This window comes from Pistacia vera, unplaced genomic scaffold (genome assembly GCF_008641045.1).
Source record: "Pistacia vera cultivar Batoury unplaced genomic scaffold, PisVer_v2 Contig344, whole genome shotgun sequence".
Classification (NCBI taxonomy): domain Eukaryota; kingdom Viridiplantae; phylum Streptophyta; class Magnoliopsida; order Sapindales; family Anacardiaceae; genus Pistacia; species Pistacia vera.
Window position 1 is genome coordinate 269,964 of NW_022196162.1, and position 72,089 is coordinate 342,052.

Here is a 72,089-nt window from a genome sequence, read left to right on the forward strand (position 1 = left end):
AGATTATGGGTAATATGAAAATATTAAGTTTAGTTTCCAAAATGTTGTTTATGATTCATAAACACGAGATGAGTTTGAAGAATGCTAGAATAGGTTCATTGATAAATTTAACGTTCACGACAATGAATGGTTACTTGGATTGTATACTGAAAGACAACGTTGGGTGCCGACATTTGTTAAAAATACTTTCTGGGTAGATATGTCTATTACCCTATGTAGTGAAAGTATGCATGCATTTTTTTATGGATATGTAAATTCGAAAACCACTTTAAAACAGTTTGTTGAATAATATGAGAATGCATTGTGTGATAAAGTGGAAAAAGAAAAGGATGCTGACTTTAGATCTTTCAAGTCATGGATTTCTTGCATAACAGCTTATCCTATGGAGAAACAATTTCAAGATGCATACACCAATGCTAAATTCAAAGACTTTCAAGAAGAGCTTGCTTCTAAAATCTATTGTGAAATAGATTCTTGCAAAGAGATTGATTTGTATAGGGATTTATAGTGAAGGAAGTTGTTGTGGTTGGACAAACGTGCCGTCGAGTACCATTTATGGTTTGCTTTGATGAAGGTAGTTGTGATGTTTGTTGCAATTGTTGATTGTTTGAGTTTAGAATAATTGTATGTCGACATGCAATTGCGGTGTTGATTCGTAATGAAATTTAGCATTGGTACTAAAGCAGAACATTTTGGTTAGTTGTCTAATGCGTTCTCAGTGGTAGCAGATTTGGGTTCAACCAATGAGAATGACTGTAATATGGTTATGCAAATGATCAATGAGATGAAGACGAAGTTGGAGTAGACTGTAAATGTCGATGAGACTATTAGCCGCCTAAACATGTTTACTGATAGTATTACTAATTGTGAGAGCCCTCAATGTAATTGCAACGAGGGAAGCAGTAATATTCTGACTCCAATGTTTGTTCACAGCAAAGGTTGACCTACATTTAAAAGAAAGCAATCAAAGCTTAAGCAAATCTTTTGTAAACTTAAAGAGAAGAAACTACACAATCAAGTGAGTTTAGCAGCCACTTTTATAGCATCCAAACCCTAATTAAATATTCTTTGAAGACACTTGTTTTCTTTGTTCTTTTGTACTTAGCATAAATATATGTGATTTTGAGGTTGTATTTCTCCTCTTGTCTTCTATCTTTTCTTATGTGGGATAAAGATAGACAAACAAGAGGACAATAGATTTCTAGTCTTGCATAGGCTATTGTTTTTTTTCCTAACCCAGGGCATGTCCTGAGGTAGGACGATTGTTTTTACTAGCTTGTTTGTACATTTTCTTTCTTTTTTATACATATTTACTTACCAAAAAAAAAAAAAAAAAAAACTATAATGGCCTTTGGATTTTCTAGCAAAGTATCTCATGAATTACAAATTTATTATATCATGATGAAGGAGGGTTACTAATGATATATGTTGTTTACTGAAATGAGACAATATGCATTGTTATGGATTGGTAGGAATTAGAAGTCAAATTTTATGTTACCATAATTAATATAATTGATCTATTGAAAATTAGCTAGCAACATAAATTTCCATAAGTTTGGGCGTGTTCTAATTGCCGGAGTTGGCTACCACTTCGACAATAGGGGGCCAAGTAAAAGCATTCGAGGGTCTCGCTGAGGGACGACGTTCTACTTACGTTCGAAGTCATTCCTTTAAGGAACGTGGCCATTCTCCACAGCCGTTCATTGTTCGTCAAATTCGTTCCTCTTCGGGACGGCGTCGTTCAGTTGGTCATTACACTTTCTGTCTATATATTGATGCATGTAAGCACAACCATTTTGAAGGATTGAATGGTCATTTCTTTTACAATGAACAGTCATTTGTCACTAATGAACGGTTGTTCATGTTTCATCAAAGTCGTTCCTCTGCGGACGAGGTCGTTCCCTTTGTCATTCCGCTATCTAAGAAAAAAATATGTAAGAACGGTTGTTCTGAGAGAGTGAATGATAGTTCCTATTAAAAGAATGATCAATCGTTCATGATTTGTCAAAAGCATTCCCCTTAAGGACGACATCATTCCCTTAGCCGTTCTGCTTTCTAGCTACTAAAGTGTTGTATGTAAGAATGGTCATTCTAAAGGAGGAATGGTTGTTCCATGTTTAGGAACGACCATTCCTATCATTTGGAGCGGCCATTCTTATCCTACTATATAAACATTTCCAGAGATGGTCATTCTATTCATTATCTCTCTCAAAATTTCTCTCAAAACTCTCTCAAAATAAAAAATATCTCTTGCCAAACCTTTCAATCAAGTCATCTCTCTCCATATTTCTCTCATACCTTCATCAAATTAATAAAAAACCTCTTCCAAAATCAATGCCTAAACCTTTCAATCAACTCATCTCTCTCAATATTTCTCTCAAACCTTCCTTGAAATAAAAAACTCCTCTTCCAAAAACAAGTTATGCGAGTACAGGGCATATGGTCCCGCCTCTAGTTGAACGGTTGGACTATGAAATTTTTGCATAAGATCATAGTTTAACAACTCTGCATGGAAGTCCGAAAATGGCATAGATTTCTCCTTAGCAAGGAGCATATATGTTGTCACAAAGGAATGGAAAGAGGAGTTGAGACCGTTGAGAACAGAGAGAATTAAATCGGAGTCATCAATTGGTTTCCTAACGGCAGATAATTCATCAGCTAGGGATTTAACCTCATCCAAAAAAATTTGGTAAGACATGGAGCCTTGCTATACAGATTGTAACTTTCTCTTAATAAGAGAAATCCGAGACGTGGAGGGCGCAACAAATCGTGCGCCAAGGGCTTGCCAAGCAAGCCGAGAGGTCTTAAAGCCATAAATGGTGGAAATCATCGCAGGAGATAGAGAAGAAACAATCCAGCCAAGTACCGTTTGGTCCTTATACTGCCAAACTACATAAGCAAAATTAAGAATACCTTGGGCCTTATTTTCAGCGTTGGAAAATTGAGGAGGACTGGGTTCGGAACCATCAACGATTCCCATGAGTCCATAGCTTCGAAACAGGGGAAGTAACTGAGCACTCCAAGCAAGAAAGTTGGTTCCATCAAGTTTGATGGAGATAACCTGAGAAGGAAGGTGAAATGCAGCGGAAGAGGAGGAAGAATCTGCAGTAGCAGCCATAGGATCGACAAAAGCGTTAGCTATAAAGGCTCTGATACCATGAAAAAATTGGAATAACTCTGATTTTACTTACCAGAGACGAGTGTATTCTCATGCATATATAATCAAAGTTGTTACAAGAGATAAGAGAAATATCTCTGTGTTGGTTACAAGGGATAAGATTTACAAGGGATTTAAAATATAAACAAAGGATTATACCAAGATGCACCGCAACGTCTTCAACGTCAGGCCGCAACATCCTCAACGTTTTCAACGTCAAGCCACAATCTGTTCAGTTTGAATATTGTGGTCCTTATCCTTATCACCAAAATCTCTCAATCAAGTCATCTCTCTCAAAATTTCACTCAAACCTCTCTCAAAATCAAAAACACCTCTTCCAAAAACAAACCAGAACCTCGCAACCAAGCCAAAAATCATCAAATATGGTTAGAATAAAGAATGCATCTAGAAGTCAAAGAAGTAAACGCCAGGGGAACCTCATTAGACCTAACGGGGTGGAATTCAGAGACTCTGATTACTAGTGGATGTTCAATTAAATGTAGAAAAGTGGTATATTTCTTCGAAAGACTTTTGATTTATCAATTTTGCAAGACTTAGGATTGAGAGATGAGATAACTGCTAGGATTGTGAACTTAAGATGGCAAAAGCTTGTTGATATAATATTAGATGGCTTTACACACTTGATTTATGAGTTTTTAGTAGTTTAGAAGTTATGGAGGATGGAAGTGATTATTTCCCGCCATATACAATGTCATTTAGATTAAAGAATACTGAACATGTACTGACACCAAAGGACCAAAGGAGTTATCAGAATGGCTTGATTGTGATTGTGTTGGATTGTTTAACGCCCCAAAGCATTGGAATTCTTGGGATGCTTGGCGTAGTGTCTGTGGAATGGGTGGGACATAACCCACATTTGTCGAAATCAACTAAATTAGCAAACACTTCCATGAGAATATTTCATAGATTTATTATATTCCCATTCAATGGTAGGAAACAAACCAATGGGCAAGTAACAGTGAAAGATTTGATTTGAATGGAAGCCTCATCAGATGGAAAACAAGTGGATTCAGCTACACTGTTAATTAGGAAATTGGAGATAAAAAACGAGAAGGGTGATATTTCGCTGGGTATGGTGGTCACTTTTTTTCTACGAAAGGTTAAACCTTAAGTTCAATGAAATGGATGAACTTGAGAGGATAAAATTCAGTGATGAAAACTTACTGAATGCAATTTCTCTAAAAAAAAATGGGGATGATCAGGAAAACTAGGCAAGGCCAATGGGAAATGATACTAGGAGAGGAAGAACAAGAACCACCACCTTAGGAAGTTGAATTCATAAGACAAGAGTGCTTGAATCCTCTATTGGGAGAGGAAAGGGAGCAAGATTAGCAATTACAAACAAATATTACCTGAACCCTTTATTTGAACAATCCAAATATGAAGAAGGAACTCCTAATGCGATGCAACAAATATTACAACTAAGCTCAATCTCTACAAGACTTCAGCAAACTGGCGTTAGCATTGGTTCGAGGCTTCAGCAAACTAACACTAGCATCGATTCCCTCTCGGCACATGTCCAAGACAGGTTCCGACGCCTTGATGATCGCGTCAAGGACTTGTCGAATCAGTTTAAGTGTTTTGTTGTCTCTTCATCACATCAACGTCCACCTCCGCCAGAGTCGTAATGGTTACCCCTTTTGTTCTTAGTATTCAAGGTCTTAGCCTTAGTTTTTCTGAAACTGTTTGCACATTGAGGTACATTGGTTTACACCGTATATGCTTTATGTTTAACGAATTTACCATCAATAAAATTTGCTTCTTAAATTTGGTACGCGAATTTATGTTTATGAAATGTGTTTCTTGATTTTAAAATTGGAATTTGAATATAATGTCCAAAATTTGTAAGAATATGCAGGTCTCTCTTGCTTTGTAATGGTTCATTATCTGCTCCAGTTTTTTTTTGTGTTTGTGTGGCCAATGCACTTCCTACTAGCTTGCTATTGTGTCCAACTACAAGTGTGGTAAAATGATGAAGTTCATAAGTACTTGACTGACTTTGTACCATCAAGAAGTTTTGTTTTGTGAGAGTGTCTTAGTCCTGAACTTTTCCAGTATTATCTTTTTTGGGTAATCATTTGCTCCTATTTCGCTCTATAAAATCTCTGGAATTGATACGAATTGATACAAGCATAATTACTCTTGGTAAGGAAATTGAAAACAGAGTTCCAACTTGATCTACAAAAAACTCATGTTTTTTCTTTGTTCTTTGGTTGACTGATACATGAAGCCTACTTAAACCGAAGTACATGATTAGTCATTTTCTTCCATACCAAGTGATAACAAAATGTGAACACAGTACACTAGACAAACAAAATTTTGTTGTAGAAAGAAATGGTCCTTTGGAGGCACTCTACTTCTCATCTCGTTCATTCGTTCTTGTATGATACAAGAGTGTCAACTTTGTGTATCTACATAACCAAAGAGAGAAATTAGTTATATCCAGTAGAACTTCTTCATTTGAATTCAACCATAATCACACTTACAAACTTATTACCTTGGTATCAACCAAATGCATTTTCACCATTTGTGGATTCGCAATGAGCTTTGGATCACTATCAACCCAAGTGAATCTGCAACATCTTTATCATTGTAGGCTAACACATCAAACACAACTAGTCCAAAAACAAAAGAAAAACATGTGTATTCATTTCAGAGACCTAGATGTCAATAAAAAAAATTGTTTTTACTTATCCAGGAAAATTGAATGTGAAAAGAGCTTTGTCAACTTAAACAAAAGAAAAATGGTATTTGAATTTCAGAACCCATGTTCATAAACCAAAACTTAAATAAAGTCTTGGTCCACAGCATCAAAATTAATTATTCCATGAACTGAAGAAAAATTATATAGCTGATAAAACCTCATAATAAAACAACTCCAAAGCAATGTACAGGTAGTATTAAGCTTCCTTAAGTCCATTTTATTTACTTATTTGAGAAAATTAAATGTGAAAAGAGTTTTTGTCAACTTTAGGTGAAGTGATTAGTAACTCCACAATAGAGTATTTTGGCTCAATGGCTACTTATCAGGAAAGAGGCTCTAACAATATCTAGACTTCGAGGATTATAGGTTATATGGAAACAAATATATAGTACATTTTCTATTTATAGAAGCAGAACATGATATTTAGTAAGTAACCCCCAAAGGCTGAAATGAGTTCTCATATCATGCCAAATAAGTTGCAATGAAATCTCATATCATGCCAAATGAGTTCTCATTGCTCAAGAAATAGTGAAATTTTGAGCAAGCATATATCATTCAGTCCTCTCACCATATGAAAGAAACAAATAACACACATGTACGAACTTAGGAATGATTTCAGGCCTTTGCACAGGAATTAACAAGGAACTTCCAATTTCACACATAATAGAAGTCTAATAGCAAGTCAACCACAACATTTAGTTTTGGAAAAAAGAATGTTCAAACTATATAAGCATAAGAGTTTTGTATTGAAGTCAATACAATTTAGACCCAACACATGGGTTTGAGCCAACGACATGAGTACTCAACTCATCAAAGCCACATTCCCGGCAAAATGTGTGGAACAAAAAGATTCCAATAGCCATGCAAATTGGAGCTTCATATATTAGTTGAAGATGTAGATATCACACATGTAAATCATTGGAGTTAATACAAGTTTGTGACAATAACGTAGATGCTACCAAATAAGTTGTTTATATGCTGAGATTGCTAAAGCTCAAAATCAGGACAATCCTATCAACAAGCAAAAGTAATCCACCCCAGAGTTAAAAGACTCCAAAGTAAAAACTATAGCTCCTATGAAAATGAAATGTTACACAAAACCTTTTCACTTCCGTCAGGTGTTGAGGATACATCAGCACTCTCTTTACCATTTTCTTGAAGTTTGTCGAACCTGCAAAAATAGAACAAGGAAATAAAGATAAGTGTTTTGTAAGTTTGAGAGACAAAAAAGAAGTGAAGATACTTCCAAGATTATGTATCCTTTTTACAACCCCTTCTTACAACAAAACTTTCATCCAGCCAAAAATAAATAAATAAATAAATAACCCATCAACTAAAAGTTCATAAAACTCAACTCAAATTCAAACTATAACCCCTATATAATCAAGTAAAAAACCTAGCCATTGACACAAAATTCATAAAACTCACTTCAAATTCAAACTACAAACCCAAATGAAAAATACTTATCTTTTCTCAGGAGAGGAAGAATTACATCATCAAAGAAAAGCGCGTAACCATTGACGGCAAAAGGCGCGAGAGGTTCAAAGAGAGAGAGCGAGCTTCTGATGTCACAAATGGCCACAAAAAGCACTTCTTCTAAGTTGACCCGACTGTGTTCGAGTTCTTTCGCCATTGATTTAAGAGCTTCGACTACTTTCGATCGCCAAAACAGAGTTGATGATCGAACCAACAATGGTAAGTAGGGTAAAACTGACTTCAAGTCTTCTCTTTTCTCCATTTTTTTCTTCGTTTTGATGCCTCGTAGTCACTCTCTCCATTTAGTTATGCCTTGAAAAATGAATGATTGACGGATCAAACTCCAGTGTGCGCTCCTCCTTTGGGAAAGGGATTTGGGGTGAATTTTAGGGTTCATTTGTTTTGAAAATGAATTTTGGGATAGACATTTGATTTAGAATTACGGGGAAGTAGTTTTTGACTCAAATTGGAAGGTATTGTCTATGCTAATTTGAATTTGAAATTGAATTAGTTATAGATTTTAGGGCTCAAATGAATTAGAGGAAGGAGAGGTTTTGAGTTTTACATATTAAAATTGTTGTGTGTGGTTTTTCCACCAAGCTCAAGCCAACGCAAGGATATAACTCGGCCCAGAATGATCTCAGCAACTATGATTGATCGACTCAGCATAAGCTCGTCGAGCCATAGCTCGAGACAGCACAATCTAGTTGTGAACAATCCCAATAATTAATAAATCAATCCCCAGATTACTTCAGATCCCGGATATCGCGGGAATGACTGGATCAACAGTAATCGTTGCGTGATCATAGCGTTCAATCGCAAGGATATCAGAATTATGATTCAAATCATTTGTAATCCCCTTAATTTCACTCTTTCCTTTATGTAAATCTTGTTTATAAACCCCCTAAAACAATGAGGAGGGGGATACGAATTCTGGATTAAAACTACATTGTGAGCTCTCACAGCAATACACAAAGACACAGTGGACATAGGCAGTTAACTTCGTTGAACCACTTTAAAAGTTCTCTTTGTCATTTACTTTCTAGCATTATCATCCACTCATAATTGATTATCCGTAATCACGCACGCATCAGTTCTGATCCCGACAAGGTCGATCGGATCTCACTGGTTGGTGCAAATTTATGTATTAACATTTTGGTGCTAGAAGGAGGGCCTCCGCCATTATTTCAAAGACCCCGGCAAACGTTCACAGCGATTTACCTGTCCTAGGACCAAAATACTGTTCACCAGATCAAGAACTACCACCGAAAATCATAAGAACATGGAAACCGCCCACCAGGAGGTGCAACAAGAGAACTCTGGATGCCGACCACCTGTGCCACCAGCTCAGCACTCCGCAAACAATCAGGGGGCAGGGACATCAAATCTCGAGAACGGCTAGCTGATGGAGATGATCAGAACAATGGTTACACAGGCGGTGCAACAGAACGTGACTGAGCTGAAGAACCAAAAACCAGTAGCCCAGAACCCCGACCAGTCGTGTTTCACCAACGTTACCCAAACAGGTATGAATTATGCAGGTCGGCAGTCCATTTCGTCGTTGCCAGGGGGCGATCAACACCTCTAACCTCGCGGGCAGCTCCTCACAGGCAAACAAACCCCGGGAGGCGACCGCAGAAGCAGCTATTGAGGGAAAGCGAAGGCGACGGACACCACTGAGAAGCTCGACGGTATCCCTAGTGTCAGCGTGTCGGTTTTAACCCACACCCAAGACAAGATCGATCTTCGCAGGCTCGCGAAGCGAGCCTTGTGAGTCGATCTGCCAATGACCGACGTTCTGGTTATGACCAACGTCGCGAGCAACGTACCGACGAGCATGATAGCACCTACCAACCCAGCCATCATGACTCGACCTCGCGTATCAATGTGCGCATTAGAGGACCTTCGCAAGCGACAAAATTGGGAACCCACTTGCTCGAGGTACAGCTTAACAGAGCCAACCAAGGGAACCAAAATGAAGACTTGGATCGCATACAAAGGATGCTCGACGATCTAAAAGCTCGCTAGAATAATCTGGCGGAAGAAATAGTAAGTTCCCCCTTTACAGAGGAAGTTTGTTAGGCCCCGCTCCCATAAAGATTCAGGGCACTAGAAAGCAAGTTCGACGGGAGGGGGGACCCCAGAGATCACCTCGACAACTTTAATGACCTGATGGAGCTACACCTGGTCAGTGACTTAGCGAAATGTCGGTGCTTCGCAGTCATGTTAGTCGAAGATGCCAAGAGGTGGTACAAACGGCTCAAGGCAAACTCCATCAACTCCTGGCAACAATTCTCTGCGCTAGATCTACAGCAGTTTCAGGCAAGGAGATAGTTCGCAATGCCGCTCAGCTACTTGAGTAACATTCTCCAAGAGCGAGACGAATCGCTAACCTCGTATTTAATGAGGTTCCAGAACGAGCAGGCAAAAGTCGCTGATGCCCCCAAAGAATCCATTTGGACTCTTCTGATTGTAGAGATCAGACCTAACACGGAGTTGTGGAAAGAGCTCTAGAGCGAAGACCATGTGAGCCTGGCCAAATTCTACCAGATGGTCGCAAAATACCAACGAGTAGAGAGCTCGTTAGCGGCACTAGCCAGAAGCTCGACGCGGGGAGCCCCAGACAGGAGACAAAATCGCCCCTCGGATAAGCGTGGGGGCCAAGACCGCAACGACAAGAATCACAACAGATTCCCAAAGAAACAGAGAGTAGATAACTTCGGAGACAGGAAGCCTTTCCCACGGTATGTGGAGTACACCCCTTCTTACTCAAGACATCGCCCATATCTATAAGCTATCCCGAGCGACAAAGAGGCTGTCCGCTCCGGAAAGAATGAGGAGGGCTCTGAAGGACGCCATTAAGGACCTGATAAGAAGAGGTCATTTGAAAGAATTTGTTAACGCGGAACCAGCTTGAAAGAATCTTGGCAAGCAAAGTAACCAGGTCCTAGGCCAGATACAAACCCCGGCTCAACAGGCTCTGCCAAACCCCAACGAGGTCTTTGAGAATATAATCTACGGAGGACTGGATATAACAATAAGCTCGAGGCGAACCCACGAGCAATACGCTCGGGGGGGGGGGGGGGGGGGGGGGGGGGGGGGGGGGGGGGGGGGGGGGGGGGGGGGGGGGGGGGGGGGCGGGCAAAACGAACTTGGTCCCCCGAATAATGAGTTGTGAACATAAGCCACCTAAGCGGCCCAAACAGGAAAGCGAGGTAGTAGGGTTCACAATCGACGAATGCGAAACATTCCCTCGTCACAATCATGACGCGATTGTAATCGTAGCCAGAATTGGCAACCCAAGAGTATTAAGGGTTATGGTTGACAACGGGAGCGCGACAAACATTATTTTCTTGGGAGTCTTCCGAGGAATGGGATTCACATAAAGGAACCTGCGAGCGTGCTCTTCGCCGTTGTATGGGTTCACCGGGGACAGCCTGGTTCCCAAAGGTACTATCGACCTTCCCGTAACTCTAGGAGCCGAACCAAAGGTCAAAACTGTGATGGCCGAATTCCTGGTGGTGGACTGCCCGACCACATATAACGCCATCCTTGGAAAGCCAATCTTGGATGATTTAAGAGCGATCACGTCGGTTCGCTGCCAAGCAATGAGATTTTCGACCCCCGTAGGAGTCACAATAATAAGGAGTTGCACCAAAGAATCACGAGAATGTTATAATCGGGCAATAAACGCCACATAGAAATGGCCGCACCTAAAGACCATGATCATCGCAGAATCCAAGCCAAACCCCGGACCGCTAGAAGATACCATAGATCCTCGCAGCCACAAAGAGGAGTCCGCTACGAGACCAACCAAGGAGCTGAAAGAAGTAAGTGTTAGCAAGGAGGATCCAACTCGCATACTAAAGATCGGTAGCAGCTTGAGTAGAGTGATAGCCGATAATCTGGTCGAGTTCTTGAAGAAGAACCTCAACGTATTCACGTGAGTGCACACTGATATGGTTGGGATCAGCCCCGATGTGATATGCCATAGGTTAAACCTCGACCCACAAGCTCGGCCCATAAGACAGAAAAGAAAGGCCATGGATGTAGAGCGCTCAAAGATGAAGTCGGCAAACTCCTAGAAATCAATTTCATTAGAGAAGTTAGGTACCTGGACTGGCTCGTGAACTTAGTCCTAGTCAAGAAGCCGAATGGCAAGTGGCGGACTTGCGTCGACTTCATGAACCTACACAAAGCATGTCTGAAAGACAGCTTTCCGCTACCATGGATCGACCAACTTGTAGATGCGACGACAGGAAATACACTACTTAGCTTTATGGACGCGTACTCAGGATATAACAAGATCCCGATGTACCAACCTGATGAAGAGCATACTTCTTTTATTACTGACCGTAGAATTTATTATTGCAGGGTTATGTCATTTGGCCTCAAGAACACTGACGCGACCTACACCCATGTTCGCCAATCAAATCGGTCATTCCATGGAAGTATACATCGACAATATGCTCATCAAATCAAAGGTCGTCGAAAGTCATATTGAGCACCTGGGGGAAATGTTCGACATCCTCAGAAAGTATCAAATGAAGCTCAATCCATTGAAATGTGCTTTCGGAGTGAGCTCTGGGAAATTCCTAGGCTTCCTCGTAAACCAATAGGGTATAGAAGCTAACCCGGAGAAGATTCAGACCTTGTTCGACATGAAAAGCCCGATTGGCATTAAACATGTATAGAGTCTGACTGGACGTGTAGCCGTACTTAGCAGGTTCGTTTCCCGAGCCACGGCAAGGTGTTTACCATTTTTTGAGACCTTAAAGGGGAAAAAATGTTTCAAGTGAACAGATGAGTGTGAAAGAGCCTTCCGGGAGCTGAAGAAACACCTCAGACAGCCCCCTATTGTCAAAGCCCATCCGGGGCAAACCGCTACTACTGTATTTGTCGATATCTGTAACAACTCCATTCTACTCATATTCGTTTAAAAGATACATAGTAAAAATACATGTAAGATAGCATAAAAAGTTGGGCCCAAAATTTTCTTTTATTAAACATATACATTCTTTATACAAAAAGTTGTATCATGTACAAAAGCATCAAAAACAAGGTGGACAGTGTAGCCATTTCCCTTCGCTTGCCGACGCCCATCCGACTGTTTCCTCACCTAGATCCTGCAAAAACATAGGAAACAATGGGGTGAGCACAACTAATGCTCAGTAAGTAAATCCTCTACTCATTTATCCCCGTAACTCTCTCTTTAATTATTTCCTTACAATTCTCATTTACTCTCTCTTTTATACTTCTCTCTATTTTCTCTTTCTCTTAACTTTTTCTACTAACTCTCTTTTGTAAGTCACGGCCTCATCTTACCGGAGGCACGATCGGGACTCGCTCCCGCTCTCCGTGACTTCTACTCATTCTATCCGATCGGACTCAGTTATGCATGGATTCGGAACCCTTGGCCATGTGAGCGTATAAACTCTCTCTCGGGTACTCTAGGGTATAGCCATCATCCTCATGCACTCTCACGGGCTACACCACTTCTCTCTCTCATACTCATGTCGTTCTCTCAATGCGGCGTACATGCGGGAATACTCTACCCATTACTCACGGGTTCCCCATCGCACAACCTACTCTATTCTCTTTTTCTCTCTTTTCTCTTAATAAAGCTCACACTCAAAGTTCTCTACTCTTTTTCTACTCTTTCTCTAATGCATAACTAATGCATATGGATGATTCATGCTCATTATAGATATCGAATTGCTACGATTTTTGTCTCGTTTTAAAGCTTAGAGACAGGGCTATAACTTTTATGTTTTGATCTAAACCCAGTTCAATCCGTAAGATGCCCAAAAATCACTCAGAAAGTCACGGCTATGACAGGGCAGTTTAGTAACATGTTTTCACTTTGGCATTTCATCAAGCAACTCATGTGCATATAAACACTCTACTATAATTACTACTCTACTTCATTCTCTAGCCATCCAAAATGGGAGAAAACTCCCTCATATAACCATAATCCCTGTCAAGAAAAGCACTTCCAAAAAGGTTTACACAACATCTCTCAAACTTCATCTCAATTTCCATTCTCAATACACATTAAAACACTTCTCATACATAAAGTGTATCCAACAACCACCAAATAGCTACTCATCTCAACTCAATTCCTCAACAAGCATAATACATATTTATACATGCATACATCTCTACTAAATCTCTAAATCTCTACTCAAAAGCTTATTCAAAACTCAACTTGGTTGGATTTACTTACTTTGTGAAAAAGTGACTTCTCTAGCACTTTTCCTTCCCCTTGTTGTCTTGTAGTCTCTCTACAACTTAAAACAACAACAACAACAACAACAACAATATAAGACTTCAATATAACCATAAGCAAACTCACATCTAAAGCAAAAAATCCTTACCTTAGGATGCTTTAGATGAAATCTCTACTAAAATTACCCAAAAGCTCTCTTAAACTCCTTAGAAATCTTGGGAAAATTGAAAGGAAGTTGAGAAGGAGAATGGCGGTGGAAATGGATGAAAATGAAGGGTTTATTTCACTTAACCCTTTTTAGCTCATATTATAACTATCATTTCCCATTTTGCCCTCACTCTTTCTTGGAAATTCTATCTATATCCTTTGATTCATTACACTCACACCCCCACACTCACCTATTCTCCATGAAATTTCCTTACATTTCACTCCACACTTTTCCTACTGATTAAGGGTAGAATAGTCTTTTACCCCTATGTAGAAATATCTAGAAACCTCAATACACATTTTAGTCGACTCGTCACCCCGGCGAACAATTACAGAGCCGACATCGCCATACACAAAGCCAACGTCGCCCCGGCAAAGACTGCCATTCCAAAATTCCTCAAGTTTCAACCAATTTCAAGGCAAACACTCAACCAACTTAACATACAAACTCAATTAAAGCTGAATCAATGAACATTTAAACAATACAACAAATCTTAACTATGTACCTCAAGTAGGGCGTTACAGTATCCAAATCCGATGTCAGCGCAGTGTTGGTACACGAAGAGAGAGGAATACAATGGCTTGTGTACTATGTGAGCAAGAGACTGCTCGACACGGAGACAAGGTACCCAGAGATGGAAAAGCTCACCTATGCCCTTGTTATTGCCCTAGGAAGCTGCGACCCTATTTCCAGGCACACTCTATCCATGTGTTGACGAACTTCCCTTTAAAGAAAATAATGCAAAAGCCCGAGGCATGGGGTAGACTAATCCAGTGGACAATGGAGATGAGTCAGGACGACATCGAGTACATCCCGAGGACATCGATCAAAGGCCAAGTCGTGGCAGATTTTATATCTGAGTTTTCCTATCAGCCAGACGTCGAGTCAAGCCTGCAAGAGGTAGATACCTCGGTACGGACTCCGTATATAGATGGCTCCTCGAATGAGAAGGGAGCAAGAGCAAGCCTCTTGCTTGAAAGTCCGGAGGGAGATCCAATCAGAGCAGCGATAAGATTCGGGTTCAACGCCTCCAATAACGAAGCTGAATATGAGGCATTGCTCGCATGTCTTCGTCTCGCCAAGGAAATTGGGGCTGAGTCCATCAAGATCTATAGTGACTCACAGCTCGTGGTCCATCAAGTTACCAGGGAATACCAGGTAAAGAAAGATAGAGTGGCATCTTACCTCCAGCAAGTGGAGACTGAGCTCAGACAGTTTAGGTCCTATACCATCCACCAGATCCCAAGGGAGAGAAATTCGCAAGCAGATGCACTAGCTCGCCCGGCCTCAGCAATGAACAATGAGAAGGATGATTCAATCCTGGTTAAATTCCTCCCAAAACCAAGTATCTCAGCTTCACAAAATCCGGTGTTAGCCACAAGTTAAAGGTATAGCTGGATGGATGCAATCATCGCCTACTTGAAGGACGACACACTGCCAGAGGACAGGACCGAAGCTAGAACACTTCGCACAAAAGTAGCTCGGTACACGCTGGTCAACGATAAACTGTACAAGCGAGGCTTCAATGTACCACTGCTGCGATGTATTGACCACGAAGACGCAAATTATGTTCTAAGAGAGATACATGAGGGCATTTGCGGAAACCACGCAGAGGCAAATCTCTAGTTGATAAGGTGTTACTGCCAGGAATACTATTGGCCAACGGTTTATGATGATGCGGCAGACTACGTTCGCAGATGTGACAGATGCTAGAGATTTACAGACATTTCGCAAGCTCCCCCGCAAGAATTGACCACTCTGACAAGCCCTTGGCCATTCGCGATCTGGGGCATCGACCTTATTCATTTGCCTCAGGCAAAATAAGGTGTTAAGTTCGCGGTTGTTGCTGTAGATTACTTTACCAAGTGGGCGGAAGCCGAGCTATTGGCAACGATAACGTCGAACAAGCTGAAAGATTTCGTATATAAGAGCATTATTTGTCTATTTGGAATTCCCCACACAATAATAACCGACAATGGGAAGCAGTTCGATAGTGAAGATTTCAAGACCTTCTGCGAGCGGCTCGACATCAAAAAGAGTTTCACAACTGTCTACTGACCTCAAGCCAACGGAAAAGTAGAGGCTGTGAACAAAGTAATCAAGCACACCATAAAGAAGAAGCTCAACGACCTTAAAGGGAGGTGGGCCAACGAGCTGCCGGAAGCTCTATGGTCTTATAGAACGACTGTCAAGAGCTCAACGGGCGAGACCCCGTTTTCTTTGTCTTATAGATGTGAAGCAATGGTCCCAGTCAAAGTAGGAATTAGTTTGTTCCGAAGAGAAATCTTTAAAGAAGAAGCCAACGAAGACCTACTCTACCTGAGGTTAGACCTGATCGAAGAACATCGGGCCAAATCTCAGTTAAGGCTCATCTCTTATCAACAGCGAGCCAAGCGGTATTTCAATACCAAAGTAAAAAATAGAGACTTTGAAGTGGGCGATCTGGTTCTCAAGAAGGTCGTCCGTAGTACCCAAAACCCGAACTTGGGGGCTCTAGGACCCAGGTGGGAAGCTCTCTTCAAGATCTCCGAAAAGCTCGCACCAGGATCTTTTCACCTGGAACGCCTCAACGGCAAAGCAATAATGCGAGCTTGGAACACCGAGCACTTGCGAAGGTATTACCAATAAGCATCTTGGGTTCTATTTATTTCTATGAACTGCATTTGTTGTAAGGCTATTTATGGCCGAAACACTTTATCAATAAGAGAGGTATTATTCGGTACTTGCTTTGTTCATAATTTACATTTTTTAGTTCGTCAATAATTAACTACCGATCAATAAATCGCAACCTAAGCAATGGAATTCCAAAAGAAAACTCTGAGTCAAGAGTCCAGGAAAGGCAGCTTACCTCGAAATAGCCACGCCAAAATCCAACTCTTTGAGGATAAAACATCCTAAATCGACGAAGTTAAACTTGAGTTTTAAGATCAAGGAAAAAACTCGTCGAAGGAAATCGGTTCTAAGCTAGTGACCAAAGACCTCGAAAGGGACAGTAAAGTCCAAAATCAAAGTTTATCGACACATCAGATTTCCTTACATAAATCGGGATTGAAAATCACAAGTCGACGAAGTTAAACTTGGAAAAATCCAACCAAAAGCACGTCGGGAAAAATCAGCCTTAAACTGGCGACAAAAGCCAAACAGGACAATGAGTCTGAAATCGATGCCAAACATCACATAAAGATTTTTTCGCAACAAATCCGAAAAGCTCCTAAAGAAGCGAACTATGCATGACTTGGAGCAAAATTCGGGTCCCAAAGTCCGATTAGGACAAATTAAATGACTTCGCAGAAATGAAACAATCATTGCTCAAAAGAGAAACGTTGAAAAATGTTCTTTCATTAACTAAAAGTTTAATTACATTCGGGCAATATATAAAAACAAACAAACAAACAAAAAAAGACTAAGATTCTTCAAGCTGATGGGGGAGCAGGGCGTTCGTCTTCAACCTCATGTTTGGGAACCTCACTCAGGAAGACTATGGTTAGAGGAACCGAGTCTTCGAACTCCAGCTTAGGCCCAACCTCCTCGCCACCTTCCTCGACCTCTTCTTGGCCCTCGCCGACATTCTTGGAGTCATCCGAGTACACGTAGGTCATCCATTGAGCCTCAACCTTCATCATTTCGACCTCTTTTTGATAAGCTCACATAAGGAAAAAAAATTGATCGACAGATGAGCCTCCCATAATTTATGCATGAGGAAGTAGTGACGGCTTCGTTCAGCTCATTTATCCTAAGCCTAAGTTGATCAGCCTCAGATTTGGCATTTTGTCGACCTACCGTTTCCTGGGTAAGGTCTAACGAAGCCTACTTGAATTTGGCCTCCCAGCTCGCTACTGCTTTCTAGGCCGAGGAAAGCTTAGAGTTTAGCTTGTTGTTGGTTCCTTAATGTTGAGCCAAACTCTGGTCGGCCTCCGCTGCCTTTGCTTTAGCCTTAGTCCGAGCAACCTCGCTCATCTTGAGTTTGTCAAGGAACTCCCTTTCTTTAACCCCAAAGGCCGCACCTTCCTCCTTAAGGCGCTCAAGCTCGGCTTACCTAGCCTCCCTCTCCTTTTTCTTATCCGCAACCTTGGCCTTGGCCAAGGCATCCTCTTTAACCGTCTCTGTCAGCATCCATCCCTTATGAGTTCCCTCTAAGGTATGGCCGCATTCTTCGTACAGGAGTCGGCTCACCATGGCAACCTGAAAATGAAAATGTGAGAAGCGACCAAGAAACAAAAATAGCATTCAAAAAAATGGAAGCGAGCTACTAGTACCTTAGCCGCGTAGCTGCAGGTTAAGGCTAATAATTGGGAGGGAGCTGAGTCCCTGACGGTCGCGAACGTTCACGGGGTGACGCAATCCCTAGCCACCGCGGCCCTAACACCGATATGGTCAGAGAGTTGATCGATCAGAGCGTTGACTTTAGCCTCGGTCGCTTCACCCGTCTCCCCATCCTTTGGCTTGGACGAGCCAGGTCTACTCCCCTTGGAACAGTTGCCGCACCCGAAGGGACGAGCTTTTTCTTGGCCACGCTTTTCTTAAGGCTACCAACATGCGTGGCGACCTCTTTGTCCAAGGCCCCATGAGGCTCAATCACCTTCTTCTTCCCCGAGCCATCGTGTTGCTCGGGTGCTTTACCTTTTTTCGAGCCTACATTGGCTAGGACATCTTCTTCGTTGGCCCCTTAGGGGGCCCAGTGGCGCTCTTCTCACCAACCGCCTTGTAGGCGGTCGTGGATTTCTTCGCGCTTTGCCCTTCTGCAAGCTCGCCTCTAACGTGCTTCGTGCCAACAGCATCCGTGATTGTTTTGTCATCGGAGTAGCCAGCGCCTTCTGGGCAGCCGCCGACACTGCCGTTTTCTTCTTAAGGCTTCTGGGTTTTTCAACCCACATTTCTGCAAAGAAAACGGGAAATGAGTTAGCGATCAATTTGTGCGGGAAATCAAACGTGAGCAAGCAACAACTTACCTTTTTCCAAAACGCTAAAAATCTGGCCTTATCCCTACACAAGTCGTACACCTTTAGGTGAGGAAACGTAAGAAGCTCATGGACGTCGCGCGAATTGTCAGGATGATCGCTGAAACGCTACAGCCTTTGCAAGCTCACCGCTGTGAGATAGTTCTACTCGAAGTTAACTACAATAGAAAGTAATTCAGTTAGATAATGAAGCAAAGCTCCAAACTTGCATACGAGAGAGACCAAAGCCTTCCTCACTTCCGGAGCGAAGACATCGCATCCCGACTTCGTAGAAGAAGAATTGGGAGTTGGTGTGCTGTCGTAGGCAACCAAGATTAAAACCTAAAAACACATGTAGTAGTATGAGTAAGGATCGTTCCCACGGAGAGTGTCTAGTCGAGTTTAATGTTACGTGAACAAGGCTGGGAGGGTTTGAGTAAAAACAGAAACAATTTCAGGAAAAGCAATTCAAATTAAATTATCAAAATAACAAACCTTGGTCTAAGTCAACATCCACCATCGGAATCTTACAACTGATCATTGATGCAAGTATATATCAATTCATATTATAAGTATTCACCGTTGGAACTATTTTCCTATCTCTCCTTAGTTGTAGTTAATTAGGAAACAAGCGATCCAATTAATCTTACTACTAAACAACCCTAGACAAGCGGTAAAGGTTTAATCTAGTGGCAGCCTTAAGAACTAGAGAGATCAGTGAAGCTTAACAACACAAACACAAGCGGTTGTATTTAATTTAGTTGAATGTCCTTCTTAAGATTTAATAATTCCTGACGCAACAAACTCTTAAACCTTAATTACTTCACAAGTTAAAGGGATCAAACAATTACGGATTTGATATCTAACTTAGCAGTAGATTGCAACAAATAATAAACTAGTAGGCCTCCTAGTAATTAAACACAACAATCATGACAATATGCATAGAAGAACATCCAATACTCAAAACATAAATTGAACACTAAAAAACTAGATTAGATCTCACAGTTTATTGATTCCAAGGCCTCCGTTTCTTTCGACCAAGTTATAAAAGTTTTAGCCGCTTATGGCTATCAAAAACTTAAAAGAAAAATTGTATAAGAGAAGAAAGAGAGGCGTGTCCCTCTTCTCTCAATCTGATCTCCTTTTAAAAATATCCAATTCTAATTCTAATTCTACTCAATCTCCTCAGAATATTCTAATATCCTAAAGTAACATTTATCCTAATCTGATCAATTGGAAATAAAATAAAGTCCTAAAATAAAATAAGAAAGTGGTGTTTCCAGCTGTAATTTGCGTGCAACAGGTCTTTAAAACTTCCAATAATAAACTGCCTATTTGAATTGCATGACAAGGCGAAATGTTCCAGAACGTCAGTAGTGCAGGTGTGTCAATTTCAAGCCCGATTAAAACCTTTATGCAGCGAGTATCTCTCCAAACTAAAAACATGAAAGTTGTAGATATATTTCTTAGGGTTCCACAGAATTTTGAATCATCTCAATCAGAGCTCGGATGAGAGAGTTATGCCCAAATTACGAAGTGATGTCTAAACTGTCTGAATTCACCTAATTAGTTCCGTTTTGAATTTAACGCCTCCATTTGCATCCTAAATCAAAATAGAACAATAATGAGTACATTTAGGCAACAAATAAGTATAAAAGACTAGACATTAAGGGGGGTAAATATGACATTTTGCATTCTCATTAGGAGTTCTAATGTGGGACCTTCTTAAAGACATTGACTAGCCCGTTGAAACGTACTTTCCTCACCTTGGAAAGGTAGTACGTCTGGCCTTGCCCCTTTTTGAGCATGTACAAGTGGACAAACTCTTCGTACGCGATGTATACCCCGGTAATGATGAAGTAAGAGTTGGCCGTCAGTTGGAGAGAAGCAATGTCGAATCGCCTTAACACTTTATTGATGAAGGGGTATAGGGGAATGGATACCCCGCACCTGAGGAGAGTCTCAGAAATTGCCACCCATCCGGCTAGAGGGTTCTTCCGAGAGTGTTCTCCCGGGGCTATCAGGTTGAGCTACGACGCATAAGTCACCCTGATACGTTCAAGATCCCCGAGGGTGATCAAGGATTATGGCTCTTTTCGTAACCTATGAGCTAGAGACAGCGGGGATTGAGCCAGTTGGATCGAAGCATGGTCGGACAAGCCCGCAGAGTCGAGGTCCGAGCTTCTAGCGATAAACTCTTAGGATATCCCAGGGGACACATCCCCTAGTGTTGTCGAGCCAACTAGTGAATCAAACACTCAATCTATTGTAGGACTACTAGACGAGGACATGGTTGTAACTCAACTCTGGGTACCTGAAAAAAGAAGTGAACATGTGTTAGAGCTTGAACAACTCGGCGACCCTTCCACATTCGCTTCCATCTCAGGCACCCAAAATAGCTCACGTAACACAACAAAGTCACGCGACTTACCGAGGACACCAAGGGCCACAGCGATTAAACCTCTTTAAAACCCGAGACTGCCAAAAATGCACCCCAAAATCCCTACTAAAATCTTATAACATCCAATGTGGCCACTACAGCAGTCACCCTTTAACACAAAAGTCAGAAAAATGAGCAAGGAAGAGAAAGAAATCTTACCGGAATAAAGAAGAGTGCTGAGAACTCGTAAGAAAGACCACCGCGACGACGTAAGAGCAACGGCAAAGAAAAGCAAGAGGGCGGAAGAACTTTCAGAGTGGCTATTTTGAATATTCGCCACCTTTTATAGTGATTTTTGCATAGAAGACGAAATGGCAGAATTCAATCTCAACCATTGACTTACAACATATCCTAGCCCTTCGTTTGTTGAGCGATCTCAGCCCTTGGACGTGGCCACGTTTCGACCATCCATGAGGTGCAACGAACCGTCAGAAATGATAACCGTCGCTGCACGACACCTCAACTTCGCGTGTGAACAGCTGGTATCGCCCACGCATGACGAAACGTAACTGACAAAGGTTGCCGCATTTAATGCAACATGACCACGCAAAAATTACATTTATACCTTAACTTTTTGTATTATGAGTTTTGACAGGTGGCACGAGTAATAATGTCCAAGTGTGAAGAACGTCAACCAGACATAAGGTCGATCATGGAAGCCCGATCGAGCATGCACTTAGAGACTCACTGTTGAAGCCAAGCTTGGAATCAGATTGAGCGATAGTCTTCGAATCCTGAAACGAGCATTGAACACCAGGGCAGATGTTGTGTGTGGTTTTTCCACCAAGTTCGGGCCAACGCGAGGATATAACTTAGCCTAGAATGATCTCAGCAACTATGATTGATTGACCCAGCATAAGCTCGTCGAGCCATAGCTCGACCCAGCACAAGCTAATCGCGGACAATCTTAGGAATTAATCAATCAATCCCCAGATTACTTCAGATCCCGAATATCGCGAGAATGACTAGATCAATAGTTATCATTGCGCGATCATAACGCTCAATCACAAGGATATCGGAATTGTGATTCAAATCATTTGTAATCCCCTCAATTTCGCTCTTTCCTTTATGTAAATCTTGTATATAAACCCCCTAAAACGATGAGGAGGGGGATACAAATTCTGGATTAAAATTACATTGTAAGCTCTCACAGCATATACACAAAAACACATGGATGTAGGCAGTTAACTTCGTCGAACCACTTTAAAAGTTCCCTTTGTCATTTACTTGTTGGCATTATCATTCACTCATCGCTAATTACCTGTAATCACGCACACATCAGTTCCGATCCCGACAAGGTCGATCAGATCTCGCTGGTTGGTGCAGATTTTTGTATCAACAAAAAATTTTGGGGAAATGGATTATGGGTTTTGAAGCTATGTTAAAAGTGAGATTTTAGGGGTGATTAATTTTTTTTTTAATTTCCCCGCATGTTGATGTGGCGGTGTGTGACAATTGAGTTGGCAAGTGCCGTTATCACATTAGTTTATAAGAGAGGTTTGTTAGCGTAATATTATTGAAAACCATTCTCAAGAATTTTAGAAATTGTGGTTCTATTGGCCTACAATTTTTTTAAATTAAGGAAACACACTTAACTCAAAAGTTTGAAAACTAATAAATACTCTTCATTCCATTTTTTTTCTTCTAAAAAAGTAAATATTTAATTACCTTCACTCATGCCATACGTAGCCTCTTACTATCATTATTTCTAAAACACAATAATTTGAAGGAAAAAAATAATAATAAATTTATATATAACCAAAAACTAAATAAACAATAAGTTGAATTTTAAAATTTTGAGAAGACAATTAAAACTTAAAATTTTATATTGTTTTTAACATGCTATACTCCATTGCAAAACTTTTTCCTCCATTAAACTATATTTTTAGTTTTAAAAATTATTTTAATTTTACATAATATAATATTTTTATAAGCATATAAGAATTAAAGTTTATGACACATAGTGATGGGTTACAACTATTTATAGAGAATAAAAAAAAATCTTATAATTTAATATAAGGATAGATTTATAGTTATGAAAATTATTTAAAAAAATGGAGCAAAATAAAAAGTAGTGATTTCTCGGTTAAAAAAACTTAAGCTATTAATGTATTGGGGCCAACCCAACCCATTAAAGGAAAATGTTTCTGTAGACATTCCAGTGGAGTTTGTCTCTCTGTTGGCTGTTGCTGAAAGAGGTCTTCTTCACCCAAGTTCAATTTTGGCCGTTCATTTATGTTTAACTATGACATTAAACTTTTTACACTTAACTCCTTAAACATAAATAATGCAGACATGACATGATGCTATTACTTATAAGTAAAAGTTGGCATTTTTAATCTGTGAACATAGCAACTATGCAAGAAGATGACTCGACACAGAGGGACTTAGGACCATCTCTATCATGTGGGTGTTGGCTAGCTGTTGCCTACAAATACAAAACCATCTTCACCTACCTTTCCTTAATTACGTTTAAATTAGTCACAACAGATATTGGTACAATTATCTAAGGACGAATATATCTAACACTATATAATTGGATAGTTACATCAACATCCACTATAACTAAAGATTTTCTCCTCTTTTAGTTGTATAATTAACTATCTATCTAATATTGTTAATCTCATCATCATTCAAAGACAAATGCAGACAATGGGACATGACTCTCAGACTACAACTTTTTCACATGCTAAATAGTAGTGAGGGGCAGTTGTCCTGTAATATTCAAAACTAAATGCATTCACTGCTACTAATTTAACAACACCCACAGGCCCAACCTAAACCAACACCCTCCACTTATTAAGATAAAACACTACTCTATTTTCATATTCATATTGCCATGGCTTCTCTTTCTTCCTTCTTCTACCTCTCTCTCTTCTCCATTTTTCCTTTAATCTATTCCCTCACAATCCCACTCTCACCTTGGCAAACATACCCATCTCAAGATCCCTATCAATACCTCAACTTTCTAGTTTCCTCCTCTTTAACAAGAGCCTTTCACCTCAAAAACCCCCAAACCATCTCCACAACTCCACTCTTTTCTCATAGCTATGGAGGTTACTCAATCTCCCTTTCGTTTGGAACTCCTCCCCAGACCATCCCTTTGCTCATGGACACAGGCAGTGACCTTATTTGGTTCCCCTGCACCACTCGCTACCTCTGCAAGAACTGTTCATTCTCCTCCTCAAACACTCCACTTTTCATCCCTAAACAATCTTCTTCCTCCAAGATCATCGGCTGCCGCAATCCTAAATGTTCTTGGATTCACCCCAATGCACAATGCAAAGGCTGCAATCCTTCAAACAACTGCACTCAGATTTGTCCACCCTACATTATCTTTTATGGATCAGGCGCGACCAGTGGCGTTTCACTATCAGAAACTCTTAACTTTCCTAACCGAACCATTCCCAACTTCTTCGTCGGATGCTCTGTTTTCTCTTCCCGGACACCTGCCGGCATTGCAGGTTTCGGACGTGGCCAAGCTTCGCTTCCAAGTCAACTAAACCTCAACAAGTTTGCATACTGTCTGCTTTCTAGAAAATTCGATGACTCTACAAGAAGCAGCCCTCTAATACTTGATAATAGTAGTGGCTCGGATTCTGAAAAGAAGTCGAGTGGTTTAATCTACACGCCATTTATCAAGAACCCAGTTATTCCAGGAAGGAGTGCCTTCTCAGTCTACTACTACGTTGGTCTCAGAAAAATCACAGTCGGCGAGCGGCGAGTGAGGATTCCATACAGGTACTTAAGGTTGGATGATGAAGGAAATGGCGGCACCATTATTGACTCCGGTACAACGTTTACAGTCATGGCTTCTGAAGTGAGGGAGCCATTGGCGGCTGAGTTTGAAAGTCAATTGGTGAAGAAGATGAATTTCAGTAGAGCTCTTGGTGTTGAGGTTTTAACGGGGTTGAGTCCTTGTTTCAACGTTTCAAGTGGGACGACGAGGCTAAAATTCCCCAAGTTGAAGTTACATTTCAAGGGTGGTGCTGAGATGGCAGTGCCGCCGGAGAATTATGCAGCTGTGGTTGGTGACGGCTCAGCTGTGTGTTTGATGGTAGTGAGTGGCAGGTTGGGTAGTGGTGGGCCGACGATTATATTGGGGAACGTATTTTGGCAGAATTATTATGTGGAGTATGATTTGAGGAAAGAGCGGTTGGGATTTAAGCAGCAACAATGTGAGTGATCCATGAAGAACATTAAATTGAATAAGGGAATTTGTAAATAATTCCACTCCTTGTTTTTCTTCTAATAAAAATATTTGTTAGACCACAAATTGAGAAACACTTATGACTCATAAATTCTAAGGTTTTTTTTTTTTTTTTTTTTTTTTTCAATACGAAGACCAATTATTATCTTAATTAAATATTTTCTTTATGGTGTTAAAACAAAATGAGGGCAAGAAGTTTTGAAGTTCTTTCTTCAATTTTTTTTTTTTCTCTTTTAAGTTTATCCTCCTATTTTAGGCTTAAGGTGGAAACTTTAAATAAGATATTTGAATATCTTAATTACATGTCATTTTAAATTTATTTCTTCTTACATTTGAAGAAGGAAACTTATTGACTAAATGTTAAACCCAAGTTTGTCTATCAGAAATAGTTAGAGGTGTTCAAAAGAACCGATTGGAATCGGAATCGGCGGATACCCGAGGTTTGGTTCCGGTTCCGGTTCCTATCCAGAATCGGTCGTCAACAGGTAGGTTCCGATTTCAAATTTTTAGAATCGTTACTGTGCGGTTACGGTTCCGGTTCCTATAGTTAAGAACTGGAACAGGAACCGAGACTAATATAAAATAAAATTAAAGAGTAGGGGGGTTAATAAAAACTTTTGTAGAAAAAGTAATATAAATACATTTATATTTATATTTTTTATAACATTTAAAGTAAGTTGATTTGACTTTTGAGAATCTATCTTTACAAAGTAATGGAGTTTGTAATTTTCAATTTATAATTTGTAATTTTATTTTTGTTAACAAGTGCTAGGTGGGGGGTATTTGTAAGTTTTTAAGGGTTTGTTTGCCCTTTTAAAAACTTTTGGGGGGTCACGAATTTTAAAAGGTACCCAGAATCGAAACCGGAACCATTGTTACAGGTTTCGGTTCTGGGTACGTCGGTTCTGATTCCAGTTCTAAATTTCAAGGAATCGTCGGTTCCGAATCCTTCAAAAAATACAGGGTACTCGGAATCGAACACCCTTAGAAATAGTTATGAACAAAATATAATAAATAGTAACGAAAAATAAAATAATAATATGAATAATAATTTAATTGAAACGATAATTTAATAATACCCACCAACTTTATCCTCCTAAACCTCTTATTCATAATTTAGAAATTGGAGAGGTGTACTATAAAAAAATAAAAAAAGGACAATAAGGATGTTAAATTCTTACCTCGTATTTTATCTATTTTAAAAGTTTCTTCAAATGTAATAGAAGATAATTTCAGAGAATACATAACAAATAAATTTAATATTTTTTAAATAAAGTCTTTCTGTGTGATTGAACGAGATTCAAGTCCATAGAGAATCAGTAAAGGAAAATAATACAGTTACCAAATGGTGCACACCGAATTCGTGTATCGAATGACGTGACACAATCGTGACCATCGATTAATTATGAATTAATATTAATCGACGATCATGATTTCATCACGTCATTCAGTGCACGAATTCGGTATGCATCCTTCAATAACTGTAACATTACTCATTAGTAAATGAATCTTTATGACTTCTATCGCTTACAAAGAGTAAGAGGAAAAAGGTTCAAATCTTCATTTTGAGAGACACGAATAAGAAGATCTATAAGTGAAATGCATAAAAACTATTAGAGTAGTTTTTTAGACAAACATTTGATTGAATTTTTTCTTTTTTCCTTTTTACAAAATGTTATAAGTAATTTCAGAGACAATTAATTCATAAATTCTCCTTCAAAAGTATATTTGGGTGTTTTCTATAGAAAATCTACCATTATAATGGATACAGTTGCCCAAATAGTTAACAAAAAACTCATTACCATTGTATGATTAACGGCTTCAGACTTTGTGATAAAAAAATTCTCAACCTATCCTCCTTTCTTGCCTATTTTTTGTGGTAACAAGGTAGTTCGCAAGATTAAAACAAACATATGACCAGATACATAAAAGAAAGAACAAGCAACTATTGTTCCTTCATCCTCTTCCGCGCTAAAAAACGTTCTTTAGCAGCAGCCAATGTATCCTCACTTCTTTTATGATGGTCGCGCTTTGGTTCATCAGATGATGGTTGTTCATTAGAAGAATCATCTTGGACTGAAATTGGCACATCAGAGACTGGCTTTGAAGCCAAGGACTCCAAGCTTTTTGGAGGAGCCGAAGTTTCAGCCTGATGCCCTTCTTTTATCCTGGAAGGCTCAGCAGCTCGAATATCTTGTTGTTTAGAGTTGGAATGGGTTGGGGAATGATCTTTCTCAGGCTCCAAATTCCTTACTTCAGCCTGCCTGTTAACTTTCCTTGACTTGGCATCTTCCGCACCAAAGGCAACATTCTTTCCAAGGTTGAAGTAAAAATCACTCAAATCACTCTTCTTGGTAACCTATAAAAAACACAATGAACATGAATAACTTTAGAAACATTTCTCAATAAATATAAGTTGAATAAATGCAGACGATAGATTTCTTAGACAAACAAATGATATAGGATACAAAATCTGTTTAAGTTTTATTTTTTTATTTTTTTGGATAAGAGCTTTCATAGGAAAAAGAAAAAGAATGTACAAAAGGCCTATAAAAGGCGGTCAGCCTACCTCAGGACAGTCCCTTGAGTGAGGACCCAAAAAAATACCCTATACAAGACTATGAAAAACACAAAAACACTCTTCCTACCTCGGGATATGCCCTGGGTTAGGAACAAAACCAAAGAAAGCCAACACCCACCTTCCACCAACTTCCACTTCTCCCCAAAGCATGGAAACCTCCCCCAGGGTTTGCCTTGGCCAATCCAATTCTTAAGAGCCCAAGAAAACACCCTTACTTTCATAGCCCTCCAAGTGCTCGACAAAAAGCCTTAATAACAAGTTTCTCCTAGGACTCACCACCACCAAGACCACAAAACCCAGAGTGATCACCCGTCAAAAATAGCCATTGGTAACCCCCAAATGTGTGCAAGCCTTCTATTTCCCGTGGGCCTCTTCATCTTCCTAAGCTCAATGGCCTTATCCCTCACCACTAACCTAATTATGTTGTGGATGGTTAGTGCATCTTTACACTCCCCTCCATATACCCTATTGTTTCTCTCCCTCCAAATCCAATAGATAGCAGCAATAAGACACAACTTTGCCAAAAAATACTTAAGCTTGTTTCTCTTCCAATTTAATGATAAGCCATGAATATAAGCATTCCATGGCACCGCCCTATAGCCCATAGAGCTAATGGCAAGGATCCGACTCCATATAGACTTGGAGAAAGGGCAAGAGAAAAAGAGACGATCCAAGGTTTCTTGGGCCGAATTACAAAAACAACATGAGTTTTGCAAAATGTCATACCTCTCAAGCTTATCCTCTGTGTTGAATTTCCCTTTGATAGCCATCCAAAGAATCATAGCATGTCTTGGAATGAATTTTGGGAACCACACAAGATGGGACCAATTAACCTTAGTTTTCCTCAACCTTATTTCGTTCCATGCTGAACTAATAAAGAAACCCTTGGTCATAGACGGGATCCAAACAATTATATCCTCCCTCATAGTGGGATTGAAATTAACTAACCTTTTCATTTGCAACAAAGCACAAGAGTTTGCCACCGACCATTTCCACTCACCTCGATTACAAATCTCACTAACTCGAGCATCATTTGATAATCCGGATTCGTAAATAATCCGAGGATGATATTTGAGGGCAAGCGAGCCAAGATTGTGCCAATTATCATGTCAAAGCTGAATATGTCTCCCATCACCGACCTCACACTTGATTCTCAACCTAGCCTCTCCTCTAAGTTTAAGGATGCTCCTCTAAGCCCAAGAACAATCACGGGGAATGGAAATTTCCCAAATAATTTTGTTCTTAAATAGATAAGTTTTGATCCAAGAGACTCATCCCAAGGAATGATTAATTTAGGCAATGTTCCAAATATGCCTCATCATGGCCGCCTTGTTCCATTCCTTAGTTCTCATAATGCCTAGACCCCTTCCTCCTTCGGAACACAAACATCTTCTCAAGCAACTTTACTTTAGTTTTTTTCAAATCGGATCCGAACCATAAGAATGCCCTAAGGGAAGCCTCAATCTCCTTGTGCACTCTCGAGGGAAGGATGAACATTGAGGACAAAAAAACTTGGATGCTCTACAAGATAGCTTTGATGAGAATGAATCGTCCCACGTAAGACAAAAACTTATTTCTCCAAGAATTAACCCTTGCAAGGATTTTGTCAATAAGAACTTTGCGATCAACATACTTCAACTTACTTGTAATAAGAGAGACGCCCAAATACCGGACTGGGAGATTTTCTTCTCTAAAATTGATAACTCGCAAAAAATTCTCTTTTCCCTCCTTTGAGACTCCAGAACAAAACAAGTTGCTCTTACTAGTGTTAGCCTCCAACCCCGACCAATCCTTGAAAGTTCCCAAAGCTTGCTTAATTAACCCAATAGAAATCGTGTCCCCATTACAAAAAATCATGAGATCATCTGCAAAGCAAAAATGTGTAATGTTTTCTACACTACACCTCGGGTGGAATTTGAACCTAGGGTCCCTAATCATTTTCCCAAGGATCCGAGAGAGAACTTCCATGACCATCACAAAAAGATACGGTGAGATTATGTCCCCTTGCCTCAACCCTCTAGAGCTACCAAAAAGACCTCCTAACTCCTCATTAATGGCAATAGAAAACATAGGCGTTTTAATGCAAATCTCAATCCAATGAACAATTTTATGAGAGACACCATACCTTTTAAGGATTTTGATGATGAAGTCCCAATTCACCGAGTCGTAAGATTTCATCAAATCAACGTTCATGGCACATTTCTTACTCTTTGTCGATTTTCTCCCATAGTTGCGTACCAACTCTTAGCAAAGAAGAATGTTATCTCCAATTTTCCTATCTTTAACAAAAGCAGCTTGGGCTCGATCAATAAAACCCAAGAGGGCATCATTGATTCTATTTGCAATGATCTTTAAGATGCATTTATAAATCGTGTTGCAACAAGAGATTGGTCTAAAGTCATGACAAGTGGATGGGTTCTCACATTTCGGCACAAGGGTTATAATTGTACAATTAATTTTCTTTAGGATCACCTCGGATCTAAAGAAACCTTAAATAGCCTCTATAACATCCCCTCCCACTATGCTCCAACCTCGTTTAAAAAAAGAGGCACCATATCCATCAGGGCCCGGTGTTTTATCATTATCAAGCTCAAAAATAGTTCTTATAATCTCTTCCCTAATCACCTCGGCTTCCATGAATATCTTCTCTTCATCCCCTTATGCAAGGAGTTATAAGCTCGTCAAGGCCTTCAAAATTTTTCTTAGGCTCATTTTCCCAAAAAAGAATTTGGTTGAATGTCACACACTCCTCCTTAATTCTAACATTGTCTCTAGTCACATCACCATTCTCAAGAACCAAATAGGTAATCTAATTCCTATTTCTTTTCCCATTTATGGTTTTGAAGAAAAAAGTTGTGTTTTGGTCTCCTTCCCTAAGCCAATTAACCCTCGCCTTTTGTTTAGCAAGGCTCTCTTCCAACAAACTCAATTTTTTGAATCTAAATGCTTTATCATTCTCTTCCTCAATAAGGTTACTATTGAAAGAATCGACAACTTCAAAGAGCAATTCCCTAGCCTCTTTAACTCTTTCCGAGATACACTGATATTCCTTACGATTAAACATTCTAAGTTCTCCTTTAAGCTTCCTAAGTTTAGTCACTAACCGGTACATAGGGTTGTCATCCACATTTTCTCTCCAAACTGACGCTACAATTTCCAAGAACCTAAAGTCATGGACCCAAAAGTTGAAGAACTTAAAAGGAGATCTCCTAATCTCTCAGAAAACCACAATCAACTGTTGCCGAACTATGGTCGGACACACTTGGGGGGTGGAAAAAAGCTCCCGAAAAAGAAAAGGTCCATTGATCATTGACAAGAACTCTATCAAGCTTGCACACAATTCTTCTGCTTTTCTCACTTCGATTACTCCATGTAAAGAAACACCTTATATTCCTCAAGTCATCAAGATTAGCATCTAAGCACATCCTATCCATATTCGGCCACCATCCGAACTACAATAGTTGTCAACAACCCTCCAATCACCAAACACTTTCTTAACCACAACCTCACAATTACTTTCTTTAACTCTAGTCTCCAGAACACCAAACAAATAAATATTATTAGAAATGATAAAATTACATACCTCTTTATGCTTTATAGGGGAATCTAGACCTCTAATATTCCAAACTCCAAAATTTATCATTGAGGGGAGGAATTTGACAAGTGCTCTAGCCTTTTTGGCTAATTTCTTCCTAAAGACTTTGCTCATACTTTGGACTTTATCCGTCGCCTCCTTCTCATCAGCCCTTTTAAGCACCCCAAAATTAACCAAGTCCGATGAGACGGATCTCATCTCCACTTCATCTAATCGAGGAGTAACACTATTCCCCCCGCTATCCATCAAATCCACCCCCTAATTCTCTTTCAAATGTTCAACCTCACCAACCTCCAAACCACCACATTTTTCATTCGAAAGCCGTAAATCAACAATGGCCTTCCCGGCCCTCCTAGTCTCCCTTACCCTTACGTCCTCACTCACCATCCCCCCTTGAATCCCTCCATCTTCCACATTGGCTCTTCCATTTATATCCTTGAATGACCCACCAATCCCCACATCAACCTCATAAGGGCCACTACAAGCTTCCCTGCCTTAAAAACCCAAGGCCCAACTATCATTAAGCATATCAAATTGGTTCTTCTCGACAAGATTAGAACCCATCACATTCTCTTTTCCCTCCAATCCATCTATTGGAAACCACTCCTTTTTCCTATTAATCACTTTCCACTCTAAGTTTTGGGGCGGCTTTTTGGTGTTTTGTAAAGGGTTACTAACCTTAGGGGCATCCGAGCAATTCTTGGATTGATGGCCAAAAACTTTGCACCACGAATATGTCAAAGGCTTCCAAGCATACTCCACATGTAAATCCACCACATCTCCATTAGCAAGCACGAGTTCAAAAACCTTCAGAAAGTCCGATGAAGAATTAATCTCCACACATACTCTTGCAAACTCAAGTCTATCACCCGCATCCGTGATGTCCCTATGGCACTAGCAATGTAACTCAAACCTTTGGGAGTCCAAAACTCAAGAGGAATATCAAAAATCTTAACCCACACCAACACTTTCTTTACTCCCTCTTTAGCTAAATTAAGATTTGGGCTCCATTTCTTTATAAACAAAGGTTGGCCAGCCACATGCCAAGGTCCTCCTCCAACACTTGGTCTCTACCCACATCATCATCAAATCGAAAGATATAACCTCCTACCCCATGTGAAATGACTCCCACATTCCCATATTTTTCCCATATCCTAGTCACATAGTTCTTGATCATCGAAAATGGTAATTTCTTCCCAAGAAAAAAACCAGTTAAGCAATTCTTCCATTTGTCAAACCCTAATTCCGCAACTTCTTTAGAAGAGGAAACTCTCACCTTCCTCCTCTCACCCACATACTCCGACTCAAAAAACTCCAACTTCGAATCAGACCGTTTAGAAACAAAGAGTTTGTTTCATGTAATTTGAGAACCCCCTCCAAGAGATTTCTTGATAACCTCCTCCTTAGAATACACGAGATCCCTTTTTCCCACATTCTCCTTAGAGCCATTTCCCCTCAAAGGCAGAAAATCCCCATTGCCTCAAAGGCAGAAAATCCCCATTGCCCATTCTTTCTTTTATTCCCATACCATCATACAAAGGAGAGTTCATATTCAAATCAAGGTCAGCCTCCTCAATAATGGCATCTCTAGCCACCCAAACGACTTCCCCCTCTTCACACAATGTGTTATCATCACACAAAATGGCTCTACTAGGATTCTTGACAAGCTTAACCTTGACAAAATTCTTCTTTTTCTCTTCTTCATCTTTAGAAAGACCATTGTTAATACATTCTTTAGGCGCTTTAGGTTAAGAGACAATGGGAGGGAAAGAATTGGAATCGGTTTGAATTTGGGTGTCGAAGGCGGTGATATGGCATGATGATGTGACAAGGGAGGTGACATGACAAGGTGATGTGGCAATAAGGGTGACATGGCAAGAAGGCATGTGGCAAGGTGATGTGGCGGGTAAGCAAACTTGGGGAGGTGATGTGGTAATAATAGATTGAAAAGGTGAGTTGGCTAAAAGATTAGATTGCATTGTAGAAAATAGGATTATGACACGTGGCGGTTAAGGATAAGGAGTGGAGTGGGGAGGAGATTCAAACAAATGAAATGAGAAGGAGAAAGGATGACAACCCACGAGAAAGACACCTCCGGCCAACCAACTCCGGCCAACCAACTCCGGCCAACTCACGTCCAAACCAATGGACACCACCACACCAGCAATCCAACTCTGGCGGCTAAACACCAGAAACCCCGGTCAAACCCGAACACTACCCTTCTTCCATCATCACCAAAGCACAAGCAACCACATAACAACTCAAGGGAAAAAGGGAAGGTACCAAGAATGAAGAAAAAATGTAGAAGGGGAGGGGACAGGAAATGGAAGGTGACCTGTTTGTTACCTTAACTGCCCTTTCTTCTTCCCGTCTTTTGGCAGCTTCAGCCCTTTTTAAGTTTTATTTTAATATTTTGTATCAATAGCATTCAGTTTCACTTTCATTCCATCAGATTTTAGACTACTTTCACACATGTAATAGTTCATTAAAACAACTAAAACTAGAAGCAAATAGAAAACTTGCCTTGACCATTCCAATTTAATATGATTTTGGTTAACATGTCTAATTAAAAACCCCCCATTAAAATATTGCTGCCACCCTACTATTCTTAATAGGGGTTGCCACCACAATGTTTGATTATCCAATTACACAGCATACTCACAAGATACATTACCATCTAAAACCATCCAACAAGGTATAAATAAAAGCATTCCTTCGATTGAATACCTATTATCAATACAATTTTAATAGCAACATCAAATTGACATCAATTAATTTTGTGTAAACAAAAAACAAAGTGGAACAAGCCATCAAAAATTATTCGAAGGAAAATAATCAATCACCAAAGACCCCAGAGAGTTGTGGTGAAAAATTTGCCCAAAGCCATCAGCCTCAATCACCAAATTTATAGTTATGTTTTCAATATCAAAGTGTATTATAGTTTAATATTTATGATGAATCTCATTATCTCAACTACTAAGTACAGAACCCTTTGACAGTTTTTAGCAAGAACTTTTGAGTCATTTATGCCTAAAGTACCTATACACTTCATCTGGCAAAGTGCTAGCAATATTTTGTCCCTACACTCTAAATCTCTCTCAAACTCTCTTCTTCCAACTCTCACTTTTAAAGCTTGTTTGGTTAGACTTATCTACTAGCCAAAAGAGCTTCTTTAATGCACTTTTGAATTTTTTTTTTTTTTTTTAAAGTTAGTTGGTTTCATTTTAAAAGAGCTCATAGTATTATAATAAACTATTTTACGTTTACTGGGAAAAGTTCAAAATTTGAGCTTCTTCCATGAGTTTATTTCTGAATGCTGAAACTTAAAAACTATCTCCATACTATTTTTTAAATTGACTTCATCTTCTCTTATATTAAAGCCTTTTTTTTTTTTTTTTTTTTTTTGGTAATTTAAGACTAGAAAGCTCTTTTAAAATTTTCTAACCAAGCAACTAACAAACTGTTCAAAAAAATTATATTCAGTTACTCTAATAACCTCTACCTGAAGCAGCTGTACCAAACCGACCATTAGATTTCTTTGGGACACTCATATGAAAAGTACTCACTTTTTTCGCTAATACAGCATCATAAGAACAAGCTCAAAAAAAGCTTAAAAATTATGAAACTGACAATGCACTACAGTATTCCAGGCATTCATGGAGGTACCAAGGGGAAGAAAAAAAACTAAGTTTCAATAGGATTTCACCATTAACAGTCCTATTCTGATAATAGAATGCTTGGAAAAGATCCCCCTTATTTTTGAACTTGTACAATCTCAAATTAGACTACATGAATGCTTGGTTTAGGAAATTTCTACCAAGATGAGGACAAATATTACTATACCAAGTAACCAGTTCTTGTGCATAGTTAAAATCACAAATACCAACTAATTATTTGTATAGAGATGGGAAACTGAGTGACTTGGATAAAAAGACAGAAGAAACCAATACTTATTAATCTACGCCAGAGTTTTCCCATAACCTTACCCTATTTTCCATCCCTTTTTTTTAACTTGGCAATATATGTGACATGGCATTCACATAGCCATAAAAATATAATGACCAATACTACTTTAACTTCTTCAATGTGGTATGTTCTCCTCAAAAATATGTCCAGTAAAGAACATTCCTAAGATCCCCCAAAGCTAGAAATATAGCTAAGATGGCCTAACCTGAAACAAATTAGCATGATGAAATCCCAGCACCCTTCGTCATTCAAGCATTAGATTATCCCAAAGAGCATGTATGTGTCCGTTGCAAAGAACAAACCTAACTTTAAACCAGTGAAGCATAGAGCATCAGAAGAATGCCCTATACCTAAATCATAAAAAATTTGATGAATAACAATAAACAGATTGAGTCATACAAGACTAAGAAAACAATATATTACAGAAGAAAACATCACAAAAGACAAGGAAAGATAGACATACAGCGTCTTTCTCATCTCGAAGATCACGCAAACGTTGTTCTGCCTCCCATTTCTTCTGTTCTTCAAGTTTCTTTCTGTAAGCACTAGTAACAAATTTATCCTTGTCTTCATAAAGATGGTCTTCTTTGCTCCTCTCTTTAGTAAGTTTTCTTTCATAAATTATATCATGTTCCCTTTTTCTCTCCTCTGCTTTCTGAATCAATTTCTGAATATATTTTGGCTGCAACAAACAAAAAGTGAATTAGCTAATTAGTTACAATTAGTTATTACCTACATTATGCCATTAGCAAACCTCTAAAATTAACTCATTTTCCACTCATACAAATAAAAACAAACACAACTATATATTTGCAAAGTAGTTGAATTTGGGGAAATCCACAAATAATTCAAAAGAAAAAGCCATATTTGCAATTTAAAATCATGCCATTAACATGAAACTACCTTCGTGTCTTGACGATCCTGCACTTTGTGACGAAAGCTCTTCTCCTTCATTTCATCATAAACACCATCATAATCAAAGACTGATGGATCTTCTTCCAACGCTTTCTTTTGCTGCTCCTCAATCTTAAAATTACCCAAAAAAAAAAAAAATACATTTAACAGATAAAAAGATAGGTGAATAAATATACCACCAAAATTTTAGAATCGTTACCTCTCTAAGAGACTTGTTCTTGCTAGCATGGCGAGAAATTTCTCTCTCAACATCATCATCATCATCATCATCTTGACTAAAACCAAGAGGCGGTGGCAAAGGAGGTTTTGTGGGCTGTTTCTTCTGTTGTGAAGGCTGAACCCTGAGTTGCAAGCCATACTTCTTCATGATTTCCAACAATTAGCTGAGATTGAACCCAACAACAATCAATATGCAAAACTTTTGATAAATTGTAGAACTTTAACATTTAAGCTACCCGACTGGATTTTTTTCTAAAGCTGGAAGAAAGTTAACTTAAGTAAAACCTGTAAATATTGCTTTTAAAGTAAAACTACTTAAATAACAGAATTCCACAAAGAGACAAAACAAGCATTTAGTGATAAGGTGTGTTTGTTTTTGCCACTTTTATCTTAAATATAAATATATTGTAAATTTTTTTCTTTGTTTTTTCACATCAACACTTATTTTCTGGTACATATGTTTGAGTAGAAAAAGTTAAATTTCATAACTTATATCAAAAATCTGAAAAAATTTAACAACCACATAAACTCAAGTATCAAAAATAACCTTATTTCTTTATTATTAAATAAGACTGGAAATTAATTTATTTAAAAAGCTTTTAAATCTATTTATTAAAAAACTTTAAAATTTGTTGATCTCCATGGTTACCGATGGTCAAAATGAGGGCACTTTGTTAAATTTATATAATAATAATATAATATTATAAAGAATTTTAACAATAATTTGACTTGTATTGTTAAATATGTTTTATTGTTTAGGTGTCAATTTAGCACCTAAATGTTTTATTACATGTAACATTATAAAGAATTATATTTAATAAAAAAAAAAATTAATGTATTATTCTAAAGGTAACATTGTAAAGAATTATATCAATCCCAAATTGTTTAAGTCTTATTATAAAGGTAATGTCGTAAAGATGAATTTTAATACCTTAGTCTTATTTTCTCAAGAAGTCCTTGTGTTATTTTACAACCATCAACCAGTCACACCTACAATTTGGTATACTCAATACAACCAACAATTATATTCTGATAAAGCTAACAAACAATCCATTTGAAGCATACAGAAAAACATATTTTAACCATAATTAAGTCATATTGTCAGTGTTTTTAAAACAACCAACAACACATTCTAGGCAAACTCAATACATGGAAACTTGGTAACTACTAACAGCGTAAAACATGGGTAACTTTATATTGCCTACGAAAACAAAGCAACAGAAATAATGTGTCCATGATGCAAAGCATTAACTCTGAAGCCTACAGCAACAAAGCAGTCTCCCTAGTGCAAATTTTTGCCAAAAGAAAGCAAACAATTATTTGTCTGCATGAGAAAAAATTAACAGACATCAAGTTCATACATAATCAAAATTGCCAAAATAAAATTTCACAGCATTTCACACAACTAATTCTAAAACCTGTATACTCAATCAAATCTAAACAGACCTCAAGATTCTTTTATTACCACTGCCCACACTTTCTCAATCAAGCACAAAACTGCTTCTAAATCAAATAACAGCGGTCTGAATTTTCAAGTCCCCAACCAATTAACAAATTGATTGTGTTTATTTGAAACAAATTTAATAGAAGCCCTGTTTTGCAAATTCTCTTTCTTTTTTGATATGAAGAAATGCATCCAACATTAATCAATAATTGGGACTCTAAATTGTTTGAAGAGCATACAAGAAGGAAAGCAAAAAATAATACAGTATTTAGAATTAAAGAAAAAAAAATCAAAACACATACCAGTTATGTTCTTATCCCTTGGAACATCAACTAACAAAGCAGGACCTGTTGCAAATAAAGATGTATAATCAATCACCAACGACATACAAAGAAGGAAAATTGCATAAAGCAATAAGCTATAAAACTTAAATACCATTAAGCACTTCAAGATCAAGCGTATCAACATCAAAAACCAGCGTCAGAGAAATGATCAAACATGTGACTAGGAGCATCAGCATGGGTGTCAGTGTGCACAAACATTTTCATTTTAGATAATAGATGGTTTTGAAGTTCAAAAAGTATTATTTCTTTAACAAAATCAAAGAGTTCAATCAAGTGTTCAAAGTCACAGTTGAATTTAACAAAATCAGAAACCCTAGGCTGTAAGCATCATAAGCAGAACTACTAATTGTAACTATTCTCAAATACATCAACAGCCAGTAACGAAATCAATTCAATCATGATATCAAGTCAACATCATATGGCATTAAAGAGCACTTCGTCATCATAAACCAACAGTCGTCAATTTGAAGCTTACAAAACTTAAAAAGCAAAAAAAATGAACCACGATACCTTCATGTGGCAGCCACGTCGCCTGACTTCTTCGCCGACTTGCTTTTGTTTAGCTCCAGCGGTGGCGACTTAAAGAGAAGGAATGCTTTAGTTTTAGATTAGATCAAGGTTTCGTTATTTTTAGAATTTAGACGCAGTTTTAGAAAAAAAGAAAAGAGAAGGGGCAAAGGGGGAGGAGTGGGAAGGGAAATGAAAAATACGGTGAAAAGAAGACGAGAAGAGAGGACAAAAAAATTAAAATAAAAAATAGCTTATTTATTAGTGGATAAACCCCCGAGGTTTTCCCATATTGGCTAAACCCCTGAGGTATCAATAAGCTCTCTACACCCCCTGCCGCTACTAATTTATGGTTAGTTTTAACGTGACAAGAGCGAATGACCTAATTGCCCTCATCCTTCCTATGCCTAACCGACCGACCAACCCTTCCCCTTGCACATCGTCACAAGTATTTTAATTTTATTTATAGGGTATGTTTGATTGGGGGTTGTATGGGATTACTGAAGTAATGTCATCTTATATTACTTGATTACCACGTTTAATTGTCAAGTAATATAAGATTCTTGTAATCTTCCAATACTAATAGGCTGCATTTGGAATGGGGTAAAATAATATTACTTTGGTACTCTTCGTTTAATTTTCATGATTCTCTTGTTTGGTTTGCAAGAAATAAAATATTATGGTAATTTTTTGTTACAAATAGTGTTTACTGATGGTAATATAGGGGTAATCAAATTACTTTGACAGGGGGTGTTATTAAAAGATTAGTGAGGTAATATTATTTTATACCTATTTTACTATTAATTAAATATCATTTCGGACAAAACTGACCTCAAATGTCCACCAAATAACAATGCCTAGACCCCTTACATGTGAGAATTTCGTTAAAACACCCCAGCCACAAAAAAGTTTAAAAGTTAACAAAATATCTCCAGCCACCCAAGACCACCGACGGCCGCAGTCGCCATATCGGCGCACGACCAGGGGGATTTGACTGTCCATACGTCAATCTGGCTGTTTTTGGCCTTCGATCTGGCCGAAAATAACTAGATCACGGCCAAAGACCTAGCCTTTTCATGGTCAGATCTGGTTAATTGTGTGTCATTCCGGAGACTAACGGATGCACCAACTTTGGTGGTTGGCTACCGGCGGTGGCTTAGGGTGGGTGAGAGTGATTTTAGTATAAATTAAAATTTTATATGGTTGGAATGTTTTAGCAAAATTTCAAATGTAGAGGTTTAAAAAATGATTCAAAAAATAATAATAAAAGTAATATTGTATTAATATTTTAAAAGGAGGGTAATTTAGTAATCTATATAACATACCCACCATTTACCTTCCAACTAAACATATCAATATAACATACCCATCAATTTATTCTAACCTAATCAAATATATTTCCCTAAATATTCCTAGTAATTTTCAAGGTAATTTATTTTTCCATTAATATAATATTCCTAGTAATACAACATTCTTTGAACCAAACGCATTCATAGTAGTTATTGTTGGTAATATAGGAGGTAATCTGATTACCTCCATTTTCTTAGGTATTTTAAGATTACTTGGTAATCTTATTTTTGTTACAATTTTACCCTTTAGAGGGCATTTGGATCATATAATGTTCTATTATAGGAAAATATTATATTAACATAAAGAAAAATCACCTTGAAGATTACTAGGAATGTTTAAAAAAATTATTTGGTTGGTTAGAATAAATTGGTGAATAATATAAACGGTTGAGAGGATAAATGTGTGGGTATGTTATATAGATTACTAAATTGCCCTCCTTTTTAAATATTAATATAATAATATTTTTTATTATTAATTTTTGAATAATTTTTTTTAACCCTTTATATTTGAAATTTTGTTAAAACACCCCAACCATATAAAACTTTAATTTGTAACAAAATCACCCACCCACCCTAAGCCACTGCCGACAGTCGATGGAATGGCACACGATTGGACATATATGGTCAGTCGTGTGTCGACAAAGTTGAAAATGGTAATCCATGGCTAGAAAACAACTAGATCTATGGCTATTTCACGACCACATATTTAGTCGTGAAACGACCATAGAAACACCAGATTTGGCTGTTTTCAGCCATGAATTTGTGATTCATGGTCGGAAAAGACCTTACTAGCGTATGACCGGCCAGATCTCATTAGTCGTGCACCATTACGGCGACTGACGCTAGCGGCTGGCAGTCATGAGTCACTGCCAGCGATGGTCTTGGGTGGCTTGGTGTATTTTGTTAACTTTTAAACTTTTTTGTGGCTATGCTATTTTAGCTAATTTCTCAAATGTTAGGCGGCTGGGGTAATTGTTATTTGGTAGACATTTGAGGGCAATTATGTTCGAAATGGTTTTTAATTAAGGACAAAATAGGTAGAAAAATCAGATTACATCGGTAATGTTTTAATAACACCCCCAAGCAAGGTAATAAGATTATCCACTACATTACCAACAGTATACATTATTTGCAATAAAAGATTACTGTAATATTTTATTACTTGTAAACCAAACACCGGAATCTTGCAAAATAAATGAAGATTACCCCTGTTATCTTATATTCTCACGATCTAAATGACCCCTTATTAATAAAATTTTAGGACAATAATGCCCTTGTTTTTAAATTAATTTACATTAACCTGGTTATTATATTTTTACCCCAATTAATTAACTTTTTGGACAAAATTACCCTTGAATTCAAAACAAATTGTAGCCCACCTAAGCCATCACCCCCACCACCTATCGCCGCTAGCCACCACCATCGGAGGCCAACAGCCGCCACCGTAACAGCGCATGACTAGTCGTAAATGGACTTTGTGCATCGACGGCCAGATCAACAGATCTGACCAGAAACGACCAGATTTGATCTGGCCGTTTTCCTATCAAATTAGATTTGGCCGTTTCCCGGCCAAATCTGTTACCATCTGGCCATTTTCGACCATAGATCTTGCCGAAAATGGCCATATCGGTGCACAAAGACCATTTCCAATCGACTGCGTGCCTTTGGGTTGTCGGCTGCCAGTGGTGACTGAGTTGGTGGGGGTGCTTTCGTTTATTTTTCAAACTTTTATTATGCGGTTGTTTTTACTAAGTTTTTAAATGTAGGGGGTTATATTAATAATCTAAATAATAATATTTAATAAGAGGGCAATTTAGTAATTTAAATAACATACCCACCAATCTATTCCTCTCAACCAAATATATTAATATAACATACCCATTAATTTATTACAACCAATCAAACATATTCCCAATAACCTTCAAGGTAATCTATATTTTCATTAATATAATATTTTCAGTAACTGAACCACACACACCCTTAGGGGTTTTGTTCTCCACCGCATAAGATTTGATCAAATGACAAAAGTCCCCCTAATATTTCAAATATAAAATTCATCCTACCTTGGTTAGCTGTTGGTATTATGTTAGAGTTTATAATGTGACAAGTGACTGAATATTTATTCGATGACCACTCTGCCATTTATTTTAACACCAAAAATTAAGAAGAGGAATATTTCTATTATTTCTCTAACTACAAAGGAATTTTTGTTATTTATTATACCGGATTATTGTTATTAATTTTTTTTTACCCTTCTTATTATTATTATTATTTTCATTAAGAGGTTTTATCTAGGCCCGCGAGGTTTAATCAAATAAAGAGTTCTTATGAGATTTCAAAAATAACAAAAATCTATATACTGTTAGTGAGTTGTTAGTGTATTGTTAGATTTTATAACTAAATAGAATGATAATATTTGCTTAATTGCCCCTCTTCATTTATTTTAACACCAAAAAAATTAACGTTTGGGAAATTTTTGTTATTTATATAATTATAGGGGATGTTATTTATTTATACCTGAGGGGGATTACCAATAATGCTACGGACACCGGGATTTTTGCACCGAAATATTGTACCGGCCTACGTGTAACACGTCTCTAATTTTTTTAACAATTTTTTTCTAGGTTCACTCACATGGACGCCCGTCCATATTATATGGACGGGGTCCATATACCAGAGACGAGCGTCCCTAATTAAAGGACGCCCGTCCATAACTAAAATGAAATAATTTTTTTTTATAAAAATTGTCTCTTATTCAAAATATGAAAATAAAAAAATAAAAAAATTTGGGGACAGCCGTCCCTTAAGTTTGGACGGCCGTCCATTAAGTTCGGACGGGCGTCCTTCCTAATGGCCACCCGTCCATACTTTAAAAAAAAAAAACCAAAACATTCTAAACACCTTTCTTCTTCAATCTTCTTCTTCGTCTTCATTCCCCATCTCCTCTCTTTTTCTTCGTCTTCATTCCCCCAGCCTCACCTTCCTGAACATTAGTACCTCGGATACAATCCAGCAGCTTTGTTTTACTAGTATCAACATGGCCCATAATGTATTCTCAGGCATTCCACTTGGGTGGACAAGGGCTCTTCCTCTAACTTTAAGCAACAGACTTACAATGTTGAAGAACAGCTACAAACATTCAACTAAATCCAATTACAAAGCTTGACATCTCCATTTTCAATGGAAAAACATTCTATATGAGTCGGCTTTAATGATTCAAACGTGTACTATGTATCAAACTCTGAGAGTATTCACTGCAATCAACACTAACAAAAATCCTTAATGAACTTAAAACAATAATATTCAGCCCCTTCTCAGCAGTGTGATGCACAAAGAAAACTGTATCAACTTGAATCACCAACAGAAAATCCTCTGTCGGCAGCATAATCCACAAAGCTATAAAGTGGCACCACTTTCTCACCATACTTCTCGAACCCATCCAATTCTTTCTTAGCTTTGGTTCTGAGTTCCTCAGCCACCTCCATAGCCTTGTCAACGCCATAAACAACAACATAACTCTTCCCCTTCTTTTTTGTTTTCTCTTCATCTTCCTCACTCTGTGTTTTCGCATCCAACAAATCATCAACCACTTGATACAATACCCCAACAACTCTTCCATACCTCCTCAATTTATGCACTTCATCATCTTCTGCACCAGCCAACAATCCTCCACACACTGCAGAGCACTCACCCATTTCACCGAATTTTTTCTCTTGCATAAATTCAATAGAATTAGGCCCACCTTCAATATCAAGGAACTGCCCGGCAGCCATGCCAGTTGATCCCACAGCACGGGCGATCTCAGCAATCACACGAAGGATGCAGGTTTCAGGTACAAGGTCAGAGGGTGTGTGGGATACAATGTGTTCATATCCAAGAGGGAAGAGTGCATCCCCAGCAAGGAAGGTGAGGCTGGGGGAATGAAGACAAAGAAAAAGAGAGGAGATGGGGAATGAAGACGAAGAAGAAGATCGAAGAAGAAAGGTGTTTAGAATGTTTTGATTTTTTTTTTTTTTAAAGTTTGGACGGGCGTCCATTCGACGGCCGTCCATTCCTAATGGACGCCTGTCCAAACTTAAGGGACGGCCGTCCAAAATGTATGGACAGCCGTCCCCAATTTTTTTTCTTTTTTTGTTTTCATATTTTGAATAAGGGACGGCCGTCCCTAATTTTTATAAAAAAAATTTATTCAATTTTACTTATGGATGGGCGTCCTTTAATTGGGGATGCCTGTCCCTGATATATGGACCCTCGTCCATATAATATGGACGGGCGTCCATGTGAGTGAACGACCGTCCAAATTTGATGGACGGTCGTTCACTAGAAAAAAATTGTTAAAAAAATCAGAGACGTGTTACACGTAGACCGGTATAATATTTCGGTGCAAAAATCCTAGTGTCCGTAGCATTATTGGGGGGATTACTGTTACTAACCCTTTCATTAATTATTAATAGTTATAAAAAAAAATTATCATTTCCCTTTACCCTTTTTACTATTAAAACGAACGAAATAGTCCTACCGGTAACAGGCGGGTGTAGAGTTTATTACTGAAACTTAAGTAGGCAAATCTTGGGGGTTTAAATGAGTGTCCCTTTAATTAAGTAAGATTACGAAATACCTACCCTGGCCTGAGTTGAAAATATGGTTTGATGAAGGGTATTTTGGTCTATTCGGTGAAAATATGGCTTGATATTCAATAATTTAGTATGACCCAAAATATGGTTATTTCAAACCCGCCCCCTTCTTTTTCTTTTTGAGTTATCGGTATCTGACTCAAACTCCATTAAGGAAGTTGTTCATTCTTCTGCAAATCATCTCTTCTCTTACGGTATGTATGTTTCACTCCTCTCTGGATTCTAATCCCAATGCTTCAAATTTGCTTTTCAGTTAATCAAGCCAATATCTTTTTAATTCCGTTGGTATAATCTACCATAATATCAGTAGTAGGGTTTGCTGTTGTTTTGAGTTTCCTTTAGCATTTGAATCCCATGCTAAAATTATAGTGCTTAGTAGTATTCTGTGGGTTTTTTCTTCTTTTTTATGTTTAAATTTGTGAGTAACGATTGTGCAGAAGTTTTCTTGTCAAAACATCTCCCGTGCTTAAGTTTTATTTTTTGGAACTAAAGTTTTTAATGCAATCTTATGCAAATTTTGTTGTAAAGGGCTTGGAATTCAGTTTCAGTTTATGGATTTTTGGTCGTACTTTATTAGAGTTCTTATACAGATGACAGATGTTTGAATCCATCCTGGCATTTCGTATAATGTTCATTTGGGGAGGATTTTCCTTGATTATATTTGAGTTTCTGGCCATCTGAGCATGCTTGACATGTGATTCAAAAGATTCTTGTTCATACAGGCTAGTTATTTAGTTTTATTGTGCGGTAGTAACTTTTTATTAAAAAAAAGTCTATTCATCAAGTAGAATCTCTGTAAATTTCACTGTTCATGAACTGATTGGGATATATTTTAGTTGAGTGCTTTTGTTTTTGAACTGTTCCATTAGGAGGCATGTCTGTGAATCCAGGAGGGAAATAAGTTTTCTTGAAAGTTATGTCTTTATTGAATTAATTTCCTATTTTCATGTAGAAACTATATCAGACTTGCTCTAAATATCTCACACATGTATTTAAAATAGTTTGTTGCCCTGCAGATCTGAGATCAAACACAATAGCTTTGTGTGGTGAGATTGATTGACCGACATGATTCTGCTCATGGTTTGTAACAGATTAACTGATTAATTGAGTCTTGCTCCTCAATTAATTGCCAGTTAGTAACAATCAATGTCCAGTGCTACCCCAGCGTACAGACCCTACCGCCATTTAAAAACCCTAACGGCTCACAGTCGTGCTGTTTCGTGCGTGAAATTCTCCAATGATGGAACCCTGCTTGCCTCTGCCTCTCTTGATAAAACATTGATAATATGGTCGGCCTCGACACTCTCCCTTATCCACTGCCTTGTTGGTCACTCCGACGGCATATCGGACCTTGCATGGTCTTCTGATTCTCACTACATCTGCTCAGCTTCTGATGATCGCACCCTACGCATCTGGGATGCACGTGCCCCCTTTGACTGCCTAAAGACTCTTCGTGGGCACTCGGACTTTGTCTTCTGTGTGAATTTTAATCCTCAGTCTAATCTGATCGTATCAGGATCATTTGATGAAACAATTCGTGTTTGGGAGGTGAAGACAGGGAAATGTATGCGCATGATTCAGGCTCATGCAATGCCTGTTACTTCTGTGCATTTTAACAGGGATGGTTCACTGATCGTGACTGGGAGTCATGATGGATCTTGTAAGATTTGGGATGCAGGGGAAGGCACATGCTTGAAGACGCTTATTGATGATAAGGATCCTGCTGTGTCCTTTGCTAAATTTTCTCCCAATGGGAAGTTCATTCTTGTTGGCACTCTCGACAGCACTCTTGTAAGTTCTATTGTTATCATATTTCAAAACTGAAATTTTATTTTTAAAGTTGTGAAAATTTAATATTAATAAAAGTTTTAGATCAAGCAAGTCTATTACTTCTCTGATAAGCATAAAATTCAAATTGTCTATAGCTTTTTTTTTAATTTTATTATTATTATTATTATCAGTTATGTGTGGAGCATTATAAGCAGGGTTTGAAGGCGTAATGATTTTATGAGTTCATGCATAGTTTTTCTTTCTGATATTTTCCCTTTATTTGTTGAGTGCAGAAGCTGTGGAATTACTCAGCGGGTAAGTTCTTGAAAGTCTATACAGGTCATACAAACAGAGCTTATTGTATAACATCCACGTTCTCTGTAACAAACGGGAAGTATATTGTTAGTGGATCAGAGGACAAGTGTGTTTACTTATGGGATCTGCAGCAAAAAACTATGCTTCAAAAGCTTGAAGGCCACACTGACACAGTGATTTCTGTAACCTGTCACCCCACTGAAAACAAAATTGCTTCTGCCGGCCTTGATGGTGATAGAACAGTGAGGATCTGGGTTCAAGATGCATGAGTTGTTTGAAATGATATATGAATTAGTTATTTGTGGTGAGACATGTAGATGTTGTCTCTGAACATGTTATTTCATTTCTATTAAAAAAAAAAAAAAAAAAAAAAAAATTGCATGTCAATTCTGTTTGTTTGAGATGCCTGGTTAACATATAAGTAGAATTTGTTATGATAATGTGGTTTACATGGGAATGGGATAATCACATATAATGTATCCTTCTTACAGAATAGCTTCAAAAATGTATGGTGAGGTGAGGTTTGGAGTTACATGGTAATGTTATTGGCAACAAAGTCAGTAACTGATCACATTAATGTTGCTGTGTTTTCTTGTATCTAATAAGGTGTTTGTTATATTTTATGCTGTTTTCTTCAGTTATTGTTTTGGGTGAATCCTCTGCAATTTAAGCTACGCGAAGTGTCCATTGGGGCATTTCGTTTCAGATTTAAATGAAGGATGTGATTTTTTACATTTGTCAGTAAGCTCAACAAGCCAATTTCAGCTACTTGTAGCCAGAAAATTTCTTGTGCAATGTTGGATTTTTAGGCATATCATTGTTTTAATTTACCATATTTCAAATTCCTTAAACAGGGGATTTTAGTCAAAGCGATATTTAATATAATTGGAAGTAAAGTGAGGTTTACATGTAACTACGCAAATACTTTCTTTCACTTGTCTAAGTGTTCTCATTATTAGTTTATATAATATAAAAACTAAATTACTACCTAGTACATAATATTGATTAATTGAAAAAATAAATACAAAATTTGTAAAATAAATCAAATCAAAGTAGTTTTCTTATCAACTCTTGACATTATTATTTTATTTTTTGTTTGTGGGGTTTATTCTATTTTTCTTTCAATTAAGCTTTGCATGAGAATGAGATTACTTTTAAAAATCACAAGATGTATTTAATGATTTTTTTTCTAAACAAAGTTAATAATATAAAGAAAAAAAATAAAATATTTGGCGAGAAGAGGCCTCAAGTGGGGTATTTTGCAAATGATGCATTTATGTTGGGATTATTTGAAATTATTTTATTTTATCGGGAGGGCTTCACTTATTAAAACGTTTTTCTTCAAATCTTCTGTGGTGGAAATCATCTCCTATCTTAACCCCATTTGTTACGGAAGAGCATTTACGGTATGTTTCATTCTTCTTCGCTTTGGGTCTTAAACTACGCTTTATTGCTTCAGCCCATAATTTCTGCTATGTTTGTGTCATTTGCCTGATGAAATCTTTGAATGAAACGGTTTATGGAATTATCAATATTTTATTTGGTTATCATTTGAGATGTCAACAATACAATAAACATATGGATTGCGCTCTCTTAACATACTGTGTTTGACTTTAAAGTTTTTCTTCGTAAATACGAAATCTTGGAATTTAAGTGGCAGGTATGGGTGTTTCAGGACTCAAAAACTCCAACTCATCTTGTATTAATCCTGGAATTGGAGTTTGAAACCAAGACTTTCTGTTAATCCTATTTAACTGTGGTTTTTGGAGTAAGCAGGGTGGCATTGTATTTTACTGAATTTGGGGTTTTCGAAGATAGAGTTCACCAAGCATGTTGATACTAGAGCAACGTAGAATTAAGTAACTGATATCAGTTTGTATTTGACTTGAATTTGGGGTTTTAAAAGATAGAATTCAACGTGCGACATAGAATTTTAAGTAAACTCATATCATTTTGTGTAAGAAATAGGCATTTAATATTCTTCTCAACACTCTTCAAAATAATGGTAGTTGAATCTTCTCTAAGTTCAGGCATGGGTGATGTTAGGTGTAAACACAAAAACAAAAGAGTATTGTTTGATTGTGATTTTTAGAATAAGAATTGATTATTAAGATTTTATGTAAGGAAAACTAAGATTTTACAGGTGTGTAGGAGATGATTTTTTGAAAATGTATCATAAGTTTGCCTCTTGTTTTGATGCTCATCTTTTATACATCATATTAGGCATCTCAAGGAAATGTTTTTTTAAATTTGTTTTGCCCAGAAACTCAATGTGATTTTCAGTGTATTTTTCATGTTGTGTTTGAGATCTAACAGTTTTGTTTTCACATAATGTCATTTTTACTAAACCATTTTGACAAGTTTAAACTTTTGAAAAACCTGTGATTTTTGTTATAGTGGTTTTACGGATGTCTATTAGCAATTTTTAAATTTTCTTGCCCTACAATTTAAGGGAAAATAGTTATGCAATTTGATGATAACAGACGTCAATCATAAACATTATCTGGCTAGATTAATAACCTGTAAAATAAAAATTATTTGAAGTCCTTGTTAACTTTGAAACTTTATGAAAAGTTTTGTGGTTCAAAATATTTATGCTTATTGTGTCTTTGTAAAATTCTAAGTCCTTTTGATAAAAGGATAATTAGCTTAAAGTCTATGAAATGAGATTATTCGGTTTTGAAATCAATATCTGTAAACGTGAGGTTGAGCTTGGTTTAGGCCTTGCCTTAAGATAAAGGTGATGGTGAATGTTATGTAAGATGAATGTGATGAGTGTTATGCGGCATTTGTGAAGTTGGATATGAAAATACCTATGTGAAGTTTATTTTGGATGTTAAGATTAAAGAATTAATAAGCTATATCACGTACATGAGATCACAAGGAGATAAGTAAATTAGATCTTTTGTAAAATTACAATAGACAAATATGTTTTCTGTAAAGTAATCTCGCAAAGTGTGTTGTACGATTCGATTTCAATTTGTTTTTCAGAAAATAATGTGTTCTTATGACGAATATTCCTTGATGTGTTTTGTATAAGAAAATATGACTGATCAATCAATATGCTCTTGTGCTTGCTTGTGGAGCTTATTTAAGAGAAAGATATGTGGAACTGGTTATTATAAATATATATGCCTAGTGTGATCTTATGGCTTTACTTATCTCCTTATGATCTTATGCAAGTAACACATGGGTTTTCATTCTTTACTTGAGGTCAAAAGATAAACGCTGCATAATATTTTTCAGAATTTGAATTTTGCATGGTAAAATAGTGGTGTTTGGTAGCATTCTTATGCTGTTTATTATGAAAATGGTTGGCTACTCTGTGCTTTATTTTGTTTGTAATTGTTTAATAATTTTTGAAGAATCTCTGTGCCTTTTGTCCATAATATCTTTTGTGCAATCAAATAATTATTCTTCTTTTTTTTTAGAAATAAGAATTTTTGATGCAGTCTTAAGCAAATTTCATTTATGAGGTTTGAAACTCAACTCCATTAAACAGTGTTTGGTTTTCATGGATATCCTGATTCTCGGTGCATAACGTAGTCAAGTTCCTATATGGAAATTTGAATCTCTGCCATTGCTGGGTTGCTTACTGTCATTTCATGTGATGCTCATTTCAACAGAGATTGGCTAGTAGCCTCTTGTATTTATTATGAAACTCTGACCATCTGAGCATGTTTCACGATTCAAGAGATTCCTGTTAATACAGAATTGTTATTAGGCAAGCTATTCATTATTAAATGAGAGTAGTTTCTGGAGGCCAAAATAAGGATAAACTATGGGCTGGAAATAAAGTCTGTTCATCATATAGCAATATGATTATCTGTAGCTTTTATTGTTGTTGAAGTGATTGGAAGATGTTTTAGCTCACTGCTTCTGTTTTTGAAACTGGCCAGGTGGCATGGGAAACAAGCCTGTGGCTGTGAAGCAAGAAAGGAAAGAAGTTTTCTTGAAAATAGTGCCTCCAGTGGATCGTGCTTATGTCCGATGGCTCACCCGTGATGTCGAGAGGATTCATGGATTCACCCTGAAAAACCCTCGTGCAGTGAAGCCACCTGATCATTATATCGAGTACATGCAGTTAAATGGATGGTTGGAGGTGAACTTGGATGATCCTGATCTAGCCCATTTGTTCAAGTAGATAATCTTATAATTTATGACTTATATGTAAGGAGGAAAGTGAACGGTAATTGGAGAGATGAAGCTGGGCGATTCTCTTGTTAACTATGTTAAAAGATGTCAATTATATATAGCGGAGAGATATACACCAGCAGACTGTGGATAATGTTGACATTGATGATTTAAAGGCAATATATGAAATCATCTTAGAGTCTCATGTTGGGTTTTAATGGGATTTTCTGAAAATGGAGGTTCTCTTTCCATTTATGTACTGGAAATTATATCTTTTAGTGAACTGAAAAGATGGCTTTCAGTTGATTTTTATTGTCAATAAGCTTTATAAACAGATGATCCAGAAGGATATTGACTTTGTTTTCCCCTTTTCTTTCTGTGATATGTAAAATTTTCTAGTTCAATCTTCCCCAACTTTCTTCAATCTGCACTTCATCTTTGAAGATTCAAATTCCAATAAATCAGTTTTGACAAAGAATGCAATATTTATGTGATTACAGCTTTCATTTGCTATAACTTCTGAAAGAAATGCTGGAGAAGAAGAGTATTTAATGTCATAATTCAAATTTGACTTGATCAAAGCCATGAGTAATGATAATGAAAAATGGGTGTTTTAGTTTCTCTTTTTAACCCACCATAAAGGGTCCTTCCTTCGCCATTCATGCCTGAAAAAATGAGGCCCAGAAGCATTTAAACGTGGTATGATTATAATAAGCAAGGCTGCAATATAATATAAGGTCAACATTCTTCCATAATCTGATCAGATAATATTTATATCTTTGATGTAACATCTCAGAATAAAGCATACTGTTCTCAAAACAATCCACCGTCTATGTGATTGTTGAATTGTTCATTAATTCATGTGTGATACTTTCTTGTTTTTGTGGACATCTGAATTGACGCTAAACATTAAAATATATTTTTCAATTTTCTTATAAATTTTGTATTGGTAAAATTTATTGTAATACATATTAAAAATATTACAAGTAATGAAAATTATATTTCTATTTAAAGAATCATTTTAACAGTTTGGGTAAGAAATAGGCATTTATATTCTTCTTCAACACCTCTCAAAATTAATGTAGTTGAATCTTCTCTAATTTCAGGCATGGGTAATGTTAGGTGTACACACAAAACAAAAGAGTATTGTTTGATTTTGATTTTTAGAAAAGAGATTGATTTATAAGATTTATTGTAAGGAAAACTAGATTTTACGATGTGTAGTAGATGATTTTTGAAAATTGTATCATAAGTTTGCCTCTTGTTTTGATGCTCATCTTTTTATCATCATATTAGGCATCTCAAGGATGTTTTTAAATTTGTTTTGCCCAGAAACTCAATGTGATTTTCAGTGTATTTTTCATGTTGTGTTTGAGATCTAAAAGTTTTGTTTTCACATAATGTCATTTTTACTAAACCATTTTGACAAGTTTAAACTTTTGAAAAACCTGTGATTTTTGTTATAGTGGTTTTAGGATGTCTATTAGCAATTTTTAAATTCTTGCCCTACAATTTAAGGGAAAATAGTTATGCAATTTATGATAACGACTCATCAAACATTATCTGGCTAGATTAATAACCGTAAAATAAAATTATTTGAAGTCCTTGTTAACTTTGAAACTTTATGAAAAGTTTGTGGTTCAAAATATTTATGCTTATTGTGTCTTTGTAAATTCTAAGTCCTTTTGATAAAGGAATTTAGCTTAAAGTCTATGAAATGGATGATATCTCTTTCACTTAAGGACCAAGCCCTAGCAAGCCAAAACGCGTCGTTTTATTTTTACAGCTGATGCAGGTTTTGCTGCAGTGAAGTTTTTTCCTCGCCGCAGCGAAGACGTTCGGGCCAAATTTGAGCCTGATAGAGTCTGAATCTGGAAAAGTGTTAAACATATAAATTATAGCCCTTTAAATTCTGTTCATTTAAGAATCAGCACAATCCGAGGTCTACAGCTCAAGTTATGGTAGAAATACTGAAGCACGTGCAAAGATGTTTTTTTTTCTTTAGTTCCCATCGTACTTTTCACGACTTCAAGCCAAGTTTTCACCATTTTCCAGTCAGAATTAGGAAAAATCCAAAACATTAAAGTTGTAGCTCTTCTTCTTAGCTTTCCAAAGCTTCTAAATTCAGGTCATTCCGAGTTTCCAAGCTCAAGTTACACAATTTACGCTCAAAACTATCAGTTATGCTAAAAATCATCGTTTAGGCCTGCAAAGACAAATTAGTAGAATTAGGTAGCAATTATGGCCCAAATTGTATGAAAAGTATCCTAAATCTTATCAAAATTCAATGCAAAATCATAGTGTAAAATATGATTATCACCACACCGTAACGGTTCCAAAAATTTGGAACTGGAACCTACCAATTAACGACTGGTTCTGGGTAGGAACCAGAACCAGAACCAAACTCAGGGTATCCGTCAATTCCGGTTTCAACCGGTTCTTTTGAATAGCCCTAATTTTTAGGCATATCATTGTTTTAATTTACCATATTTCAAATTCCTTAAAACAGGGGATTTTAGTCAAAGCGATATTTAAATATAATTGGAAGTAAAAGTGAGGTTTACATGTAACTACGCAAATACTTTCTTTCACTTGTCTAAGTGTTCTCATTATTAGTTTATATAATATAAAAACTAAATTACTACCTAGTACATAATATTTGATTAATTGAAAAAATAAAATACAAAATTTGTAAAATAAATCAAATCAAAGTAGTTTCTCTTATCAACTCTTGACATTATTATTTTATTTTTTTGTTTTGTGGGGACTTTATTCTATTTTTCTTTCAATTAAGCTTTGCATGAGAATGAGATTACTTTTAAAAATCACAAGATGTATTTAATGATTTTTTTTCTAAACAAAGTTAATAATATAAATAAAAAAATAAAATATTTTGCGAGAAGAGGTCTCAAGTGGGGTATTTTGCAAATGATGCATTTATGTTGGGGATTATTTGAAATTATTTTATTTTATCGGGAGGGCTTCACTTATTAAAACGTTTTTCTTCAAATCTTCTGGTGGTGGAAATCATCTCCTATCTTAACCCCATTTGTTACGGAAGAGCATTTACGGTATGTTTCATTCTTCTTCGCTTTGGGTCTTAAACTTACGCTTCTATTGCTTCATTGCCCATAATTTCTGCTATGTTTGTGTCATTTGCCTGATGAAATCTTTGAATTGAAACGGTTTATGGAATTATCAATATTTTATTTGGTTATCATTTTGAGATGTCAACAATACAATAAACATATGGATTGCGCTCTCTTAACATTACTGTGTTTGACTTTAAAGTTTTTCTTCGTAAATAACGAAATCTTGGAATTTAAGTGGCAGTTATGGGTGTTTTCAGGACTCAAAAACTCCAACTCATCTATGTATTAATCCTGGAATTGGAGTTTGAAACCAAGACTTTCTTGTAATCCTATTTAACTGTGGTTTTTTTTGGAGTAAGCAGGGTGGCATTGTATTTTACTTGAATTTGGGGTTTTCGAAGATAGAGTTCACCAAGCATGTTGATACTAGAGCAACATAGAATTTTAAGTATCTGATATCAGTTTGTATTTGACTTGAATTTGGGGTTTTAAAAGATAAAATTCAACGAGCTGACATAGAATTTTAAGTAACTCATGTCAGTTTGTGTAAGAAATAGGCATTAATATTCTTCTTCAACACCTCTTCAAAATTAATGTAGTTGAATCTTCTCTAATTTCAGGCATGGTAATGTTAGGTGTAACACCAAAAACAAAAGAGTATTGTTTGATTGTGATTTTTGAAGAAGAAATTGATTATTAAGATTTTATTGTAAGGAAAACTAAGATTTTACAGTGTAGTAGATGTTTTTTTGAAAATTGTATCATAAGTTTGCCTCTTGTTTTGATGCTCATCTTTTTATACACATATTAGGCATCTCAAGGATTGTTTTTAAATTTGTTTTGCCCAGAAACTCAATGTGATTTTCAGTGTATTTTTCATGTTGTTGTTTGAGATCTAAAGTTTTGTTTTCACATAATGTCATTTTTACTAAACCTTTTGACAAGTTTAAACTTTTGAAAAACCTGTGATTTTTTTTATAGTGGTTTTAGATGTCTATTAGCAATTTTAAAATTTCTTGCCCTACAATTAAGGAAAATAGTTTATGCAATTTATGATAACAGACATCAATCATAAACATCTGGCTAGATTAATAACCGTAAAATAAAATTATTTGAAGTCCTTGTTAACTTTGAAACTTTATGAAAAGTTTTGTGTTCAAAATATTTATGCTTATTGGGTCTTTGTAAAATTCTATATCCTTTTTATAAGAAATTAGCTTAAAGTCTATGAAATGAGATTATTCGGTTTTGAAATCAATATCTGTAAATGAGAGGTTGAGCTTGGTTTAGGCCTTGCCTTAAGATAAAGGTGATGGTGAATTTTATGTAAGATAATGTGATGATGTTATGCCATTTGTGAAGTTGGATATGAAATACCTATGTGAAGTTTATTTTGGATGTTAAGATAAAGAATTATAAGCTATTCACGTACAGAGATCACAAGGAATAAGTAAATTAGATCTTTTGTAAAATACAATAGACAAATATGTTTTCTGTAAAGTAATCTCGCAAAGTGTGTGTATGTATTCGATTTCAATTGGTTTTTCAGAAAATAATGTTTTTCTTATGACAATATTCCTTGTTTGTTTTGTATAAGAAAATAACTGATCATCAACTTGCCTGTGCTTGCTTGTGGAGCTTATTTAGAGAAAGATAGTGGAACTGGTTATATAAAATATATATGCCGTGTGATCTTAGGCTTTACTTATCTCCTTTGATCTTATGCAAGTAACACATGGGTTTTCATTTTTACTTGAGGTCAAAATAACGCTGCATAAATTTTTTCAGAATTTGAATTTTGCATGGTAAAATAGTGGTGTTTGGTAGCATTCTATGCTGTTTTTTATGAAAATGGTTGGCTACTCTGTGCTTTATTTTGTTTGTAATTGTTTATAATTTTTGAAGAACTCCGTGCCTTTTGTCCATAATATCTTTTGTGCAATCAAATAATTATTCTCTTTTTTTTTTTAGAAATAAGAATTTTGATGCAGTCTTAAGCAATTTCATTTATGAGGTTTGAAACTCAACTCCATTAAACAGTGTTTGGTTTCTTGGTATCCTGATTCTCGGTGCATAACGTAGTCAGTTCCTATATGGAAATTTGAATCTCTCCCATTGCTGGGTTGCTTCTGTCATTTCATGTGATGCTCATTTCAACAGAGATTGGCTAGCCTCTTGTATTTATTATGAAACTCTGACCATCTGAGCGTTTTCACATTCAAGAGATTCCTGTTAATACAGAATTGTTATTAGGCAAGCTATTCATTATTAAATGAGAGTAGTTCTGGAGGCCAAATAAGGATAAACTATGGGCTGGAAATAAAGTCTGTTCATCATATAGCAATATGATTATCTGTACTTTTATTGTTGTTGAGTGATTGGAAGATGTTTTAGCTCACGCTTCTGTTTTTGAAACTGGCCAGGTCATGAAACAAGCCTGTGGCTGTGAAGCAAGAAAGAAAGAATTTTTCTTGAAAATAGTGCCTCCAGTGATCGTGCTTATTTCCGATGGCTCACCCGTGATGTCGAGAGATTCTGGATTCACCTCGAAAAACCCTCGTGCAGTGAAGCCACCTGATCATTAATAGTACATGCGTTAAATGATGGTTGGAGGTGACTTGGATGATCCTGATCTAGCCCATTTGTTCAAGTGATATCATATAATTTATGACTTATATGTAAGGGGGAAAGTGAACGGTAATTGGAGAGATGAACTGGCGATTCTCTTGTTAACTATGTTAAAAGATGTCAATTATATATAGCGGAGAGATATACACCAGCAGCTGGTGATAATGTTGACATTGATGATTTAAAGGCAATATATGAATCATCTTAGAGTCTCATGTTGGTTTTAATGGGATTTTCTGAAAATGGGGTTCTCTTTCATTATGTACTGGAAATTATATCTTTTAGTAAGCTGAAAGATGGCTTTCAGTTGATTTTTATTGTCAATAAGCTTTATAACAGATGATCCAGAAGGATATTGACTGTTGTTTTCCCCTTTTCTTTCTGTGATATGTAAAATTTTCTAGTTCATCTTCCCCAACTTTCTTCAATCTGCACTTCATCTTTGAAGATTCAAATTCCAATAATCAGTTTTGACAAAGAATGCATGTATTAGTTACACTTCATTTGCTATAACTCTGAAAAATGCTGGAGAAGAAGAGTATTTAATGTCATAATTCAAATTTGACTTGATCAAAGCCATGAGTTTGATAATAAAAATGGGTGTTTTAGTTCTCTTTTTAACCCACCATAAAGGTCCTCCTTCGCCATTCATGCCTGAAAAGAGGCCCAGAAGCATTAAGTATATTATATAAGCAAGGCGCAATATAATATAAGGTCAACATCTGCCATAATCTGATCAGATAATATTTATATCTTTGATGTAACATCTCAGAATAAAGCTACTGTTCTCAACACATCCACGTTATTGATTGTTGATTGTTCATTAATTCATGTGTGATCTTTCTTGTTTTTGTGACATCTGAATTGACGCAAACATAAAAAAATATATTTTCAATTTTCTTATAAATTTGTATTGGTAAAATTTATTGTAATACATATTAAAATATTACAAGTAATGAAAATTATATTTCTATTAAAGAATCATTTTAACAGTAAATTTATTTGAACAGTTTAAATTGCATGGATAAATAAAAAAAAAAAAAATTTTTAATTTAGTAACATATTTAATTAACCAATTATTTTAATATTAGTTACATGTTTCAATAGGTTGATTATAATATGTTTGAGGTAGTGTAATTGCAGTGACTACCTTGACATTATATATATAATATATATATATATTTATATACCAAAATATATCGGCTGTCATATTTTAAAATTTTCATACTCGAAATACAATAGCTAAGACTTCTTTTGTTTATTGACTATTGACAACACATGTTTTAAAATTTCTGATTAAATCAATGCATTTCAGAGATGGCTTTCAAACTATTTCTTAAACTTCTTGTTAATAAATATTTTTTTGAGTGGATTGATGTAGACGTAAAAATCTACCTGTACGAAAGGGAGGTCTGATCTCTAGTTGAGGCCACTAGCGTACGCTGCACCTGCACACGTAGAGAAACAGCGTGAAGCGAACGGAAAACACCGGGGTGGTGTTTGCCGTAGGCACTCCGACGCTCAGTCAGCAAGGCTGAAAGATGCTAGTATAGTGAGGGCTAGGGAGTAGAGAGGTTACCGGAAGTCTAGTCGGGGACTGTGACTATGGCAATGAAGTGAAGTTCTCAAGTAGCTTCGGGTGTGAAGGTTAATGTCCTCTCCTTTGTGAGAGGGCTGGCCTCGTCTTATATGTACTGTCTGGTCTCAATCCTGGTAGAGTAGGAGTCCTAGTATGACTCTGATGCAAACCCTAGAAGAATTAGGGCCGCGGTAAGCTGTCTTACCAGTGTCCGAATAGGAAGATGATCTAATTAGGAGAGTAACTTCGAGCAGGAAAGTGATCAGGCATAGGAAGGTGACCTTGAATGGGAGATTGACCAGGAGTAGGAAAGTATTCTGAGGGGGCGCGTAGGCTTTGGATTCGCCCATGGACTGGGATTAGGAGGCTCCGAATGGGCCTAATCCGGTTGGGTCATCTCAGGATTGGTCCTGGCTTCTTCTTCAGTGTATAGCCCATTAAATAAATGTTTTTTTATGTACTGGTTTTTCAATTTTTTTAAAATTTATAATGAAAAAAAAATTTTATTTATTGTACTGGTATCTAGCCCATTTAAATAAATGTTTTATTTATTGTACTGGTATCTAGCCCATTTTCCTATTTGGGCCAAAGACGATTTTTGGCCCTAACAATTGCTATCATAAACAATTATCGTAATCAATAAAATGCATTTCTAGAGATGGCTTTTCGAACTATCTTAAACTTTTTGTTAATAAATAAACCTAGTTTCCCATTAAATAAAGTTTATTTTATTGTATTGGTATTTTCAATTTTTTTAAAATTTATAATGAATAAATTATAAGTAGATTGATGTATGTATACAATCATTAAAAAAAAAAAAAAGGTAATATAAAAAAATCTGAATATTTTACTTGTCATATATTCAAATTTTACTTATTCAAAGTTTCTGTAAAAGAAATACCAAATATATATAATTGTGAAAATTTGACGGGGGCCAAAATAGACATTTCATTTGAAAATGGTTTTAATAATTACTAAAATTCAAAATTTTGGTGTGGCCGACCTCCATAGGGTCCAATGGCGGTCCGCCATTGAGTATATCAACTACCAAACATTAGTGTTTGGCATACATGTCTATTTATAAGATTCTATATTATATGTTATATTCAAAATTAATCAATTATTGGGGTGAGGATATAAAATTAAAAATAAATATGTATAGATAATATGATATGTAGTTATGTACATCCTATTAAGCCTTTTTTACCATATATATATTTTGGCTATTGCCCAATTTTCCGTGTCATGTTGCGCTAACCCAATAACCTTATTTTTGTTATTTATAGTTAATTATTTGTGAAGTAGTGTTAATTATTTTAAACCATCTCCCTGTTTATTTTTGTTATGCCTAGGAACATAAAGCGACGTGGCGCCCAGTTAAGTGCCAAGGTCAGACCTGGAAGAGCCTACTACCATTCTGATGCAGCTGCTTGTGTGTTATGGTGGCACCCACAGCTTGCTTCCGTCAGAGTAATGGGTGCACGTCAAGCCAACAAGGAGTTGTGATGATCTCGCGTGTCCAATCCCTGCAGCAAATCACGTGAATTACTCTAAATGAAGGATTTGCACGGATCATCCCACCAACTTGCAGATTCAGGATTATTATCTCAAGGCATCCCACTATAAAATGGGATGCTCCTCTCTCATTAAGGGGATTCGCACATTTTACTCTTGAAAAAACTCTCTCTCTCTCTCTCTCTAGAAAAGACAATCTTTGATACCTTGTATCATCAGTGTAAAGTCAGTCGTCTAAAGCGACCTGACCATATCATAAAAAAACATCAGTGGACGTATGATTTGCTTCATTAGCATCCAAGCCCTTTAAAACTCATTTCTCACTGCATTTACTTTCATTTTTCCAACCATCACGTATGTCTTTGGAGCCAACTCAACATTCACGTGCTCAACATTTCACACGTGCTTTTAGTTGGTGTCAAAATCACGCATCAACAGTTTGGCGCTAGAAGGAGGGCTGGTTTAGTGTTTCACTTCATCAGGAGAATCTCCAACCTACCGGTCCTACAGCAACAAATGGCCCGCCAACCAGAACTTGAGCAAACCAACAAGGGCGCTGAGGGGCTCCCTCAGTCAAGGGGACACCCTTCCAGAAAACCTTCAACCCCGCAAAATGCTGTAGAGATATCTCGTCAAGTTCACAGCTTGACTCTATATTAGAAGCTACCTGGAGAGGTTTGACAATACTCTCCAGACGGTCAACCGAAGGCTGGACCGTTTGGACCAAGGCGTGCCATCCAAGTCAGTTGCGACGGTGCAATCGCCAAAAACGCCTGCAAGTCGCACGAAAGCACGACAAAAGAAATAGCTCGTGCCGCGAGCATTACAACGCGTGAGACGAAAAGGTAAGCAAGTGGCAAAAAGCAAGCCAATGGCCCCAAGGGCCAGCAAATTCCGACCGCGTCCCAAGCAGAATACCAGTCTCGTTGAGACTTGGTGAAAGGACATAGCCCGAGCTGTCCCAAGCCCGTCGCAAGAGCACACCCTAAAAGTGCCGTCGGGGCGATTCTTATCACCACCAGCAAAACGATCTTGATCATCATTGAGAGAGAGGGTCCCACACTTCGCAGGGCAGTTCTTACCACCACGAAGGTCGTGAAATACCCCACACACCCTTCATCGCCTCACACGCCTCTAGCCGGCGTGTGAGAGTGGTCGGAACAGCGGCCGAGGCGAAGAGGTACCTACCTCCGTACTTTCCTCAACTGTAATCGCGAGGGTCGAACTCTCATGGGTGAAAGCAATCCCCAAGCGGCTCTATTGCCACAAATTGAGGAGCTGCAGTGAGCTATAGACAGACTGCGAGCTCAGCAAAACGAGTAGGGGCTGGTCACTCTACGTCCCCCTTCTCTACCGAAGTGTTAGCTCTCCTCTCCTACCAGGATTCAGGATGCCCACATGCGGGCGTTTGATGGGAATTCCAACCTGCAGATCATTTGTATGAATTTACGACCTGATGGAGCTTCACCAGGTCTCAAATCTAGCAAAATGCCGTTGTTTGGCAGTGACCTTGACCTCCCATGCCAAACGGTGGTTCAGGTCACTCCCAGCAGGATCGATCAGTTCGTAGCCTCAGATGAGCACGACGTTCCTAAGGCATTTTCAGGCAAACCGGAAGTTCTCGATGCCTTTGAGCTACCTTAGCAATATAAGGCAAGAAAGGGATGAATCCCTCCATCTACATTGATCGTTTCCACATAGAGCTCAACAAGGTCTCATACTCCTGAAGAGTCTATTGGACTCTCATCATAGCCGGAGTCATCCACAAGACTGACCTGTGGAAAGAATTGCAGGCTGAGGACGATGTTCTCACTGGATTCTATAATCTCGAAGAGAAATACCTCTGAATAGAAAATTCAATGGCGGCACTCTGCCGTCGCGACCACGGCACTTCGGGCTGCAGCTGGTCGGCGGGATAGTAGAAGAGCTGATCACAGGGGGGACACAGACGATCAGCGAAGAGGGAAGAAACCTTATTACGAGCCCAAACGTCCTACGCCCTTCCCTCGTCGCGATCGCAACAAAAACCAATGTACTCCACTAAACGCATCTGTATCGGCTATTCTCGACAAATCTGAGGAGGCCAGCCTGCTCGGAGAGCCCGAGCCCATGAAAACTCCAGCGACAGCCAGAAATAATAAAAAATTGTCGCTATCATCGGGACAATGGGCACCATACCGATGAATGTCGTGCTCTCAAGCAGGCGATTGAAAACCTAATCGTACGGACATTTCAAGGAGCATATTGATGACTCTGCCCCTCACAATAGAAAAATCAGGGGGAGTCAAGTAAGAAGCGCCGCGATCAGAAGTTGTGTGCACCCTCAATTTAATTTTTGGGGGACCGCACTTCGTGGGAAACTCGCGAGGTGCCCAAGAAAGGTATGCTCGCGAGGCACACCACGAGCCTATCAGAGCGATGAGCGTGGCGCAGCGACCATAGAAGGTTCGTCGGGAGGAGGAAATTTCCCTCTCTGAAAAAGATGTTGCCTGGTGCATCATCCTCACGAAGATACCCTTGTGATAACGCCCCTCATAGGGCGCCATAATGTCTAGAGAATGTTAGTGGACAACAAAAGTGCTGTGAACTCCTGTTCGCTTCGACTTTCGAGAGAATGAATTTGGACGAGGCAGACCTGAAGCCTGCCTCGTTCCCCTTATATGGCTTCACAGGGGACCACCTGCTCCCCAAGGGCACGATCTCACTCCTAGTCACGTTGGGTGACTTCGATGAAGTACCAGAGTAATCAAGTTCTGGTAGTGGATTGCCGATCCGCTCAATGGAATTCTGGGGCAACCTCTGCTAAGACACTCAAGGCGGTCACTTCAGTATACCATTTGAAAATGAAGTTCCCCACCCCGACTGGGATTGGGGAAGTTAGCAGGTCCACCAGTAGCTTGGGACTGCTATGTGAGAGTAGTTCAGATGGCTGCAAAGGCAAAGGCACTTTGCGCGGCGATCACAAACACAATGGCAAATCAGTCAGATAGAGCCACAGCCTGGCCCAGCCAGGATAACATAGATCTTTGTATTCGGACTGCCCTTCCGTGGGCTAGTTGAGGACCTGACTGAAGTGCTGTCGACCAAACGGAACTGAGAAGGTCCTAAGGATCGGTAAAAACTCAATCCGCAGCTCACTACCAACCTGACCAGCTTCCTTAGGGAAACATCGATTGTTCGCATGGTCACATGCAGATATGGTCGGGATCAGCCCGAATGTTATTTGCCATGCATTAAACATCAACAGTGAAGCCAGGCCAGTCAGCCAAAAGAGGAGAGCGATAGACCCAGAGCGATATGCTGCCTTGAAGCTTGAGGATAACCTCCTTCGAAATGGGTTCATCCGAGAAGCACTCTATCTGACTTGGGTTGCCAACCCAGTTTTGGTAAAGAAGCCTAACGGCAAATGACGGACCTGTGTCGACTTCACCGACCTCACAGTCTGTGTTGAAGGACAGTTTTCCCCTGCCGAGAATTGACCAGCTCGTGACACCACCTCAGGGCACGAGTTGCTAAATTTATGGATGCATACTTGGGATACAATCAATTCTATGTATGGGCCAGACGAAGAGCATACATATTTTATTACAGATCGGAGACTGTAGTGCTACAAAGTTATGCCCTTCGGCCTCAAGAAACGCTGGTGCAACTTACTAGCAATTGGTTAACTAGATGTTCTCTGAACAGATAGACAGATCGATGGAGGTCTACGTAGACGACATGCTGGTAAATCCCATGTCACTTCAGATCTGAAGTGCATCTTGCTGAGATGTTCGGCATCCTCCGATAGTACTGAATGAAGTTGAACCCCCTCAAATGTTCATTCGGAGTATCCTCGGAAAAATTCCTAGGGTACATGGTAACCAGCGGGGAATTGAGATCAACCCCGAAAAAATCCAAGCTCTCCTCGATTGAAGAGCCCGACTAACAAAAAACAAGTTATGAGCCTGAACGGCATATAGCGGTGCTAGTCGCTTCATATCAAGACTAACAGATTGCTGCTTGCCATTCTTCAATGTACTCAAGCCAATAAGAAGTTCAAACAGACTCCCGAGTGCGAACAACGCTTCTAGAGAATAAAGGAACACCTCGGAAGCCACCACTTCTGTCCAAACCTCTCCCCAAGAGATCCTCCTTTTGTACCTGTCCGTCTCGCAGTTCGTGGTCAGTGTAGCTCTTTTCGGTAAGAGAATAGAACGCAATGGCAGTATATACACGAGCAAGCGTTTGTTGGATGTTGAGATGCGGTATCCGAAAATGGAGTGATTAGCCTATGCCCTGCTGATCACTTCCCGAAAGCTGCGACTTTACTTCCATGCCCATACAATTCATGTATTGACTAATTACCCCTCAGGCAAGTCCTCCAAAACCGGAGGCGTCGGGAAAATTGCTCAAATGGGCCATAGAACTCAGCTAGTTCAATCTCCATTACAAACCAAAGCAGCTATTAAAGGGCAGGCTGTTGCTGACTTCATCTTAGAGTTCTCGCATCATCCAGCGAGCGAGTCGAAAACAGGCCAACGAAGTCATCCAAGAAACTGTTCAAATCTCTCGACGTGGACCTTCTACGTCAATGGATCATCGAACAGAAAGAGGGCCGGAGCGGCCTTCTCTTGTTAGTCTCGAAGGGGCTTGCATTCACGCATTCTCCGTTCGGTTTCAAAGCAACTAATAATGAGGCCAAGTATGAAGCTCTGCTCGCTGGACTCAAGTTGGCCAAGGAAATGGGCGCAACCACGATCAGTGTCCACAATGACTCCATGCTAGTCGTTAACCAGATTTTGGGAGAGTATCAAGCCAAGAAAGATAACATGATCAATTATCTGAAGAAAGCTGAGGCCGCACTCGAGCCGTTCAAGCACTTCACAATCACTCAGATCCTAGAGAAAACAATTCTGTGGCGGACGCCTTGGCAATGATAGCCTCATCATTAGACTCGAATGCACCAGAGAGCTTCCTTTCGATCATCGAAATCCCCAGTATCAGCCCAATCGAACAGGCCGTGAATGTAACGGGTTCGGACTCATGGATGACACCCATTATTCAGTATCTCAAGGATGGAATCTTGCCTGACGATAAGGTCGAGGCAAGGGTTTCTACGAACGAGATCTGCTCGCTACACCCTCATCAGAGCCAACTGTACAGGCGAGGGTTTAGTGCCCCTCTCCTCCGATGTGTGACCAACGAAGAAGCGATTATATCATGCGGGAGATACATGAAGGGATCTGCGGTAATCACACCGCCGCGTGATCTCTTGCAAACAAGGTGTTCGTCAGGGTACTATTGGCCCAATCCAAGATGGCGCCTACAACTTTGTCAAAATGTGTGATAAGTGCCAGCGGTTTGCGAATATACCGCGAGCTCCCTCCCGAGTTGTAACCATGACTAGCCCCTGCTTTCCTCCATGTGGGAAATCGATCTCATCGATCCCATGCCAGTCGGTAAACGGGGAGTCAAATATGCCGTGGTCGTGGTAGATTACTTCACCAATGGGTTAAGCTGAACCGCTAGCCGCGATCACGACCAGAAGCTCAAGGACTTCGTTTTCAAGAAATATGTGTGCCGCTATGGAATTCCTCATACCTCTATCTCGGATAACGGAAACAGTTCGACAACGAGGAATTCAATAGTTTTTGACGAGCTAGGCATCCATAAAAAAGTTTGCCTCAGTAGCAAGGCCCCAAACAAATGGCCAAGTTGAAGTGTCACACAAAACCATCAAGCACACTCTGAAGGCCAAACTTGGCGCAGCCAAAGGGAATTGGGCTGACGACCTCCCTAAAGTCCTATGGCGTACTAACTACTCCAAGAACCTCCACTTAGAAACACCTTTTCACTCGCATACGGATGCGAAACGATGATCCTTGTAGAGGGGGGAACTGTTCACTTCGGAGGGACTTGTTATGAGGCCACAATGAGCACTTATGAGAGCAAGCCTAGACCTTGTTAAAGAGCACTGTAGCAAGGCTTCGTTAAGGATAGCAGCCTATCAGCCGCGCGAAGAGGTTCTTCGATTCAAAGGTCAGGCGAAGAGAATTCCAGGTCGACGACCTATGCTAAAGGAAGTTCTTCTTGGTACCAGGAACCAAGTGCGGGAGTGTTAGGACCGAACTAGGAAGGTCCATACCGCATCGACAAAGTGATAAACCGGGGACTTATCATCTCAAAAGGCTGAACGGTTCCAAGGTACCCCAAGCTTGGAATGCTAGTACCTCGACTATAGTATCAGTAATTCTGAACTCAGTCTTCCTTGTAAATTAACTTGCAATTTTTGTAAATAATTTTCTTGTAAAGTGTCATTTTCTTCGCATGTAATCTTGTTCGTGGTGAATGTGTTATGTCATCACCTTGTTTCAGTAAATGTAAGCAATCAGGAAGTACTCAAGTATAATAAACAAACAAAAATTGTAAAAGCAGAAATATTTTCATAATGTGGTATATGGAGTACAACAGGAAAAATGACATAACTATAGCCCCAATCTAGCTTTAGAGGGTTGACCTCGTCTTCCTAGGGCTGGTCGGCTGAGGGTTTATCCAAGGCGTGTCCCGAACCTCCTGCTCGGAAGCCGCCGCTTCATCATCCTCCCGCGCCATGGACATAAGTGTATCTTGCCAGTCTTCCGGAGGTCGGACAAGTCAAGTCGCAGATTCTTTGATCGCAAGGCATAAATAGAGTCGATTGCCCATTCGGCAGCCTTCTCCTCGACCTCGCGCTGCCTGATCCTGCATCTCTTGCGTTGGAAGCAACTTTTCTTGACTTTCCTGAAGTTCAACTTCGAGGGCTTGCCTTCCTTCTCGGAGGTGTCCCTCTCTTGTTCGTTCGTAAGACTTGCAGAGAGGTCGCTTTGAGCTCCTGGTCCTTCTCCCCGGCCTCCTTGGAAAGTCTAGCTATGGTCCTTTGTAGCTCCTTTACTTCCTCCCCTGCCTCTCGAGCTGCGCTTTCTGGAAGTCCACCGTACGAAGAGCCATGTCTCTTTCGTTCAGGTACTGTTCGCCGACTCAAAGACAGGTTTCTCTCTGTTTTGCCAACTTCTAGGCTTCGCTTAAGCGCTGCGTTCTCTTCCTTTAGAGCAACACTCCCTTCGCAGCTCCCAGTTAGACCTTTTCCATGGACATTCGCATGGAAAGAAGAGCCTGCGAACAAAGAAAGAAGAGTTAGCTAATCAAAAGAAGTAAGGGAAGTCCTCACCAGGACAATTCGTTCACCTTGCTCAAGTGTTGACCGATGTGGATATTAGGTCCACGTCGTTGGAACTTGCGAACTGCTCAAAAGTTCCAAGAGTCCGCATTCCAATAGGGCGTATACCACTGGCTGCAGGTACTCCGGCAGGTTCCCCAATGAGTCCAGCACTGAAGTGTCCTTCTTCGCAGCCTCAGCACCGTCGTGTCGCCATAGGTGCCTTGCCTGACTTACTCGCATCCATCGCGACCTCTTTGATTGGTCGCCTTCAATTCGGTCTCTGATTCTTCGACCTGAATCTATTTCCTCTTCTTCGCTGGGCCGTCGTCTTCAGCCTCGACTGAGCAGGAGATGGCTCGGAAGCCTTCGTTTTTTGTTGGTACGTCCTCTGATGACTGCGCTTGAGGAGTCTCGGAAGGTCGCGCGATGGGCCCGGTTGCACCTTCAGCCGGTGGGACTGTCGAAGCAGCTTCGACTGCTTTGGCTTTCTTTATTCAAGGAAAAGTGACCTACTTCGTCGCGGCTGCTCTAACTCCTTCGGAGGCGTGGTCGCTGCAGCAAAGCTATTAGCCAAATATCACTTTACACGACCAGAAAGAGATCATTAGCAGGACTTACAAATGGGGCCTCTAACGACGCGTTTGCGTTAAAGAAACCGTATTTTCGCAAACTCGCGGTCGTCACGAGTTTCTTCGCGTTGGCTTGTCCTCGGGTAGGGATCCAAAAATGTAGGATCCTACTTCTATCAAGGCAGCCCTAGGTCGGCGTTTTGTTAACTGCCGAAAAGGCACAGGTCGTTAGCAAAGCACATTTTGAGTTTAAAATAAAATAATAAAAGAAAGAGGCCTACTCGGATACTGGAAGGGCAATGGCCGTCATAACGAAAGAAGAAAAACTTCGTTTCATAGGCTCCCGTGTTACTCGGATAGCTGTGTATCCCATCGACGATAGTAGGTCGCCTGGACAAGTAGTAAGAGTCCTTGTTCTTACTCTTCTTCAATAATACGAGCAGCCAACCTCCATCCGGATAGCTTGCCTAGTCCGTTCTCTTGGCACGCGATGTACATTGCACAGCAATGACGTACGCGTTTGGGGTCAATTGCATCACGCAACCCCGAAGTGGTCCAAAAGTGACCTGATAAAAGGGTGGAAGGGGATCAGTCCCCACCCTTGATGATCCCTCAGAGACCCGGCTAGACCACTTAACGGGTACCGCGTGAGTGCGCTACGTCGAGGAAGCATCCACCTCGATAGCGTACTGCTTTATTACCCTCTCGAGTCTTCCCCGTAAGCACCGAGAAACCTCGATAGGGATGTTTGAGCATCGTGTGGGGACGAACTGGTTCCTGTTCGGATCTGGTTCCCTGTTCGGATCTGGTTGTTGAGGGTCCATTTTGCTAGTCTGCAAAAGCGACAAGCAGAAAGGTCATTTAGCCGCCATACGCTATTTCGTACGATGATGTGGGGGAAACAAACCCCCTAAATTCCAAAGGAAACCCTAACGACATAATTCAAGCCGCCATTCATGGCTCAGACCCGACCAAGCATCTCGTCTCCAATAGGCTCCGGAAGACAGACGCCATTCAACCATGGAAAATAACGAAACAAGACAGGGAAAAGCTCTTACCCTCGGAGTATGAGAATAGTTTCTGCTTCGAATGCTGGAAAAACGCTGGTTTGAAAGGTAGAGATCCAAGTTTTTGAAAATCTTTTACTCTCTAAGAAAAAAAAAAAAAAAGGGCCTGGTGACATTGCTTGAGAACGACTCGAGGTTTTTATAGCGTGTGAATCGGCGCTTGTGTTTCTCGAATCGAAACGACGTTTGGGCGCAAAGGTTTCTCACCGTTGATCACGACCACGTGTCGCGCAGCAGCAGGGAAGAGTGAGCGTCACGACTAGATAAAGTCATACCTTCATCTCTTCCGTTGAAAAGCCCAAACAACGGCCATTCTCTCTTTCTCGAGCATTAATTGCTTTCAAATCCACATTTAATGCTCTGATAAGGGCGTCGTTCCAACGTACTACGCATTTAATGTCCTAATAAGGCATACTGTGTTCAGCGTATAACACATTTAATGTGTCTGGCTGGCCCTTATCACGCACAGGGCACGCCTGTCAGTGCAGGGACTCTCATTAAATACACCCATGACAAAAGGACAACAAGTGACATCTGACGAAATTAGGTTGTTCGTCCCCTGCAAACAATGAACAGCGAGGTCGTTCCGAAAAAGTGTCATCCCGACCTATTCAGGCAGGTCGGGATTTACAGAATTTCCAAATCTCCAAGAGTCATCTAATTGCGGCATGACTTTTAGTTCCAAAGTTCGGTTCTCAAACCTTAAAAACTAGGGGACTTTGTTATGCTTGGGAACATAGGGCTGACGTGGCGCCCAGTTGATTGCGCAAGGTCAAACCTCGGGAATAGCCTACTGCCATTCTGACGCAGTTGCTTCGTGTGATCATGGTGGCACCCACAGCTTGCTTCCGTCAGAGTAATGGTGCACGTCAGGCCAGCAAGGAGTGTGATGATCCCACGTGTCTAATCCCTACAGCAAATCATGTGAATTACTCTAATCAAGGATTTGCACGGATCATCCCACTAACTTGCAGATTCAGTGATCATTACCTCAAGGCATCCCACTATAAAATGGGATGCTCCTCTCTCATTAAGGGATTCGCACATTTTACTCTTGAAAAAAACTCTCTCTCTCTATAGAAAAGACAGTCTTCGATATCTTTATCATCAGTGTAAAGTCAGTCGTCTAAAGCGACCTGACCTTATCATAAATATAAACATCAGTGGACGTAGGATTTGTTCCTTAGCATCCGAACCACTTTAAAAATCCTTTCTCACTGCATTTACTTTCATTTTTTCAAACCATTCACGTATGTCTTTTGGGTCAACTCAACATTTCACACGTGCTTTTAGTTGGTGTCAAAATCATGCATCAACAATTTTCTTAATTGAAAAAACGGATTTTAAAAAGAGGAAAATATCTCTTAGATAACTTTAATGAAATTTGGTTGCAAAACATACTCATAAATTAGTTTGTTGCATCGAAAGTTGTTAAATTTGAAAAACATAATGATAATAACATATTGATGTAGAAAATTAAAGATTCTATTAATTAAATAATTAAATAAAGAGTTAATGACAAAATTTCGCTAGGTTTTCAAAATAACAAAAATCCCCCTGTCATTAATGAATTGTTAACGAGTTATTAAAATTTATAGTATTATAAAATAGTAAATATTATCAAATTATCTTTTTATCATTTATTTTAATACTTAAAATTTAATAAAAAGAAGATTTTTGTTATTATATATCATAGATAAATGTTACTAACTTTTAATTAAATAAAAACAAACTCGTAGGAATCCAAAAAACGCCCAGCTCAGCCCAGGGCTAGCCCATGAAAGCGAGAAACGTAATGTAGAATGGTCCAAACACTGCCCTAGGAAAGTGGTAGAAAGTTGGCTGTTGCCTGTTGGTTTAGTTTGGCGGTTTTGGTTGGTGGAGTAATGCCCGCCAAATAATCGCCACTTTATTCTCCTTCTGAAAAGGCGCGAATCGCCGATTCGAACCCCCCACTCTTATTTCCTTTATTTATTTCATCACCTCCACTTCTCCTTTGTACCTACCATTTTTACATCATATCTTTCCCCTTGTCAATATCATTTTCCAAACTATTTTTTTATACTAAGGATTTTACTCTGCAAATTAAACATTATAAACGTTATGATTTATTTTAAATAAATTTATTTTTATCAATCTAATAAAAATACTTGTGATCTATAACTATTAAATTATTTAATTTGCCTTTATAACAAAAAAAATCATTATATCCCATATGTTTCAATATTATAATTTTTATAAAAAACAAGGTTGCATTTGATATTTAAAATGGATATAAAGTTGGAAATTGTGAGAATAATGCCAATTCAATCTACATTTTTTAATATTCCTTCTTGGTTTATTAACTATAATATAAAACTTTTACCTTTAATTATTCTCAAATTATACATAACATTAATTTCTATTTTGAACCATTTATTAAATTCAAAACATATTTTATCTTTTATTATTTTCTATCATATACTCATAAATTAATTAACATATCCTTTTTTTATTTTGTATGAAATTGGTTTTTTATTAAAAAAAAAAAAAAAAAGAAGAAAAAGACAGGTTGGAATCTGCTAAGGTAAAAGCAAAACCACCGTGAAATACAAATGGACAAAAAAAAAAAAAAAAAAAAAAAAAAAAAAAAAAAAAAAAAAAAAAAAAATTATTATTTATGAATTAATTATAAGCGCTTCCCTCCACATCTATATCCGAACCAAATTCCCTCCTTCCCCAACTCTTTCCCTCGTTTTCTGCTCACTTTCTCTCTCTTTCTATCTCCCGCTTTTTTTATTTTCTCTCTTCCCAAACACCAGATCCCCCTACTATTTCATTCTTCGATTCCTTTTATCCAATCACTTTCACTTCATTACATCTCCAATTTCACTTGATCTGTTCTTCTTTCAATTTCCCTAACCCTTGCTTTATAATTACCCAATTAATTCAATCTCCATTTGACTTAAGTTTTCCATGTCCAATTCACAAACGCATAACTTCTCTACGCAGCCCAACGACACTTCCATGCAGCAGTCGTTTAAGCGCCAGCTCCCGTTTTCTTCTATGAAGCCGCCGTTTTCAGTTCCCGCTGATTATCACCGCTTTGCTGCCGACCCTCGTCGACGACCCGATCAAGAATCTGAGGGCATCGTAGTTAAATCTCCAGTAAGCTTCTCTTTTTAAGTCGTTTTTTGAGGTTAAATTTTACTTTTTTGGGGTTTTTTTCCTTTTTATTTCAATATTTGGTTAATTTTGTTACTTTAACTTCTGAGGTTGTGTTCTTTAGTAGAATTGTGATTTAGTGGTTTCTGATGGATGGATT

At 38.4% G+C, this 72,089-nt stretch overlaps 6 protein-coding genes across 8 annotated transcripts in view; 4 read left to right on the forward strand and 2 right to left on the reverse strand.

The window, feature by feature from the left end:
• Positions 1–24,011: 24,011 nt before the first annotated feature.
• LOC116138793 (probable aspartyl protease At4g16563) lies at positions 24,012–25,474 on the forward strand. The gene has a single exon (XM_031424463.1). The coding sequence runs from the start codon at positions 24,012–24,014 to the stop codon at positions 25,356–25,358; it is 1,347 nt and encodes a 448-aa protein (XP_031280323.1). The 3' UTR covers positions 25,359–25,474.
• A 1,838-nt stretch (positions 25,475–27,312) lies between these two features.
• On the reverse strand, positions 27,313–39,035 carry LOC116138924 (nuclear speckle splicing regulatory protein 1-like). 2 transcript variants are annotated; one of them, XM_031424601.1, is made up of 7 exons: positions 38,957–39,035; positions 38,405–38,449; positions 37,590–37,648; positions 36,639–36,822; positions 36,428–36,550; positions 35,988–36,206; positions 27,313–27,741 (listed from the first exon to the last, which is right to left on the reverse strand). In XM_031424601.1, exons 4-7 carry the CDS (start codon positions 36,804–36,806, stop codon positions 27,328–27,330), a joined length of 924 nt encoding a protein of 307 aa, XP_031280461.1. In that variant the 5' UTR covers positions 36,807–36,822; positions 37,590–37,648; positions 38,405–38,449; positions 38,957–39,035; the 3' UTR covers positions 27,313–27,327. The 2 variants fall into 2 exon arrangements, with proteins under 2 accessions (XP_031280461.1, XP_031280460.1); XM_031424600.1 differs by lacking the exon at positions 37,590–37,648.
• A 4,545-nt stretch (positions 39,036–43,580) lies between these two features.
• On the reverse strand, positions 43,581–44,273 carry LOC116138794 (heterodimeric geranylgeranyl pyrophosphate synthase small subunit, chloroplastic-like; the record flags this gene model as incomplete). The annotated part of the gene is made up of 1 exon (XM_031424464.1): positions 43,581–44,273. A coding segment is annotated over one exon (627 nt), but the record flags the coding sequence as incomplete, so codon positions are not given.
• A 1,053-nt stretch (positions 44,274–45,326) lies between these two features.
• LOC116138878 (COMPASS-like H3K4 histone methylase component WDR5B) lies at positions 45,327–47,624 on the forward strand. Its single transcript, XM_031424548.1, has 2 exons — positions 45,327–46,727; positions 47,000–47,624. Exons 1-2 carry the CDS (start codon positions 46,083–46,085, stop codon positions 47,288–47,290), a joined length of 936 nt encoding a protein of 311 aa, XP_031280408.1. The 5' UTR covers positions 45,327–46,082; the 3' UTR covers positions 47,291–47,624.
• Positions 47,625–48,304: 680 nt separating this feature from the next.
• Positions 48,305–51,564, forward strand: LOC116138899. Its single transcript, XM_031424573.1, has 2 exons — positions 48,305–48,427; positions 50,921–51,564. Exon 2 carries the CDS (start codon positions 50,926–50,928, stop codon positions 51,163–51,165), a length of 240 nt encoding a protein of 79 aa, XP_031280433.1. The 5' UTR covers positions 48,305–48,427; positions 50,921–50,925; the 3' UTR covers positions 51,166–51,564.
• A 19,944-nt stretch (positions 51,565–71,508) lies between these two features.
• LOC116138868 (transcription factor E2FB) overlaps positions 71,509–72,089 on the forward strand; it is a 9,150-nt gene continuing 8,569 nt past the window's right edge. For both annotated transcript variants that reach the window (XM_031424533.1, XM_031424534.1), the window contains exon 1: positions 71,509–71,932. In XM_031424533.1, the coding sequence (XP_031280393.1) occupies positions 71,741–71,932 (192 nt within the window). In that variant the 5' untranslated portion in view covers positions 71,509–71,740. The remainder of the gene's footprint in view (positions 71,933–72,089) is intronic.

Coding starts and splice junctions, on each gene's coding strand:
- LOC116138793 (XM_031424463.1), top strand. CDS start 24,012: ATGGCTTCTCTTTCTTCCTTCTTCTACCTCTCTCTCTTCTCCATTTTT.
- LOC116138924 (XM_031424600.1), bottom strand. CDS start 36,806: ATGAAGAAGTATGGCTTGCAACTCAGGGTTCAGCCTTCACAACAGAAG. Junction 36,551..36,638: donor AGAACAAGTCTCTTAGAGAG/GTAACGATTCTA, acceptor GGTAATTTTAAG/ATTGAGGAGCAGCAAAAGAA. Junction 27,742..35,987: donor TTCGAGATGAGAAAGACGCT/GTATGTCTATCT, acceptor TGTTTTTTATAG/GTTACCAAGAAGAGTGATTT.
- LOC116138878 (XM_031424548.1), top strand. CDS start 46,083: ATGTCCAGTGCTACCCCAGCGTACAGACCCTACCGCCATTTAAAAACC. Junction 46,728..46,999: donor GCACTCTCGACAGCACTCTT/GTAAGTTCTATT, acceptor TGTTGAGTGCAG/AAGCTGTGGAATTACTCAGC.
- LOC116138899 (XM_031424573.1), top strand. CDS start 50,926: ATGGGAAACAAGCCTGTGGCTGTGAAGCAAGAAAGGAAAGAAGTTTTC.